The sequence below is a fragment of the Linepithema humile genome, chromosome 1, assembly GCF_040581485.1.
Source record: "Linepithema humile isolate Giens D197 chromosome 1, Lhum_UNIL_v1.0, whole genome shotgun sequence".
Lineage (NCBI taxonomy): Eukaryota > Metazoa > Arthropoda > Insecta > Hymenoptera > Formicidae > Linepithema > Linepithema humile.
This window is the reverse complement of record NC_090128.1, coordinates 14,773,470-14,845,558: the sequence shown is the minus strand read 5'-3', so window position 1 is coordinate 14,845,558 and position 72,089 is coordinate 14,773,470. Positions and strand designations below refer to the sequence as shown.

At 29.6% G+C, this 72,089-nt stretch overlaps 4 protein-coding genes, 2 long non-coding RNA genes and 1 pseudogene across 7 annotated transcripts; 4 read left to right on the top strand and 3 right to left on the bottom strand.

The window, feature by feature from the left end:
• Nucleotides 1-8,864: 8,864 nt before the first annotated feature.
• On the top strand, nt 8,865-11,459 carry LOC136997102 (uncharacterized). The gene has a single exon (XM_067347391.1). The coding sequence runs from the start codon at nt 8,865-8,867 to the stop codon at nt 10,359-10,361; it is 1,497 nt and encodes a 498-aa protein (XP_067203492.1). The 3' UTR covers nt 10,362-11,459.
• A 1,414-nt stretch (nt 11,460-12,873) lies between these two features.
• Nucleotides 12,874-21,140, top strand: LOC136997384 (uncharacterized). The gene is made up of 2 exons (XR_010888160.1): nt 12,874-13,687; nt 20,065-21,140. It is a non-coding gene; the product is annotated as an uncharacterized lncRNA (long non-coding RNA).
• On the bottom strand, nt 13,997-22,309 carry LOC136997383 (uncharacterized). The gene is made up of 2 exons (XR_010888159.1): nt 21,450-22,309; nt 13,997-15,072 (listed from the first exon to the last, which is right to left on the bottom strand). It is a non-coding gene; the product is annotated as an uncharacterized lncRNA (long non-coding RNA).
• Nucleotides 22,310-24,816: 2,507 nt separating this feature from the next.
• LOC136997376 (calcium load-activated calcium channel-like) lies at nt 24,817-26,923 on the bottom strand (annotated as a pseudogene).
• A 25,926-nt stretch (nt 26,924-52,849) lies between these two features.
• On the top strand, nt 52,850-54,001 carry LOC136997370 (uncharacterized). Its single transcript, XM_067348081.1, has one exon. The coding sequence runs from the start codon at nt 52,850-52,852 to the stop codon at nt 53,999-54,001; it is 1,152 nt and encodes a 383-aa protein (XP_067204182.1).
• A 10,672-nt stretch (nt 54,002-64,673) lies between these two features.
• Nucleotides 64,674-67,937, top strand: LOC136997411 (uncharacterized). 2 transcript variants are annotated; one of them, XM_067348133.1, is made up of 4 exons: nt 64,674-65,024; nt 65,192-65,395; nt 65,567-65,738; nt 65,990-67,937. In XM_067348133.1, exons 1-4 carry the CDS (start codon nt 64,812-64,814, stop codon nt 66,034-66,036), a joined length of 636 nt encoding a protein of 211 aa, XP_067204234.1. In that variant the 5' UTR covers nt 64,674-64,811; the 3' UTR covers nt 66,037-67,937. The 2 variants fall into 2 exon arrangements, with proteins under 2 accessions (XP_067204234.1, XP_067204233.1); XM_067348132.1 differs by having other exon boundaries at nt 65,567-67,937.
• On the bottom strand, nt 66,909-69,388 carry LOC136997410 (putative nuclease HARBI1). Its single transcript, XM_067348131.1, has 5 exons — nt 68,964-69,388; nt 68,617-68,813; nt 68,383-68,530; nt 67,960-68,107; nt 66,909-67,852 (listed from the first exon to the last, which is right to left on the bottom strand). Exons 1-5 carry the CDS (start codon nt 69,228-69,230, stop codon nt 67,455-67,457), a joined length of 1,158 nt encoding a protein of 385 aa, XP_067204232.1. The 5' UTR covers nt 69,231-69,388; the 3' UTR covers nt 66,909-67,454.
• Between the last annotated feature and the right edge of the window lie 2,701 nt (nt 69,389-72,089).

Here is a 72,089-nt window from a genome sequence, read left to right as displayed (position 1 = left end):
TGAATCAAAATTTGCCGATGGATCTCTCGTCCCCCATTCGTCTCAAGGATGTCATTGATTCCATTCCGAAATACGACGGACATAAAATGTCAGTATTTCATTTTTGTAAAATATGCGAGAGAGCGCTTAAATTAATTCCGCCACAACAAGAATATCATTTGGTACAATTGATAATGAATAAATTGCAAGGACACGCCTACGCTGCTGTTGAAGGCTCTGAATACATAACTGTGTTTGAAATAACTCGACGATTAAGGAAAATTTTCGGTCCGAATAAATCTACAGATCAATACCGCGGTGAATTAGCCAACATTTATATGAAGCCGAACGAAAGCCTCTTCGATTATATTGAAAGAATTAAAGAATTACGAACTGCAATTCTCGATGGAGAGACCACAGAATCTGGATTTATAGATGAATCAATAAAAGACTCAATTGAATTAAGTGCAAGAGACAGTTTCGTAAACGGACTTCCATCTGATCTTTTAATTCGAGTGAAATTGGAACAATATTTTACTTTAGAAGATGCTATTACTACAGCGATTCAACTCTCTAAAACCTTGGAAGCCGAAAACATGCGAAAGCGCGCTCAATATCCTAAAACTAATACCCCTCTTCGTGCAGATATTTCTTATAAACAAAGGCCAGTAAATATTACCGCCCCTGTTATGGATCAACAATTTAGTTCGCGTCAAGTACCTTTTATAAAACCATTGATCCCAGGACAATCAGGACCGAATGCGCCTATTGGAAAAATTGGTTTCTATTGCAAGAATCCAGGTCACTTTATGAACGAATGTCGCAAGTTAGCTTACCGACGTGCTCTTGAGGGAGGCCAGACAGCGCCTCGAAATAATTCGGGAAACGCATTGAACGTCCCGGAAACAAGCGGTGCCCGCCGGGATGCGGATCAATCAGGGCGCCCCCCTGCGAATCTGACTATCTTCAAGGAACCGACAAACCCTCCACATACATCGCACGAATGAATACAGAAATCAAAACTAATTACTTTCCAATGGTGACCCTCTCATCTCCGCAATTAAAGGAATCTTGTGTATTTATGATCGACTCTGGCTCTGGAATGAATCTCATTAAACAAAGCTGTATCAACCCTCTCTCTCTATGGGAAGACAATAAAGTACATCTTCTTCAAGGAATATCATCAAACCCTGTCGAAACTTTAGGCTCTATATTTATAATGCTAATGGGGAAGAAAACGCTTTTTCATGTTATATCTGACACTGTGGGATTTACTCAAAACGGCATATTAGGAAACAAATTTCTCAAGGATCACGCCGCAACTATTGATTTCAAAAATAATTGTCTGTTACGATAACAATCTGATACCTTTCACTGAAATTGTGAACATTCATATCGACGGACGCACTGTATCTCCATTTTACGTAAATATTACTAATCCTGAAAAACAATATGGCTTCATACCCCGCACGACACTGACAAATGGCTTGTATTATGGAGAAGCAATCGTTACTAATACTAACGGTAGAGCCTATTTACCGATAATCAACACATCTGAAAATAATTATAAGATAGAGATACCCTCTATAGAATTGGAAGATTTCGATATGACAATTGATCATGTCGAAATGGGAGCACTGCATCTTGAAAATGATCCATTAAATCTAATGAATCTACGAAATCTTGAAAATAATACACTGAATCATGAAAAACTTCCTGCTGATCAAATTGCCGAGACCCATGGGCACACGGTAATTGACTCAGACACTACTGTTATCCAAGGACAAACAGTAGGCAATTCTACGTTAAAAAATGAGTGCGACAATACTCTCGAAATGGAAAAGGAAAATTGTCATAATCTTGAAACACTGAATCTTGAAACTCTGAATCTTGAAAATACGCTGAATCTTGAATCTCGCAGCACTGAAACCCAAGGGCTTGAAGTGACTAATCTGGATACTGCTGTTACCCGAGGACGTACAGTAGTAGGCTCAATATCTCATTCTGAGTACGACGATACTCTTGAAAGGAAAATCGTCAAAATCTTGAATACAACTTCGATGGAGATAGCAATATAGAAAATCGCCTCCATTCCATTATTCAGTTATTACGACTGGATCATCTAAACGCCGAAGAAAGGCATAACATTATTTCATTGATATCAGAACATACAGATAGATTTCATTTACCCGATGAAAAACTCGGAACTACTAATTCTGCTAAACACTTTATACCAACCGTTAATGAAGTGCCAATACACACTAAGCAATATCGATTTCCTCCGATACATAAAACCGAAATCGATACTCAAGTACATAATCTATTGCTTGATGGACTAATCGAAGGCTCCACATCACCATACAATTCCCCTGTATGGATAGTGCCAAAGAAACCCGACTCATCTGGAAATAAACGATGGAGAATGGTTATCGATTATCGAAATTTGAACGAAAAAACTATTGGTGATGCTTACCCGCTCCCGAACATATCTGATATTCTCGACCAACTTGGATGTGCAAAATATTTTTCTGTACTAGATTTAGCTTCTGGATTTCATCAAATTCCTATGGCTCAGAAAGATGCACATAAAACTGCTTTTTCCACACCATACGGACACTATCAGTTCAAAAGAATGCCATTCGGATTAAAGAATGCCCCCTCTACTTTTCAAAGACTTATGGATAACGTACTCTCTGGATTACAAGGAAATGAATTATTCGTGTATATGGACGACATAGTCATTTACGCTAGATCTTTGCAAGAACACAGAGCAAAATTTAACAGACTCATGCAACGATTACGAGAAGCGAACTTAAAAGTTCAGCCGGATAAATGTGAATTCTTGCGTCGCGAAGTAAGCTATTTAGGTCATATAATCTGCTCTGACGGCGTCAGACCAGACCCTGAGAAAATTAAAGCTATAATGGAATTTCCCAGACCAAAGAACGCAAAGAATATAAAACAGTTTTTAGGCTTGGCAGGATACTATAGAAGATTTATAGAAAATTTTTCAAAAATTGCTAAGCCATTGACCGATCTTCTAAAGAAGAACGCAGATTTTACATGGCAACCAAAACATGCAGAAGCATTCGACACGTTAAGACAATCTTTATGCTCAGAACCTATACTTCAATATCCTGATTTTAATAAACCGTTTAACTTAACGACTGACGCATCTGGATATGCAGTCGGTGGAGTTCTTAGTCAAGGAGAAATCGGAAAAGATTTGCCGATAGCATATACCTCCCGGATATTAAATAAAGCGGAACAAAATTATTCTACTATTGAAAAAGAATGCTTAGCTATTCTTTATTGCGTAAATCATTATAGACCATACTTATACGGGAAGAAATTTACAATTATTACGGATCATAAACCTTTAGTATGGCTCCACTCTATTAAAGACCCCTCTTCCAGATTATGGAAATGGCGTACTAAATTAGCTGAATACGAATATGAGATACAATATAAAAAGGGACGATTAAATAGCAATGCAGATGCTTTATCTCGGAATCCATCTACAGAACCTACATTACCTTTGAGAACAATTGAAAACGAAAACGAATCTTCTTCTGACGAATCGATATTTTCCGCACCAACAAAGGAAGCTGCTAAGGATATTCCTCAAGAAAAAACTATAACTACTTCTGATGATCTTCCACAATCTAATCAATCTCTTTACCCATACACAACTATTCAAGAATATAACGCGGACAGCGATGACGACACTAGTGAAGATGATAACGATGATATTGACGAAGAAACTCTTGACAATGTTGACGATAACACTCAACCTCTTCAAGAAATATTTGATCAAAGGAACGTGCCGTATGAACGAATGCATAATCAACCTGAAACAGAAAAAATTGATATAGTTGAAACAAGAGAAAGCTTAATGAATAAGTTGGATAATCATGTAATCTTTATTTATTTAAACGGAACACCCTTTGACAATGGTGCCAAGGAATATGCTAAAAATAACCAATTGCCTGAATACCAAAATCTTAATTTTGAAAGAGCAAACGTAAAAATTCTCAAGAAAAAATTTACCTTAATTTCTCTGCCTATAAAGTTCAATGATAGAACTCTTATAGAACCTCAAACATTAGATAGCTGCATACAATCCCTCGTAGATGTAATCAGAGAATTAGAACTCAACTCCTTCAGTATTAGTAAAACAGATTACTTTGATGACTTGCCATGGTCTCACGTAATATCTCGAATAAGGACACATTTATTGGAAACATCCATACGTATTACAGTATGTAGAAATTTGATACAGACTCCTACTGAAAAAGAAAGAGAAGCTCTTATAATAGAAAATCATTCATCTGCTTATGGAGGTCACAAGGGAATTACTAAAACTTACAATCGCTTACGAACAAATTATTACTGGAATACCATGAAAAAGGATATACAGAAATTTATTCAAAGATGTCGCGAATGCCAATTAAAAAAATTAACTAGAATAAAGATTAAACAACCTATGGTTATTACGGATACACCTGGCTCTGCATTTGACAAAATTTCTTTAGACATAATGGGACCATTACCCGTTACTCCTAGAGGAAATAAATACATATTAACTATTCAAGATTTATTGACTAAATATCTAGTTGCAATTCCATTAACTGAAGCAACATCGGAATCAATAGCCGATGCTTTTATGAAAGAATTCATTTGTATATATGGAGCCCCGAAAGCGATTCTTACTGACCAAGGAGCAAATTTTCTATCCGCACTTATGCGAAGTCTTACGCGCAAATTCAACATCCAACACTTTAAAACTACAGCTTATCACCCTCAATCGAATGGATCTATAGAACGTTCTCATCACGTAATAATGGAATATTTAAAAACGCAAGTAGAGAAGGAAGAAAATTGGGATTTATACATTAAATTAACTATGTTCTCATATAATACTAGCGTTCACGAAGGAACAAATTACTCGCCATTCGAACTAATTTTCGGACGGATTGCTAGATTACCTTCAGCACACCCGCCCATTGAGGAAAATTTAGAACTCACATATTCTGATTATTTGACAAATCTATTTAACAAATTATACGACACACAGAATGATGCACGAGAAAAGCTTATCAAATCCAAAGAAAGAAATAAATATTACTACGACAGAAAGACGAACCCTCAGAGATTTGAAATTGGAACTTATGTATTTTTGTTGAAGGAACCACGAAAAGGAAAGTTCTCTGCACAATATGTCGGACCTTTCCAAATTAAAGAAATATTGGATCACAATAATGTTAGAATAACGATTGGCAACCAACTTCGCACAGTACACACGGACAAATTAAAAGTCGCTCATATTGATCCTGGATAGTTTTGAAATATTAAGAATGTTGAGACATTATGTTTTGTTACAGATGTATTATCATCGTCAACGACCTCATAAACTTAACTTTGAGCCGCCGCCAGCAACGACTTCTTATCATATTCTACGATTTGCCTGGTGCTGCAAAGTAAAGGGATATCGACACCAAGACGAAAAAACTTTTATCTGCAGAAAGTGCTACTACGAATTATCACAGGTTTTTTGCTTAGAACAATACGAGTTCTTTACTGCGCACTTTTTCTCCGACGGATTACAACGCATTCCTGTCGAATGTACTTGCTGTTTAACAAACTTTACGAAACGTCAACCCTTAAGGTATTGCGATCTTTGTACTCGGACGCACTTAACATGGTTGACAGTTGCATTACAAAATGAAGTAGACTTAGACAGTCTGGATGATCCCTTTTTCTTAATACATAGTGGACAAGATTTTGATTTAGAAAATTATAATTGACGTAATTTCATTAATGGGCAGATACGTTAACTTCCCTATGTTAATTTCACAACTTGTGGACAACTCGCGATGTTGTATTGAGATAACTTATGTTCATCGTACTACAGGCAACAAGATTTGTACTGGATGCTTATTTACAAACGCTTTGAATAATGCTAATCAATATAATCGGGTGCATAGACATTACGCAATAATCACTTCGGTAACTCCTGCTACCTTCTGTAGCATTTGTTTATCCCTAACAATTCATGCACAACGTTACTATTCTTGTCAATATTGTTTTGACGCTATTAACAGATTTATTCTTACACGTCCTTCCGTGGATATCGTCCACACTCATAGTAATCTCGCGGATAATCCCGTAATTATATCAATACAAGAAGAAACTTTTCCCGTGAATATATAATTATTTTATTGTTACAAATAATGGGAATGTACATTACCGGAAACACTCTCACATTAAAAACGCGATTATCACACTTCGGACGTTGTTGCATTGAACAAAGTTGCGTGTCCAGCGAGTGGACAAGAGAAATTTGCTTCTCTTGCCTTCACGAGAGACAACTGAACACCTCAAATCATTACAAAATTTTTGAACACCGCGTAGCTTTTACTCCGATACCTCCTTTAACTCGTTGTTCTTGTTGTTTATATACACTAACTCGAATAAAGCCCGCCCATCATTGTCCACTTTGTAAAAAGATAACCACAGATTTCTTAAATAAATGCACACCTCTCGAAATATTGGAAATTTACACTAATGTGCGAACAGACCCCTTAGTACTAACGATTCAGAAAGAATTCTATTAGGAGAAAGAAATTTATAAATTTCTAAAAATGAGTATAACTCCCGAGTACGATACTCATTTATTAAGAACAGCCTTAATGAATGAACTTGCGCATCATGATCTAACTGTCTATTATCAACTTCCAGGAAACGACAAAGAATTGTGTAAGAAGTGCATGGTAGAAGGTCTTACTATTACACATCCGTATACTTATCGAACTGTTATACACCGATTGATGTTATCACCGGTGATTTTCATAAAACGTTGCACAAATTGCAATTGTATACTAACTCTCGTTAAACTAGCCAAAGATTGTTTCTATTGTAAAAACGCTTTATACGGATTCTTTCTTTCCAACAATCACGGTAGATTGTTGCAAATTTACAAGAATATTCGTCGTGAATCTAACGATCACGTGATAACTGAACCTGTCATAATTTCAATTAAACAAGGAAGGAAAAGACTAAACTTATAGGCTGGATAGACTTTAAATCAATCCACCCTCTGAGTCTCGAACAAACTTGCTGCGATTATATTTCTAATCATTGCAAGCCTCTTATTTTAATCGCTTCATACTAATCACTTATAACCAAGCGAGCGTAATTCTAGTCATATATATATATATTACTATTTATAAAATGTGCCCGTCAAGAACTAAAGATTGGCCTGAGCAACTCCCATCAATCACTAGTTATCCGACACTATATAAATTCGTTTGCTTTAAAGAACCACAATATTGGTCCGTAAACGGTAGTATTTGCTTAAATTGCTGGGATAATGCTGAGATACCTAACCGCCGAGATTTTCAATATCTACTTTTTCACAGAATCTTGTACGGCAACGCGCCTCTTACATCTTGTATGATTTGTAAGAATACTTTCGCACAATTACAACCAAGTTTGCAATGTGTCCAATGTATTATTAAATACACGCGTTGCATCGTTAAACTGAGAGATTTGGGCGTCCCAGGCGATAAAATCATTTTTCTTTCATATAACATAAGAAACGAAATGTTAGCGGGACTTACTTTATCTAAAGAAAACGAAAATGACACAACACCAGAATTCGAGCCATATAGATAATAATACTATTTACAAGATGTGTTTGTCAAGGGCTAGAAATAGGCCTCAGCCACACCCACTAATCCGTGCTTACCCGGGATTATACAGAATGTCTTGTGTGAAAAGTTCTAAATATTACTCCGTAAACGGCAGTGTTTGTTTAGAATGTTGGGACGAAACTATGATACAAAATCATCAGAATTATCAATTAGAAATAAATCACGGATTCGTGGACGGCAATGTAATTTCTGCATCTTGTATAATTTGTAAAGGTGCTCTAGCACAAATACGACCAGGCTCAAGATGTATCGAATGTACTGTTGAATATATGTGTTGCATCACGACATTGAAAGTTCAAGGAATTCCCGTGGATAAAATTATTTATCTTCTGTACAGTATAAAAGATGAAATTATTTTGGGACTTAGTATATACAGAGATGATGAAGTAAACGCCATACCAGAACTAGAACCATATATATAACGCAACACGTATATCCATTGTATCTTATACTTAACGCCGCTATATTGTATCGTTATACTATTATATTATTATACTATCTCTGCTAATTATATACATATACTATATAGATATGTATTGCCAAGATTAATTCAGAAATTATATGCTTGTATTCTATATCTGATTCGATTATTTATACATGTTACAGACCATGTTCATAATCGTCGCTGTCTTATTGTCCGTCAGACCTGTCACTTCCCTTATCGGATTTGATTGCAGTGGACAACACTTAAACATTACTACGATATCGCTGCTCGATGTCGGAGAATGCGAATTACGAGTACACAATCCTGATGTTACTGACACATATTTGCAACTCTTACAACTTTCGGAATACAATTATGCCGAAATCTTACAATGCAAGGTGGAAATATCAAGAACGATATATCATTGCGGAATGCATTCACACATATCTGTGGTACACAATGGAAGAGCTGACTATTTACACGAAACCGGATACACTCAGTGCTTAAGACTCTTCCAAGACGGAGTTTTCTCATTTGGAACTGACAGTCCACTACATGAAATACGAGTCAACCAAACCACAACTCGGAGTATTACATTAGCCGGTCGAATTAACAACGACGGTAGTTGCAAAGGAGTACAATATTCGGATCCTTATGGTACATGGGACGATGTAGTCGTGCAAGGAGTAGTAAAAATAACTCTAAAAACTTCACACGTACCTGTACAATTAAATTCTGGAAAAATTATGTTGAAATCTGGTACGATCTGTCCGTTGAAAGAAGGATTCTGCATCGACTCCGAAGACGGATACACTTATTGGAAACCCGTACCAACTACATCCTGCGATTTTCATCAATATGATGTCCTCTACGAAGGACCAGCTACAAAAATTCAAGATAATATTAATGCTACATCATCAGTTGTTTACACCTTAACTACTCAAGATATTACCTTTGCTCTCACTAAAACAAAGGAGCAACCTCTGTGCGGATATACCTTATATCGCACCGAACATCCAAAATTATTTATACTGGAAACTAAAAAGGGAGACACACTTCCAAATCGAGGCCAGATTCCAATGGACAACTTAGACATCTTTGCATACATGAATTCTAAATTTGTATATGTTGAAAAACATATACGCCATCAGATGACATCGCTATATCACAACGTTATGCAACAAAAATGCGAATTAGAGAGACAAGTAATCACAAATACTTTATCTTTTGCTACCTTACAACCTGACGAATTCGCGTACCGTCTCATGAAAGGACCAGGCTACATGGCTGTTACAGCTGGAGAAGCTATCTTTGTTATCAAATGCATACCAGTGGACGTCACTGTAAGAAAAACAGAAGAATGTTACGTCGAATTACTTATAATGGTGCATAATCAATCATTCTTTCTAACGCCTAAATCGCATGTACTTACCAAATATGGAAATCAACGCGATTGCAGCTACGAACTTCCTACGTTATATCGTATCGAAGACACTTGGGTACAGTTCACACCAGAACCACAAATAAGGCAACTTCCGCCTCAACAATTGCAACCTATGACCACATTATCCTGGAAATATTTGACACCTGGACCATTAGCCGTCAGTGGAATCTACTCTGAAAAGGATATTGAACGACTGCGTGAACATATCATGTTCCCTGCTGAAAGGCCAGCTTTACTTAATTCCGTCGCCAGGGGACTCACGGGTCATTCGTTCAATTCCGAAGCCGTCTCCATGTACAATCTACTGGACGAAGCATCTTTAAATAAAATTGTTGACACTACTGCTTCCAGAATATGGAACGGATTCCTGACCTTTGGCTCCGCAACAGCCGGAATCTTTGGTATCTTCCTGATAGCCCGAATCGTGAAGCTTGTAATCGACACCGCCATTCACAGATACGCCTTCCACACGGTCTATGGATGCAGCATGCATTTGTTGGGAGCATTATGGAGCTCACTCACTCATCTTCTACTTCATCTCGCCAGAGGACCTGTAGAGACGAAAAAAAAGTCAAACAAAGCCACAGAAACATCACCCGAGAGAATCGCAAACGCACCGCCCTTGCCAGAACAACCAACGGTAATTCAAATTACTCCTACTACTTTTCGAACTCATTCACGTGACATCGAGTCAGCAATAATTAAAAACAGCGCTACTTACTCTTATAAAGACTTATGCGACCGTCTTGATAATATGGAACAAATTCCTCCGATCGCATCGGAATTCGTTCTAAAATAGGGGGGAGGTGTAACGTCCCGTAAAATTTCTGAAAAATAAAATAATCAATTAGTTGTCAGTAGAGATATATCCTCAATTATTAAATTGCATGACCAAATATAATCTAGTAATTTAAGATTATAATATTTAAGGTGGATGTCCCGGAATAAATAAATTTAATTATCTTTAAATAATAATGCTATCGTGAAACATAAGGTTTCATCAATAGATTATAAACGTTAAATTCTCAATTGCTAATTATCCAGTAAATTCAAAGCTATATAATTTATTCTCGGATCTCTAACCTTACCTTATTCGTTTATTAAAATTTACTTTCCTTGTAATAAATACACTAAAGACAGAAATCTATAAATATATTTATACATTAATAATGAATCTAGTCGCTTTAGAGTCATATTTAAATTATAATACTATGACGGGAGAGTAAAGACTTAATTATCGACTATGAAACATAAGCCGGTAAAACAGACCTAAAAGCAGGCCTTAAAGCCGGTCGACAAGTGTCCGCTAAGAAATAATTTAATTTAATATTTTGACCCTAATAAACCGTATAAATTTGCTGAAATAAATTAATAATTAATTAATTCTAAATTAATAAACTAGTAAAACTTTTAAATAATTGAATAACAAACAAGAAATAAGCGATTACACTAGTTAAAAATAATACTTGCTCAGACTGTACCTGTGAATGCAAGCACAAGAGCTGAACATTTGAATTATTGAATAAAAGATTTACTAGAACAGTTGGATTAAAAATATCTTGTCAATGAACTGTATATTAATTAGTTATTGAAACCAAGAAAGAATGTTTAAATTAATTATTTTAAATTTAAAATAAACACCTTTTTGGTATGAGAATAATAATAAATAATACTTTAATTTTTATAAATAAATTATAGTATGTAAATTCGCGACGCCGATCTGATAGAATCAATCCTGAGCGTCCTACGACGAGTATAAAGAAATATAAAAATAATTTCACTCTTATATGTAAGCCCATCTGAACACTTAAAATGTTGAATAGAAAATTTATTAAAACAATTGAATTAAAAGTAATATTTTGTCGACAAACTATATCAGGACTAGTTATTGAAATTAAGAAAAAATATTTAAATTAATTATTTAAAAAATAAAATAAACACCTTTTGGTATAAAAATAACAATAAACAATATTTTGATTTTTGTAAAAGGACTATAATATGTAAATTCACGACGCCGATTTAATAGAATCAATCCCGAACGTCCTACGATAAGTATAACGGAATCTAAAATTATTTTCGCACTTATATCTATAAATCCATATTTCACACAAAATCGCGAATAACTCAAAAGTGAATTTAACTACAGACTTCAAACTTTGAGAACCACTTTTAAATACGGGATCACCCAATATTCTTCAATAATATCTTACTAATTAACTCTAATTAAAAACTTGACTAATTAAAGCTGTAGTATAACTTTATAGTACTACCTTAAAAGTGCAACTCTATGAAAGAGCCTGTATGAAGGCTCAATTTGAATTCCCTTCGTCAGAAGACGTAAAATGAAAGTTGCCTACGTGAAAAGATTCGACCTAAGTGCTAACACTTAACCTGTAGCCCTCGAAACAAAATCGCCTTTTTCACATATGCTATATATATATATATATATATATCTATACATGTCTCTCTATAGACCCCTTCACAGCTAACTTTAAACGACCAACTGACTTGAAATACTTAACCAACGAGTGAAGGCGAATAAGATAAGAATATTTTTATGAAATTATTAAAAATAATTATTTATTGTTATATATATATATATTATAGAGCATAAGATAGGATAAGGAAATTAATATATATTATTACTTAGAACTATATATCTTTTTATTCTTAATTAAGATACACTGTCGATGCTTCCGAATTATTAGTATAAATATAAATTTCTCGCATATAATAAATAATTATTGTACACACTTACAGCTATATATTTGTAGTGTTGCGCTTTGTTGTATGCGATGAAATTCCGTTAAAATAAGTTAAATATTAACAATTTATAAACAATAATTAATTTTAAGTGCGGAATACGGAATTTTTCCAAGATCAAACTTATATGTCGTTGTGAATCTGAAAATGAGCAATGTTAATATCCAAACGAGATAATGTTAAAATGTTAATAACTGTTTGTAAATAAGGAAATACGATATAAAATATTTCGCATCGGAACATAAAATAGATCATCGAACACATCGACGTCCGCTAATACGATGACTCATGAACACCTGCAAGATAAAACATCCGAGATGCGACGAAAGAAATTGAAGGTCCAGCGACGTTCTACGAAATCACGCATATAGTTCAACACAGAGAAGGGTTGACTGATGCAACTCGCCGACAAAGGAATATCATCGCCGATCACGTATCGAACTGCGAAGAACAAAGATCAACCTTGACACGCGCCTCACGTCTTCTTTAGTCCCGTCTATTTTGCCTATAAAAAGGGTACCCGATGGCACCGCGAAGGAATATGGAAAAAATCAGCAGTGCAGCAGTATGGAAAAGGGAGCAGTACGAAAGAATCAGCAGTGTCGGGAAGCCATATTCAACGAATAAGAACATAGAATTTCGCGAGCAATGCGAAATAAGAACTTAGAAAAACTCGAGCAGCACGATCTAAGGACTTAGAATTTTTACGAAGCACTACATAAGAACATAGAATTTCGCGAGCAATGCGAAATAGAACTTAGAAGAACTCAGCGACACATCAAGAACATAGAATTTCGCGAGCAATGCGAAATAAGAACTTAGAAAAACTCGAGCGGCACGATCTAAGGACTTAGAATTTTTACGAAGCACTACATAAGAACATAGAATTTTGCGAGCAATGCGAAATAGAACTTAGAAGAAATCAGCGACACATCAAGAACATAGAATTTCGCGAGCAATGCGAAATGAGAACATAGAAAAATAACGCAAGAAGTGCATAAAGAAGAAATCAAGGAACCATACTCAAGCTGAACATTAAAATTTAATCGACATACTGCCACTACAACTATATCAACCAATCGCTACTTCAAAGTTTAACATAAAATTTATGGAACTCGAAATTATTTATGGGAATTTGGCAAGGAAAATTTATACCATCTACAAGTCAACAACTTACGAAGCCACTACTAAATTTCAAGAAACCAAGGAACTCAACAGAAGACACATCAGAACGGGAACTTCTCCTTTCAGCCGACGGATCATCATCATCAGGAAGCAGCTACGAGTCAGTCAACGACCGATCAACAGGAACATCGTACTCTAAGAAACCGAGCGAACACAGCGGAATCAAAACAAAAATCTGTAAGTCCGGAATCCTTTATTGTAAAATCAGCACTAACAAATAAATGCAAATTAATTGAAACATGAGAATCAATGGTGAACATAACCCAATCGTACAAGTTAATATAAAATTTCTACATCAAGAAACCGAGTGACAAAATTATCTAACTTTAATCTTTTATTACGCACGCACACGCGCATTTACACCGACTAACATAATTTTTCTATATATTAAATTCCTTTTATTTTGATCACGATATACGATAATTGAAATTCTTACAATCACAGCGAGTAAGATCAACGCCACGGAATTGAGAACCAAGTAAGTTACTTTCATAATTTTCTGTTAACCAAGTGATACATTATTTTCTTCCGTTTGACATATTAACGCGCTACTAAATGACAAAGACTATCGACACAATTAGACGCCATAAGAAACGAAAAACTTATAAATTGCAAAGATCTAAGCTCCGCGTAGCAAAGAAACATCGGAAATCGAGTCAACTTTCACAGAAGCAATTAATAGCTTTCGAAGCATTAATTTCAGAATTGATAGATATTCCTATTCAAGCAAACGCATATGACATTTTACGGGACATCGAAGACAGAGATAGGAAAGAACAAATAATTAAATCGGAACATCATAATATTATCAAATCGGAAATAATTATAAACTCTAAAATCGAACAGATAACTCTTGAAGATAATATAGCTGAAATAGATTTCTATACCGAACTAAAACTTGATTCTACGACGCCAGCATTTATAAATTACGACGACTTGATTACTTACGTACAACATACAAGTCAGATTAAAATCGATCCATTAGAATCCGAATTACAAGAAGCCCTTCTCACATTGACGACTCCACAATTAATAACTATTGATGATATAATAGAAGAATTACACACCGATAACCAAACGACAGACCGCGTAATTGATGGAATTTATAATACTTTAATCGCGAATAAAGGAAACTCAACTATCAACGTACAACCGACGTGTAGTACTTCTGCCGACGTTAGCCCCTATAATTCGATCGCAGATGTAGCAGAAAAATCATTTACCGACAGCTTACCGACGGATAACGTACTTACAAACAACGATTTTGATACTCTAGCAGCGGACAGGGAAGTGGAATATTATATGAGTAAATTACAACTCTATTAATTTTATTTCGTTTATTGATGCAATAACCGTCCCCGTTCTCGCACTCACGGACCGCCTCTACCTTCTTAAGCTCTCGAGTCCCGAGGTATTGCCGGCCCAGCAGGTAGCCTCAAAAATTGAGAGCACCCTTATTCTGCGTGACTGAGGTACACTCAGATAAGAAGAACCTAACGGAGTCCGCCGAGGCACGACATCCGTGTAGGAAGTAACGGTCGAGCATCGAGGTGCATCGCCATCTGCAACATACAAAACAATAGATACATTAAAAATAAAATTGGTGGCAGCGGCATACTATCGCGAGACGTTACATAATTTTAATGAACAAAAAAATCCAATAAAAACTTTCATTAAAATTATAAATAAAAATATCTTTGATAATTCCTTTTTATTCAAACACATAAATATTTTTGGAATATGAATTTTAGGGTTAATATTTATGTATTTAAATAAAAAACAATTATCAAAAATTTTTTCATTTATAATTTTAATAAAAGTTTTTATTGGATTTTTTTGTTCATGAAAATTAATTGTATTTTTTTTATAAAAAGAATTTTTTTTTTGTATTTTTTTTTTTTTTTTTTTTTTTTTTTTTTTTTTTTTGAGGTAAAACTGATTCTGACATTTTTAAAAATTATTTATTGGGGTATTATTCCAGAATAATTGGAAGCAGAGTTTTATTTAATATTATATATATTATTTATTTTTTTGCTTTTATTGATTTATTTTTTTTGATTATTTTATAGATTTAAACAAAATAATTACAACGAATAAGATTTGCATGTGATTTATAAACGTTTATAGATTTCAAATTTTAAGTAGCAATTCCAAATTATATTAAACTGTTTTAAATATAAAAAAGACTTTTAATTAAATTTTCAAACTAAAATATATTTGCAACGCTGGTAAATGTTGTTCACTGAATCAAAAATTTCAAAATTTATTTAAGAAATAAATTTTTAGATTCTGGTTTTCTCTATCTTAATTATCTAATTGTAAGTCAATCCGTTAAAAACGGTGATATTTCCGTTACGCTTTTCGTTCCAATATTTGCGTTTTTGAATATATTATATAATTAATTAATTATTAATTAATTAATTATTCTATAATTTTTTCAAATTTCAAGTACTTAATTACATTATTTAAAAATTTTAGAGAAATGAATTTTAACAAATATCATCTAGCAATTGCAAATATCTCAAAGTCGATCTTTCAAATGGAGATTGTTGTTTGTATGAAATTAAATCATCAATGTATTTTAATTTCATACAAATAAAAATTTTTATTTGAGAGATCGACTTTGAAAGATATTTGCAATTGCTCGATGATATATGTTAAAATTAATTTCTCTAAACATTTTAAATAATGTATGTATAAATAATAACAAGAAGATGACAAATAATTTCATCATTAACGATTTTGTGCTTTGATTAATGTATATTTTTTTTTACATTGGCTGGATAGCTTAATATTAAAACGGTTTCAGCATTAAAATAGTAAATAGAGTATCAAATTATAATTATTAGCTCAATATTAAGCTATCCAGGCAATGTAAAAAAAAATATTATGCATAAGTCAAAGCACAAAATCATTAATGCTGAAATTATCTGCTATCTTTTTGTTATTATTTATACGTACATTATTTAAAAATTTTAGAGAAATTAATTTTAACAGATATTAGCGAGCAATTGTGAATATTTTTCAAAGTCGATCTCTCAAATAAAGATTTTTATTTGTATGAAATTAAAATACATTGATGATTTAATTTCATACAAACAACAATCTCCATTTGAAAGATCGACTTTGAGAGATATTTGCAATTGCTAGATGATATTTGGTAAAATTCATTATTTTAAAGTTTTTAAATAATGTAATTATGTACTTGAAATTTAAAAGAAATGAATTTTAACAAATATCATCGAGCAATTGCGAATATCTTTCAAAGTCGATCTCTCAAATGGAGATTGTTATTTGTATGAAATTAAATCATCAATGTACTTTAATTTTATACCAAAAATTAATAAAAAATATTTACTTGAATCAAATAAATATTTACTTGATTTTAATAAATATTTACTTTAATCAAAGAAATATTTACTTAAGTCAAAAAAATATTTATTTGATTCTAATAAATATTTGCTTGATGTTAATAAATATTTACTTAAATCAAGAAAATATTTACTGGTATCAAATAAATATCTACTTGATTCTAATGAATATTTACTTGAATCAAAAAAATTCTTTATTTTAATTTAAAAAATATTTACTTAAATAAAAAAATATTTACTAAAATTTAATAAATATTTACTTGATTCTAATAAATATTGGTTTGATTCTAATAAACATTTACTTGATTCTAATAATTATTTATTTGAATTAAATAAATATTTATTTGAATCAAAAAAATATCTACTTGATTCTAATAAATATTTACTTAATGCTAATAAATATTTACTTGATTTTGATAAATATTTAATTGAATAAAAAAAATAATTTACTTGAATAAAAATATAATTATTTGATTCAAGTAAATATTTACTTGGAATCAAAAAAATCATTTACTTGAATCCACTCTTAAAAAAGGCATGAAAGATCGATACTCGAATGTATCGGAAGTATTGTTGATGCTTTTCCGCGACGCTGATTGGTTATCGCGATTATTCTGATAGTTTGATAGCTTGATAGCGAAGGTTATTTTGACGGTTATTTAAAATAAAAAAAATTTATTAAAAATTTATATTTCTACAAATATAAATCAAATATATAAATAAATTTATAAATATAAATTTAGTGAAACTTTTTTTATTTACAATATAAATTTAATAAATAATTTTATTATTATACATAGAATAATTGAGAAAATAGAAAACAAAAAAATTAATTATACGAAAAAAAATGGAAAGTATTGATGAAGATTTAAAAACGGAAAATTTAAATATTGAAAATTTGTTAACTCCTAATGAAGTTCTTGACAACATTAAAATGTTTGACTCAACTGTGTAAGTACACAAATTATACTAAAAATTCTAAAAATGCTTTTTGAAAAAAATGTATAAAATTTTTTTGCCTAATTTTGATATTTATTTTTAATATTTAATTTGAATAATTTAATTTAAATATTTATTACACAGGTTTATTTTATTTGCATAATTATTATTTATTTTACAGTGAAATTGTAGGCTATGTGGACGGCATAGAATCTCCACGTTTAGTAGGAAACAACCAACAATATAAATTTTACAAATTTTATCTTAATAATAATTCAGGACGAAGAGTACAAATAGTTGCATGGAATGATGATATAAAAAATGTGGAACACCATGTGATGTCCAATCATGTAAATATTCATATATACACTATATGTACACAATGTGCACTCGGTCATAGGAATGCCTTAACGCATAAATGTGCATGAAAGTCAAGACACATTCAAACGGTGTGTTTTGATTTTACATATTTTTTGCATCATAATTATGATTATTCCTCTTGTATGACATATGTCAAAGACAATAATTATCCGCTAAATAATATATCAAAATACAGTTATAAAAAGTAAATAATATAATTAAATGATATACTTATTGTGACATATTATTAAACAAATAATCATACTTTTTTATATATGTCACACGTGAGGCATAATCACAGTCATGATGCAAGAAGTATGTAGAATCGAAGCAGGCAATTTGAATGTGCCTTGATACTTATGCAAATTCATGTGTTAAGGTATTCCTGTGACCAAATGTACATACATGCATACCTACGTATATATAATGTATCCGCAATGTACGTGTGTTTAAAAAGTTCCAGGCTTTGATAAATAATTTTATTAATATAATCAAAATCAGCCTATAAAAAGTATTTTCAAAACTGGAAAAAGCGTTAGCATAAGTGCATTATACAGAAAGGGAACTACTTTTAAGAAGATCGTATAAAATAAATATTAAAAATAAATACAACCTGTTTTATTTATCAAGGCCTGGAATTTTTTAATCACACATACATTATATGTATGTATATATACCAACGCTTCTTCTAGCTTCAGAAACATTTTTTATAGGTTGATTATCTACTTCCTCTTTTACTATTCTTCTTTCTCAAAATCAAAATCAGCCTATGAAAAGTGTTTCCAAAGCTGGAAAAAGCGTTAGCATAAGTGCATTGTACAGAAAGGGAACTACTTTTAAGAAGATCGTATAGAATAAATATTAAAAATAAATACAATATGTTTTATTTATCTAGCCTGGAACTTTTTGAACACATCCATTTGTCAATTTTGTCAATTTCGAATGGGAAAGTGTAAATATAATAAATTGGCACTGCTTCATTTTCTTTATTGGGATAATTTCAATAATAATAATAAAATTAAATAATAATAGGAATTAAGGACACATCATTTAAATTTTTTTTTTGGGGGGGGGGGGCATATTATAAGAAATAAAGTAAAAAATATGTTCTAAATAAAATTATTATTATAAGAAATAAAGTAAAAAATATATGTTCTAAATAAAAAAAATGTTCGAAATAAAAAAAATGTTCTAAATAAAAAAAGATTCTCAAAAAAAAAATTTTTAATTTATGTTTTAAATTTAAATGTTTTTGTTAGATAATTTACATAGATGGTGCACAAGCAAGATTACCAAAAAATAATCTATTTAATAATGGAAACGTTCAATACGAGTTATTAATCCGTAGCAATACGATTGTATCCAATCTTGGATATTTCGAACCAATAAAAACATTAAGTGGTAAACCTAAAGCAATCCAAATAAAAGACGTTTTGAATAGCACCGATCGCATTAGTTAGTTATATTTTTATTTATATCTAAATTCTCCAAAAATGCTACTTAGAAAATTTTTTTTACGCAAAATATTTTATAAATTTTATTTCTTTAATAATTATTTTATTTTTACATTATGATAATACTAATAAAATTCAAGCTTTTTACATTTTTTTCACTATCATGCATTTACATATTTCAGTTTTGGAAGGATATGTTAAAACCAACTTTTCTGAAATTTTTAATAATAAGTTGAATAAAATTATTGGTTGTGGGTCGATAACAGATGGTTTATTTAAGCTGGAAGTTCATATTCTGGAATTTACCTATGATATGTATAGCGATCTAGATTTGATAAAGGGAGATAAAATTGAAATTGTAACGTCTCGCGATAGTATGCCGCTGCCACCAATTTTATTTTTAATGTATCTATTGTTTTGTATGTTGCAGATGGCGATGCACCTCGATGCTCGACCGTTACTTCCTACACGGATGTCGTGCCTCGGCGGACTCCGTTAGGTTCTTCTTATCTGAGTGTACCTCAGTCACGCAGAATAAGGGTGCTCTCAATTTTTGAGGCTACCTGCTGGGCCGGCAATACCTCGGGACTCGAGAGCTTAAGAAGGTAGAGGCGGTCCGTGAGTGCGAGAACGGGGACGGTTATTGCATCAATAAACGAAATAAAATTAATAGAGTTGTAATTTACTCATATAATATTCCACTTCCCTGTCCGCTGCTAGAGTATCAAAATCGTTGTTTGTAAGTACGTTATCCGTCGGTAAGCTGTCGGTAAATGATTTTTCTGCTACATCTGCGATCGAATTATAGGGGCTAACGTCGGCAGAAGTACTACACGTCGGTTGTACGTTGATAGTTGAGTTTCCTTTATTCGCGATTAAAGTATTATAAATTCCATCAATTACGCGGTCTGTCGTTTGGTTATCGGTGTGTAATTCTTCTATTATATCATCAATAGTTATTAATTGTGGAGTCGTCAATGTGAGAAGGGCTTCTTGTAATTCGGATTCTAATGGATCGATTTTAATCTGACTTGTATGTTGTACGTAAGTAATCAAGTCGTCGTAATTTATAAATGCTGGCGTCGTAGAATCAAGTTTTAGTTCGGTATAGAAATCTATTTCAGCTATATTATCTTCAAGAGTTATCTGTTCGATTTTAGAGTTTATAATTATTTCCGATTTGATAATATTATGATGTTCCGATTTAATTATTTGTTCTTTCCTATCTCTGTCTTCGATGTCCCGTAAAATGTCATATGCGTTTGCTTGAATAGGAATATCTATCAATTCTGAAATTAATGCTTCGAAAGCTATTAATTGCTTCTGTGAAAGTTGACTCGATTTCCGATGTTTCTTTGCTACGCGGAGCTTAGATCTTTGCAATTTATAAGTTTTTCGTTTCTTATGGCGTCTAATTGTGTCGATAGTCTTTGTCATTTAGTAGCGCGTTAATATGTCAAACGGAAGAAAATAATGTATCACTTGGTTAACAGAAAATTATGAAAGTAACTTACTTGGTTCTCAATTCCGTGGCGTTGATCTTACTCGCTGTGATTGTAAGAATTTCAATTATCGTATATCGTGATCAAAATAAAAGGAATTTAATATATAGAAAAATTATGTTAGTCGGTGTAAATGCGCGTGTGCGTGCGTAATAAAAGATTAAAGTTAGATAATTTTGTCACTCGGTTTCTTGATGTAGAAATTTTATATTAACTTGTACGATTGGGTTATGTTCACCATTGATTCTCATGTTTCAATTAATTTGCATTTATTTGTTAGTGCTGATTTTACAATAAAGGATTCCGGACTTACAGATTTTTGTTTTGATTCCGCTGTGTTCGCTCGGTTTCTTAGAGTACGATGTTCCTGTTGATCGGTCGTTGACTGACTCGTAGCTGCTTCCTGATGATGATGATCCGTCGGCTGAAAGGAGAAGTTCCCGTTCTGATGTGTCTTCTGTTGAGTTCCTTGGTTTCTTGAAATTTAGTAGTGGCTTCGTAAGTTGTTGACTTGTAGATGGTATAAATTTTCCTTGCCAAATTCCCATAAATAATTTCGAGTTCCATAAATTTTATGTTAAACTTTGAAGTAGCGATTGGTTGATATAGTTGTAGTGGCAGTATGTCGATTAAATTTTAATGTTCAGCTTGAGTATGGTTCCTTGATTTCTTCTTTATGCACTTCTTGCGTTATTTTTCTATGTTCTCATTTCGCAATGCTCGCGAAATTCTATGTTCTTGATGTGTCGCTGATTTCTTCTAAGTTCTATTTCGCATTGCTCGCAAAATTCTATGTTCTTATGTAGTGCTTCGTAAAAATTCTAAGTCCTTAGATCGTGCCGCTCGAGTTTTTCTAAGTTCTTATTTCGCATTGCTCGCGAAATTCTATGTTCTTGATGTGTCGCTGAGTTCTTCTAAGTTCTATTTCGCATTGCTCGCGAAATTCTATGTTCTTATGTAGTGCTTCGTAAAAATTCTAAGTCCTTAGATCGTGCTGCTCGAGTTTTTCTAAGTTCTTATTTCGCATTGCTCGCGAAATTCTATGTTCTTATTCGTTGAATATGGCTTCCCGACACTGCTGATTCTTTCGTACTGCTCCCTTTTCCATACTGCTGCACTGCTGATTTTTTCCATATTCCTTCGCGGTGCCATCGGGTACCCTTTTTATAGGCAAAATAGACGGGACTAAAGAAGACGTGAGGCGCGTGTCAAGGTTGATCTTTGTTCTTCGCAGTTCGATACGTGATCGGCGATGATATTCCTTTGTCGGCGAGTTGCATCAGTCAACCCTTCTCTGTGTTGAACTATATGCGTGATTTCGTAGAACGTCGCTGGACCTTCAATTTCTTTCGTCGCATCTCGGATGTTTTATCTTGCAGGTGTTCATGAGTCATCGTATTAGCGGACGTCGATGTGTTCGATGATCTATTTTATGTTCCGATGCGAAATATTTTATATCGTATTTCCTTATTTACAAACAGTTATTAACATTTTAACATTATCTCGTTTGGATATTAACATTGCTCATTTTCAGATTCACAACGACATATAAGTTTGATCTTGGAAAAATTCCGTATTCCGCACTTAAAATTAATTATTGTTTATAAATTGTTAATATTTAACTTATTTTAACGGAATTTCATCGCATACAACAAAGCGCAACACTACAAATATATAGCTGTAAGTGTGTACAATAATTATTTATTATATGCGAGAAATTTATATTTATACTAATAATTCGGAAGCATCGACAGTGTATCTTAATTAAGAATAAAAAGATATATAGTTCTAAGTAATAATATATATTAATTTCCTTATCCTATCTTATGCTCTATAATATATATATATATAACAATAAATAATTATTTTTAATAATTTCATAAAAATATTCTTATCTTATTCGCCTTCACTCGTTGGTTAAGTATTTCAAGTCAGTTGGTCGTTTAAAGTTAGCTGTGAAGGGGTCTATAGAGAGACATGTATAGATATATATATATATATATATATATAGCATATGTGAAAAAGGCGATTTTGTTTCGAGGGCTACAGGTTAAGTGTTAGCACTTAGGTCGAATCTTTTCACGTAGGCAACTTTCATTTTACGTCTTCTGACGAAGGGAATTCAAATTGAGCCTTCATACAGGCTCTTTCATAGAGTTGCACTTTTAAGGTAGTACTATAAAGTTATACTACAGCTTTAATTAGTCAAGTTTTTAATTAGAGTTAATTAGTAAGATATTATTGAAGAATATTGGGTGATCCCGTATTTAAAAGTGGTTCTCAAAGTTTGAAGTCTGTAGTTAAATTCACTTTTGAGTTATTCGCGATTTTGTGTGAAATATGGATTTATAGATATAAGTGCGAAAATAATTTTAGATTCCGTTATACTTATCGTAGGACGTTCGGGATTGATTCTATTAAATCGGCGTCGTGAATTTACATATTATAGTCCTTTTACAAAAATCAAAATATTGTTTATTGTTATTTTTATACCAAAAAGGTGTTTATTTTATTTTTTAAATAATTAATTTAAATATTTTTTCTTAATTTCAATAACTAGTCCTGATATAGTTTGTCGACAAAATATTACTTTTAATTCAATTGTTTTAATAAATTTTCTATTCAACATTTTAAGTGTTCAGATGGGCTTACATATAAGAGTGAAATTATTTTTATATTTCTTTATACTCGTCGTAGGACGCTCAGGATTGATTCTATCAGATCGGCGTCGCGAATTTACATACTATAATTTATTTATAAAAATTAAAGTATTATTTATTATTATTCTCATACCAAAAAGGTGTTTATTTTAAATTTAAAATAATTAATTTAAACATTCTTTCTTGGTTTTAATAACTAATTAATATACAGTTCATTGACAAGATATTTTTAATCCAACTGTTCTAGTAAATCTTTTATTCAATAATTCAAATGTTCAGCTCTTGTGCTTGCATTCACAGGTACAGTCTGAGCAAGTATTATTTTTAACTAGTGTAATCGCTTATTTCTTGTTTGTTATTCAATTATTTAAAAGTTTTACTAGTTTATTAATTTAGAATTAATTAATTATTAATTTATTTCAGCAAATTTATACGGTTTATTAGGGTCAAAATATTAAATTAAATTATTTCTTAGCGGACACTTGTCGACCGGCTTTAAGGCCTGCTTTTAGGTCTGTTTTACCGGCTTATGTTTCATAGTCGATAATTAAGTCTTTACTCTCCCGTCATAGTATTATAATTTAAATATGACTCTAAAGCGACTAGATTCATTATTAATGTATAAATATATTTATAGATTTCTGTCTTTAGTGTATTTATTACAAGGAAAGTAAATTTTAATAAACGAATAAGGTAAGGTTAGAGATCCGAGAATAAATTATATAGCTTTGAATTTACTGGATAATTAGCAATTGAGAATTTAACGTTTATAATCTATTGATGAAACCTTATGTTTCACGATAGCATTATTATTTAAAGATAATTAAATTTATTTATTCCGGGACATCCACCTTAAATATTATAATCTTAAATTACTAGATTATATTTGGTCATGCAATTTAATAATTGAGGATATATCTCTACTGACAACTAATTGATTATTTTATTTTTCAGAAATTTTACGGGACGTTACAAAATAATAGGATGCATGCAAAGTAACGGTAAAAATATTGATATTTCTTATTAATTACTTTTAATTTAAAATAATTATTTTTATAAAATTATTTGCGCACGTACGCATGTGTTTACATAATTTTGATAATTTTATGATGATTTTATAGCTGATCCGCCATATTTAATAGTTAATGATTTGAAAGATATAAAAAAGAAAGAAGGACGTATGTCGATTCCTCTGCTATTAAAAGGAGTAAATACTCCTAGAAAAAGAAAACTGGATGGTAAAAATTACAATTATTATTATTATAATTTTATTATTTTTTAAAACAAATTTTAATATTTACATAATAATACATAATTTTTTTTACAGAAGCAGAAGAATTATATATAATATATTTATTATATATTATATATAAATATACAATATATAATAAATACAATAAATACAATTATATAATAAATACAATACTGGAATTCTTGTTCAATGCATAGTTCAATACATTTTGATCATTTGCATCATAAACTTTTAGCAAATACAAATAAAAATCTTTATTTGAGATATTATTAAAATTATTAAAATTATTATTATTTTTAAATATGTTTAATACATAACCAAATGTATTCAAAGAAACAAATTAAATTTACCTGTCTGATACTCATGGTGCATAATATGTATAAAAATATAAATGAGCATTCCGTATAATCATCGCCTGGAAGATTTCTATGGGATAAACCTTGTATTCAGCTGATTGGAACAAACGGTAATCTCGCAACAGCTCGTCCATCAAATATGTTATTGAACATACTTAACAGTGCCGTAAACGCAAATCCAATAGCAAACATGGATTTCATTTTTACAAAAGATAAGTCTCTTGTAAAAATAAGATTATTATTCTTTAATCTTTCCTCTTCACGTTTTATCTTCTTCTTCTGCTGCTTGTCCAAAGAGTCTTCATGAGCCTCTTTTCTTTTTTCTACTGGCAAACAAAATCACTTTATGCAGATATTCTTTTGTATATACAATTCCTCATATAATACCTCATAAATATCTTGAATACCTCATAGATATTTTGTAGACTTACATTTTTTACTCTGCTTTTCAACTTCAGCCTTTAATTTTTGATATTTTTCAGTTCTATACACCATTAACCATGTCAAACCTAAACAATATATATAAAATAAATATATTAGAACAAATAAATAAATTAAATAAATTATTTTGTTTTTTTTTTTCAACTTATAAATACATTTATGAAAATATTGCTTTTTATGTTTTTTTACCTTTATCCAATAACGCTGTACATATACTGATAAATACAGTAAGGATGGTGTCTGCCCACATATTTGGGAATAAATTTTTTATTTGAAGTTCATATAATTCAACAATTAACACCAAGAATTATTGTTAATTCATTGAACTTCTTTTCCGTTAAAAGTGACTACGTATGCACTGTACAATATATAAGTCACGTTGTATCAGAATTAAATTATGCACTTCACGATGTTATTAAATACATTCGTGTTAATTCAGAATATCGGATATAGCGTGAAATCAGTCTTCTTTTTAACAAACTTGCACATTGTTATCACATGCAGACATTTGGATTTTCAGATCGAATAACCTCTTTTCGATCCGATGACTATCACCGACGAAGCTATTATAAAACAGTACAGTGATAAATTACAATACTTGTGTACTTCCAGTACAGTTGGATCAGTTGATAATGTCACCGCTCTATAGTTACCTTCGGGCCCTTTTATGAATATTATTAATATTTATTCAGAGCTGTGTTTACTTTCTACTTAAAAAAATCTTTTCCACTCATGCACAAGCCTTAACATATATTTTTTTTTAAAAGTACAAAGTAATTATCTGCAATTCTCTCATTTTTTTTTTCTTATTTTTTCACATATTTTTATTTTATTACTTTTTTTATTTCACGCTTTCTCGCTTTTTTTAGATTTCTTTATTTTACGAGATTTTCATATTCTCTTATTTACCCGCTTTTTTATTATTTTTTTTTCATTTTTCCATTTTTTTATGTTTATTGCAACGTGAATTTTTTGGATATATTATTTTATTGGATATATTATTTTATTTCTTTTCTCAGAGAATATAAATTAAAATCAAGCCAGTGTTTTATATTTGCTTAAATTAACCATTACAAGTACAAGTTTTTTAAATTTTATAAACGGATTCTGTATAGAGAATATTTGATTTACAAATAGAATTTAGTTATGTTTAGTTGTGATTTAAATTTCAGAAATATAAGTATAGATATCTAGCAAATCTCATTATATAATTACAAAGACAATATAAAATAAGTAATTATAATGTTCAAGGAGTTAATAATAAATAAATAAATAATATGAATGCACTAATATGTATATATGTATATATTATTATATGATATGTTGGATATTATTTATAAACTTTATTTTACAGCACAATATATCAAATTATTATTGTATATAAAATAAAATAATTTAATAAAAATACATGTAGAAATTTAATAAAATGTTAAAAAATATAAGTATGAAAATTTGTCATTAAATCTATTGGAAACCAGCTTTGGAACCGATTTTTAGGAATTCCATAAATTTTTAGGATTTACAAGATAGGTTTTTGCTGACAAGTTTGGGTATTGCATAATATCTTTCAGTTTGTCGCGAGTTTTCATTTAGTATAAGTTTCATTTGTGGCAGGTAATGGCAAGAAACTGTTTCTTTATATGCATAAAGAAATGGATTGGTCCATAAAAAAATGCATAAAGAAATGGACCAATTAAATACCTTATATACTATATATGCTTATGCGTTTATGCATGTTTATCTGGATAGGCTTTAACTCAGTGTTTATTCGACCTAATCCATATTTTATTAATTTTTATAACTTTATATTTGAGCTTTGGAAATATTACTAAAAAAATAATAAATAATAAAATAATAAAATTATACTCTATTTACCGTTACAAATAATTTTAAAAATTAAATTAAATTTTATTGTTGTATATACATATATATATATATATATATATATACAGGATGTCCTATTTTAAATTATGCACCTAAATATCTCGTCAGAGGAGCCGAAAATAACCCTTACAAAAGTTGTTGGGTTTGGAGGGGGACATCCGATGATGACATTGGTTTAATCTAGGGTGTACATGCCAAGGTCATATGGAGGTCATTTGTTTTTTTAAATAAAACACCCTATTTTTTATTCCAAAATCTAATAGCTGGTGTCAAGAGCTTTTCAAAACACTATAATAAAGTTATTTTTTATTAAGTACTTTTTGAGTTATGAGGATTGAAAGTTACAGCATTTAGACATAAAATACAAAATATCTTGTAAAACATTCAATTTTTGCGAATCTTACCTTAATACTTTTATGCACAAAATAATGAGACAAATCAATTGGTATAAAGAAAACACATAGTTGCTTTCAAGAAAAAATATGTAATTTGTAACATGCAACTGCATACTTTTTTTTAAAACCAGTGTGTTTTCTTTATACCAATTCATTTGTCTCATTATTTTGTGCATAAAAATATTAAGATAACATTTTTAAAAACTGAATGTTTTATAAGATATTTTATATTTTATGTTAAAATACTGTAACTTTCAAGCCTCATAACTCGAAAAGTACTTAATGAAAAATAACTTCATTATAGTGTTTTGAAAAGCCCTTGACACTAGCTATTAAATTTTGGAATCAAAAATAGAGTATTCCATTTAAAAAAACAAAGTTGACCTCTATATGATCTTGGCATGTACACCCTAGGTTAAACCAATGTCATCATCTTATGTCCTCCTTGAAGTTATAAAACTTTTGTACAAAACATTTTTTGATACAAGCCTTAGTTTACGAATAAAATCAATGCGTCACTTAAAATGACTCACCCTGTATATATATATATATATATATACATTCCTTTTTAAAAAAAAGCAAGATTCCTCGAACTAGAATATATCGAAGTGTTGAAATGTCTGTTTTTCGCGATACTGATTGGTTATCTTATTTGTGAGCTGCGATTTGCTTCACTCTTAACTGTCATATAAATTTTGACAGTTTGTTTCTGAGTAAATATTACATAAATAAATAATAATTATCTAATATTAAAGAGAAAAATTGAGCAGTAAGAGAAGGAAAAAGTAAAGAAAAGAGAGAGAGAGAGAGAGAGAGAGAGAGAGAGAGAGAGAGAGAGAGAGAGAGAGAGAGAAAAAGAGAAATAAGAAGAATAAGAAGAAGGTAGAAAAGGGAGAAAAAAGGTATGTATAATATACGTTTATCGGTTGAAGCTCTTACAATTAGTTTTTTACTTTTGTTGCTGACTTAGAATGCGTTTAAAAATTATGAGAATCTTGAAAAGCGAAAATTTTCACGAATCAAGGAGCGCGAGCAGATAGCAAAACCTCATTCTTTATTTGAATTCCGCCGGACTTTTTGAAAGATATTCGCAATTGTTTGATGATATCTGTTAAAATTAATTTCTCTAAAATTTTTAAATAATGTACGTATAAATAATAACAAAAATATTGTTTGTATAAAATTAAAGTACATTGATGGTTTAATTTCATACAAACAACAATCTCCATTTGAGAGATCGACTTTGAGAGATATTTGCAATTGCTGGATGATATTTGTTAAAACACATTTTTTTATAATTTTTAAATAATGTAATTAAGTACTTGAAATTTTAAAGAAATGAATTTTAACAAATATCATCCAGCAATTGCAAATATCTCTCAAAGTCGATCTCTCAAATAGAGATTGTAATTTGTATAAAATTAAATCATCAATGTACTTTAATTTTATACAAATAACAATCTCCATTTGAGAGATCGACTTTGGAAGATATTCGCAATTGCTCGATGATATTTGTTAAAATTCATTTCTTTAAAATTTTAAATATTTAATTACATTATTTAAAAATTTTAAAGAAATAAATTTTAACAAATATCATCCAGCAATTGCAAATATCTCTCAAAGTAGATCTCTTAAATAGATATTGTTGTTTGTATAAAATTAAATCATCAATGTACTTTAATTTCATAAAAATAACAATCTTTATTTGAGAGATCGACTTTGAAAGATATTCGCAATTGCTCGATGATATCTGTTAAAATAATTTTCTCTAAAATTTTTAAATAATGTACGTATAAATAATAACAAAAAGATAGCAGATAATTTTAGCATTAATGATTTTGTGCTTTGATTTGTGTATAATATTTTTCTTTATATTGGCTGGATAACTTAATATTAAAACGGTTTCAGCATTAAAATATTATAGTAAATAGAGTATCAAATTATAATTATTAGCTGAATTTTTAGCTATCCAGGCAATGTAAAAAAAAATATTATACATAAGTCAAAGCACAAAATCATTAATGCTAAAATTATTTGCTATCTTTTTGTTATTATTTATACGTACATTATTTAAAAATTTTAGAGAAATTAATTTTAACAGATATCATCGAGCAATTGCGAATATCTTTCAAAGTCGATCTCTCAAATGTAGATTGTTAATTTATATAATTTAATTTTATACAAATAACAATCTCCATTTGAGAGATCGACTAGAGAGATATTTGCAATTGCTCGATAATACTTGTTAAAATTCATTTCTTTAAAATTTCAAGTACTTAATTACATTATTTAAAAATTTTTAAGAAATATATATATATATATATATAAACTGACTTTTTTTTTGGATGCTTCACCGGAATATATATATATAATTAAATATTCATTATAATACAGCTTATATTTACACTATAAATACATATTAATTTCTTAAATTTTATTAAAGAATAAAAAAACGACAAGAGAGAGAGAGAGAGAGAGAGAGAGAGAGAGAGAGAGAGAGAGAGAGAGAGAGAGAGAGAGAGAGAGAGAGAGAGAGAGAGAGAGAGAGAGAGAGAGAGAGTGAGGAATAAAATAAAAGTGGAACAACAAAAAAAAAGAAATATAAAGAAGAAATAAGCAGAAAAAGAAAAAGAAAAAGTATGTATATAAATAAATAAATAAATGTAAAAAATGTAAAAAATAATGTAAAAAAAAATATTATACATAAGTCAAAGCGATGAAATTAAAGTACATTGATGATTTAATTTTATACAAATAGCAATCTCCATTTAAGAGATCGACTGTGAGAGATATTTGCAATTGCTCGATGATAATTGTTAAAATTCATTTCTTTAAAATTTTAAATACTTAATTACATTATTTAAAAATTTTAAAGAAATGAATTTTAACAAATATCATCCAGCAATTGCAAATATCTCTCAAAGTAGATCTCTCAAATAGATATTGTTGTTTGTATAAAATTAAATCATCAATGTACTTTAATTTCATAAAAATAACAATCTTCATTTGAGAGATCGACTTTGAAAGATATTCGCAATTGCTCGATGATATCTGTTAAAATTAATTTCTTTAAAATTTTTAAATAATGTACGTATAAATAATAACAAAAAGATAGCAGATAATTTTAGCATTAATGATTTTGTGCTTTGATTTGTGTATAATATTTTTCTTTATATTGGCTGGATAACTTAATATTAAAACGGTTTCAGCATTAAAATATTATAGTAAATAGAGTATCAAATTATAATTATTAGCTCAATATTTAGCTATCCAGGCAATGTAAAAAAAAATATTATACATAAGTCAAAGCACAAAATCATTAATGCTAAAATTATTTGCTATCTTTTTGTTATTATGTATACGTACATTATTTAAAAATTTTAGAGAAATTAATTTTAACAGATATCATCGAGCAATTGCGAATATCTTTCAAAGTTGATCTCTCAAATGAAGATTGTTATTTGTATGAAATTAAAGTACATTTATATAATAACAAAATTAAAAATAAATTTTCTAGAGAAACTTATTTTAAATTTTGTTATTTGTATGAAATTAAAGTACATTGATGATTTAATTTTATACAAATAACAATCTCCATTTGAGAGATTGACTTTGAGAGATATTTGCAATTGCTGAATGATATTTGTTAAAATTCATTTCTTTAAAATTTTTAAATAATGTAATTAAGTACTTGAAATTTTAAAGAAATGAATTTTAACAAATATCATCGAACAATTGCAAATATCTTTCAAAGTCGATCTTTCAAATAAAAATTACTATTTGTATAAAATTAAAATACATTAATGATTTAATTTCATATAAGAATCTTTATTTGAGAGATCGACTTTGAAAGATATTTGCAATTGCTCGATGATATTTGTTAAAATTCATTTCTTTAAAATTTCAAGTACTTAATTACATTTTAATATTATAATATTTTAATGTTGAAACCGTTTTAATATTAAGTTATCCAGCCAATGTAAAAAAAAAATGTATAAATAATTACAAGAAGATAGCAAATAATTTCAGCATTAACAATTTTGTGCTTTGATTTACGTATAACATTTTTTTTTTACATTGGCTGGATAGCTTAATATTAAAACGGTTTCAGCATTAAAATAGTAAATAGAGTATCAAATTATAATTATTAGCTCTATATTAAGTTATCCAGGCAATGTAAAAAAAAATATGATACATAAATCAAAGCATAAAATTATTAATGTTGAAATTATTAGCTATCCTTTTGTTATTATGTATACGTAAATTATTTAAAAATTTTAGAGAAATTAATTTTAACAGATATCATCGAGCAATTGCGAATATCTTTCAAAGTCGATCTCTCAAATGTAGATTGTTATTTGTATGAAATTAAAGTACATTGATGATTTAATTTCATACAAATAACAATCTCCATTTGAGAGATCGACTTAGAGAGATATTTGCAATTGCTCCATGATATTTGTTAAAATTTATTTCTTTAAAATTTCAAGTACTTAATTACATTATTTAAAAATTTTGAAGAAATGAATTTTAACAAATATCATCCAGCAATTGCAAATATCTCTCAAAGTCATATAGTACTTATATTAGTCTTATATTACTTTTTTTGAGTAGTGTATAATAATTTTTTATATTTTTAAAATAAATATAAATATATTAATATTTATTATTTCTTTTGTTTCAGGTACTTTGAGTAAAGTTCTAGAAAAAATTAATAAATATGAACAATAGAGAGACAGAAAAAGAAAAAGGGAAAACAAGAAAAAAGGAGAAGAGAAGAATATCTATTCATATTATAATATTATTAATTAGTTGAATATAATTATTATTATTATATTAAAATGTTTAATTATATTGTGTTGTAATATATAATTACGTTGTATATAAATAGTAATTTTAAACACTTAGTTAATATTTTATTACAGTTATATTTATATTATTAATTATTGTGTTGTAATTTATTTTATGTGTAATCTATTATATGTATAATTGATAATAAATATAATGTTAATCTTAATAAATAATAATTGATTATAAAGATGATTATGATAATGATTATGATGATAATTATGATGATGATGATGATGATGATGATGATGATGATGATAATGATGATGATAATGATAATGATAATGATAATAATGATGATAATAATGATGATGATAACAATGATGATAACTATGATGATAATAATGTTGATATTTATCATTTTCCTACATATTTACATGCATTAAAAAAATTCTTTATATATAATTTTTATTGTATACTAACAATTAAAAGAATAAAACAAACTAAATTTTGATAACATATTTGTTTAAATTTAATAAATAGAATTTTATAATTAATGTAATTATATAAATATATATAATATAATATAAATAATATAAATATAATATAAAATTAATATAGTGTATACTTATATTTTTGTCAAATGCCGAAGCGTAAGAAAGAGCGTACTTTAAACGAAGAACTTGAATTTCAACGACAATGTCGTGAAAGAATTGCAGAAAATCAACATCGTCGTTATTCTGTTGCTAAAGAAATAAAAAATAAATTAAAAACAGTTAATTATAGAAAATATGCTATAAGAGTTACTGGTACAATACATGATAATCATATAACAGAACTGAACAAAGAACATTCTTTAGATATTACACTAATAAACAAAGAAATTAGTTGCACTGGTAACATACATACTAATCGCATAATAGAAATAAATGAAGAAATAATTGAAGGAAATCCTGGAAATACTATATCATTAAATCAGCAAAGTTATGCAGAATATCTATCTTATTATCGATCACAGAAAAAACAACAACCTTGTTTAAATATTAATAATACAATATTAATTGACGACATAAATGAATACTATATTGGTTCTATGGATGTGTCTTGTGTTCATTGCAATGCAAAATATTTTGCAGCCGAAAAAATATCTAATAAAGGCAATTCATTTCACGATTGCTGCAATCATGGCGCAGTGTATTTGCAACCATTGCCTGAATTTCCTCAATTTATTTATAATTTATTTGATGGTAGTCATGTAAAATCTAATGATTTTTTTCAACATATTCGTAGTTATAATAGTTCATTTTCATTTGCATCATTTAATGCCAATTTAATTAATTTTCAAAATAGACGACCTGGTCCGTACTGTTTTAAAATACAAGGACAGATTTATTATCAAATTAATACAGCGTTATATGCTGCGCAAAATGAAAGTCCTTCTTACGGTCAACTTTTTATTGTGGATTTAAATGAAGCGATCGATCATCGTCTTAATCAAAATTCGTGTTTAGATTTTGAAATTGTTCAAAACTTTGAACATATAATGCGGAGATCTAATGTATTTGCTCAATCTTATCAAATGATGGGTGAAGAATTAGAAAATCAACGACGTTTGGAAATGGAATCTGGTGATTTGTTACCAGGATTACAATTATCATTTACTTTAAGATCAGGTATGGATCGACGTCGATATAATGCTCAAAGAACTAATGAAGTTGCAGCTGTTTTTCGTACTACTGCTGATGGAGAAATTCCAGAATCATATGTTACAATACGTAATAAAAATACTAAAATTTTGCAAAAAGTAAGTACTATGGATCCAAATGTTGAACCATGGATATATCCATTATTTTATCCATATGGCACTCAAGGTTGGCATCGTGATTTAACAAAATTAAATAGCAATAAACGAATAACAAGAGGACAATATATTAAATATCGTATGGCTATTCGTGATGAATTTAATGTTTTTATATTAGGTCGTCGCTTATTTCAACAATGGCTTGTGGATAATTATGTAAAAATGCAAAAGGATAGAATTGATTATTGCAAAACTCATCAAAAAGAACTACGTTCTGAAACATATCAAGGTTTAAGAGATTATATACAAACTATGGCAAATAATTTAAATGGACGTATTGGCAAAATGGTAATACTTCCTTCCACATTTATTGGATCACCACGTAATATGATGCAAAATTATCAAGATGCAATGTCAATTGTTAGTAAATTTGGAAAACCAGATCTTTTCATTACAATGACTTGTAATCCAAAATGGCGTGAAATTGAAGAAAATCTTTTGCCTGGTCAGCAAGCTTCTGATAGACCTGACATTTGTGTGCTCGCGTTTTTAACATTAAAAAAAATTATTTAATTGACTTGATTGTTATGCAAAAATTTTTTGGTGAAGTAGCAGCGTTTGTGTATGTTATTGAATTTCAAAAACGTGGTTTGCCTCATGTTCATATGTTGATTACTTTAAAATATAATTTTAAAATAACAACTCCACAGATTGTTGACAAATATATTTCTGCTGAAATTCCTGATCCATCTGACAATCGTATTTTACATGATATAGTTATGAAGCATATGATTCATGGACCTTGTGGTGATTGGTGTTTGGTAGATGATAAATGTTCGAAACATTATCCGAAATCTTATTTTGAAGAGACTAAAATGGATGAAGATGCTTATCCCTATTATTGTCGACGAAATAATGGTAAAAATTTTAAACGTCCTGGTGGTTATATAGTTGATAATCGTTATGTTGTTCCATATTGTCCTACTTTATCGATTATATTTAATTGTCATATTAATGTCGAAGTAGTTTCAAGTATCAAATCAGTTAAATATCTATATAAATATATTTATAAAGGGCACAATGTTGCTGCTATAACCATTGAACCAATAACAGAAAATGTAATTATTGATCATGATGAGATACACAATTATATCGAAACTCGTTATGTTGGACCTGTAGAAGCCTGTTGGCGTATCCTTGGTAAGAAGTTACAAGATAAAAGCCATACTATCAAGAGACACGGTAGTGTCTCGCGCCAAGTTCACGCGCAGCGCGCAACGCAAGCGCAAGACCGACCGTGTATCTTTACGCGAGCCCGAAAGTTGAGACGAGCCGAGATTATCGGATCTCGATAACGGCTGGGCCGATTGAGTTGGCAATAGGCTCAATCGATAGCGCATACCCAAATTACAAAAGAAAAGTCTGCTTGTTTTTGCTCTGTGTGCTTTATAAAAATAAATATATGCATTCAAAGTCGAGAAATCTAGAAAATCATCATCTCGCTAGGATGTCGCGTTGAGATGTATGTCGCTCGTGTCTTATTGGTCAGCGTCATTCTAACATGGCGGCGCTCAGACCTGTCAGCTCGCAGTTTTGATGTATATATTAATTACATTTATATATTAGTATCGGTCGTAAAATGTATAATAACGTGTTGTGGAGACGAATAAAGATAGTGTATATCAAAAATAATAGTATTCTTCATAAAAAAAATTTTTTTCGATCTTAAAGTGCAGAAGTGTACACTCTCAGTATTCTGTAGTTAGTTAATTAGTGGACAGAAATAGCGTTTTCGATTATACAGGATTTGAACGACCCAAGATTGGTTAATGACGTCATTGCAACCTCTCCACCAATGAAAGACTTGCATTTATAGTAAAATAGTGATTGATCAACCCTAGATCGTTCAAACCCCGTTTATTCGAAAACGCTAAAAGTGTACTTTGTGCAGATGGTGGAATCTGCAAGTTTCTGAAGTTAGGTGCGCTGATGGCGCTGAGATGCCGCGCGGCGCGCGCTTACGTTTGTTTGGCTATTTGCTCATTTAAATTTTTAGATGTTACATAGAAAAATATTAAAATTTTATAGTTATTTGAGTTATTAATTACTAAAGATGTCCGAATAAGCGTGTATCAATCCAGCCTGCCGCCGAATGCAAGCGCGCGAAGAGATACAACCGCTCAGCGATTATGATCGCTTTCAAGCGTTTCAAAAATCCTCCTTCCTAAGTGATAAAAATATCGAAGTTGTTTTAATAGATTTGCCATATGATTAAAATGTTTATAATCAGTACAGCAGCGTTACAAACTTTTGTCCTAGGTTTCCACGCACACAATCGAGGGACCATGTTCATGTGCTGCGCAGAACGCTTTACGCAGCACATGAACATGGTCTTTTGATTGTTGCGTGGTAACCCAAGCCAAGAATTGGTAACGCTGGAATACAGACTAATGCAGGCAGAAAATTATTAAAATTTTATAGAAAGAAAATTTAAGCATTTGTTATTGGCATTTAAAAATGTAATAACTATACAAAAATGAGTTAAAGATTTTTGGAATTTTAAAACAATCTATTTCTCTTATTTCATATAAAACACTAAATAAATTTTTACTGTACGAACAATTACAATATCATTAACATTAATTTAACTTTTTTAATAAAAAAAATTTCCAATTAATGCATCTCAATATAATATTTATTTATTAAAACATCTTTTATTTACTATCTACATTGAGTTTACATTTTATAAAGTACAAACATTGTTTTTTTATCTAAATAAATTTCCATTAAGTTTTATGAATACTATTCGAACTCGTATTAAAAGCTTTGCATTCTAACACACACGAAAAATGGAGACATCTAATTCTACAGCCGGCAAAACTTCGTCGAATAACAATACCACGCGTGGTGAGAAAGTAAGTGCATTATAGCAAGTCATTTTATAAAATTAATTTTATCCCGAAATTAATTCGTTTGGTGAAAACATTGGAAGATAGTTTTTCATTTACATTATACTCGTGCACAAAAATAAACTATAATATTACAAATAGAGAACATGAACTTTAAGGTACATCTAAATATACACGCAAACCTTCCAAAAAAAGTTGTTGTATATATAAACACGCAAACCTTACAAAAAAGTTGTTGTGTATTTTACCTAACAAAAAAGTTGTTGTATATTTGAAAATCAACAAATTACCTTTTTAAAAAAAGGTAAAGAAAAGGCGCCAAGTGCACGCAAATCTTCCAAAAAAAGTTGTTGTATATATAAACCTTTCAAAAAAAGCTGTCGTATATATTATATATTAACCTTCCAAAAAATTTATCTTCCACAAAAAAATGTATATATATTAACAAATAACAAACCTTTCAAAAAAAGTTGTTGTATATATAACCAAATAAAAATTTGCTATATATTCTGCCTATAAAAGAGATGATATCAGAAAATGACGCCAAGTTTAAATAAAAAACCTTTCAAAAAAAGTTGTATGTATATATTTAAAAAAAAGTTGTATATACCAAATAAAAATTCGCTATATATTCTGCCTATAAAAAAGGTGATATCAGAAAATGACGCCAAGTTTAAATAAAAAACCTTTCAAAAAAACTTGTATGTATATATTTTAAAAAAAGTTGTATATACCAAATAAAAATTCGCTATATATTCTGCCTATAAAAGAGGTGATATCAGAAAATGACGCCAAGTTTAAATAAAAAACCTTTCAAAAAAACTTGTATGTATATATTTTAAAACAAGTTGTATATACCAAATAAAAATTCGCTATATATTCTGCCTATAAAAGAGGTGATATCAGAAAATGACGCCAAGTTTAAATAAAAAACCTTCTAAAAAAACTTGTATGTATATATATTACGAAAAAGGATTATATTTATTATATTTAATTATATTTATTATATTTATTTATTAAAAAATTTTTCAAATTTAATCAAAATAAAAAAATATTACAAAATTTCGCAAAAAACTTGGCGCTGCTGTACTAAACTATTAATTTACATAAGATTCGCATCGCAATACTTTAACATGCTCCTAATCATTCCAACATACTTTAATCTATAGTATATGTGACGTAATACTATAGTTTAGTTTGGAGTATTAGAACGAGTAGGAGCATGTTAGAGCAAGCGATGCAAACAAATTTCGGCTCAAACAGACTAGAGCGACGAAGCGGCAAGTGGCGATGCTATAGCCAATCAACTTACAATTTTACCGTAAGAACAAGAGTTTAATTGGCTATCGCGTCGCCGTTTGCCGCTCTGGTCAGTTTGAGTCATTATAACACTTAATCATGTAAATTGTAAAATTATTGCTCATTTTCATTCTCTATAATATTTTAAGATGTATTTAACATGTAGTTCAGTACAGCAGCGCCAAGTTTTTTGCGAAATTTTGTAATATTTTTTTATTTTGATTAAATTTGAAAAATTTTTTAATAAATAAATATAATAAATATAATTAAATATAATAAAAATAATCCTTTTTCGTAATATATATACATACAAGTTTTTTTAAAAGGTTTTTTATTTAAACTTGGCGTCATTTTCTGATATCACCTCTTTTATAGGCAGAATATATAGCGAATTTTTATTTGGTATATACAACTTGTTTTAAAATATATACATACAAGTTTTTTTGAAATGTTTTTTATTTAAACTTGGCGTCTTTTTCTGATATCACCTCTTTTATAGGCAGAATATATAGCGAATTTTTATTTGGTATATACAACTTTTTTTAAAATATATACATACAAGTTTTTTTGAAAGGTTTTTTATTTAAACTTGGCGTCATTTTCTGATATCACCTTTTTTATAGGCAGAATATATAGCGAATTTTTATTTGGTATATACAACTTTTTTTTAAATATATACATATACAACTTTTTTTGAAAGGTTTTTTATTTAAACTTGACGTCATTTTCTGATATCACCTCTTTTATAGGCAGAATATATAGCAAATTTTTATTTGGTTATATATACAACAACTTTTTTTGAAAGGTTTGTTATTTGTTAATATATATACATTTTTTTGTGGAAGATAAATTTTTTGGAAGGTTAATATATAATATATACGACAGCTTTTTTTGAAAGGTTTATATATACAACAACTTTTTTTTGGAAGATTTGCGTGCACTTGGCGCCTTTTCTTTACCTTTTTTTAAAAAGGTAATTTGTTGATTTTCAAATATACAACAACTTTTTTGTTAGGTAAAATACACAACAACTTTTTTGTAAGGTTTGCGTGTTTATATATACAACAACTTTTTTTGGAAGATTTGCGTGTATATTTAGATGTACCTTAAAGTTTATGTTCTCTATTTGTAATATTATAGTTTATTTTTGTGCACGAGTATAATGTAAATGAAAAACTATCTTCCAATGTTTTCACCAAACAAATTAATTTCGGGATAAAATTAATTTTATAAAATGACTTGCTATAATGCACTTACTTTCTCACCACGCGTGGTATTGTTATTCGACGAAGTTTTGCCGGCTGTAGAATTAGATGTCTCCATTTTTCGTGTGTGTTAGAATGCAAAGCTTTTAATACGAGTTCGAATAGTATTCATAAAACTTAATGGAAATTTATTTAGATAAAAAAACAATGTTTGTACTTTATAAAATGTAAACTCAATGTAGATAGTAAATAAAAGATGTTTTAATAAATAAATATTATATTGAGATGCATTAATTGGAAATTTTTTTTATTAAAAAAGTTAAATTAATGTTAATGATATTGTAATTGTTCGTATAGTAAAAATTTATTTAGTGTTTTATAATGCGTTTACCAGTCCATCTTCCTAACGAACAAAATATTATAATTGAAAATGAATCTAATGAAGACACAATAACTTCTGCATTAAGCCAGGTTACTATGTTAATCGATTATTTTTCATTAAATTTGCGTGATGAAGAAGCAAGACAATATTTATATATTGAAATTCCACGCTATTATACATTTAAAAAAGAGAAAATTAATGATAGAAATGTGTCACACTGGGTTAAACGCAAAAGTCACTATAATTGCATAGGACGAATGTATTCTGTTAGTCCATCTCAAACAGAATTATTTCATTTACGATTATTATTACTTACAATAAAGGGGGCTACAAGTTTTAATAATTTAAGAACTGTAAATGGAGAATTATGTCAATCATTTACGGCAGCATGTTTGGCTTTAGGTTTAATCGAAGATGATGATGAATGGAATCGAGTTATGAATGAAGCTGTTGGATGAATGATGCCACGACAACTTCGTAAATTATTTGTACGAATATTATTACATTGTCAGCCATTACATCCTGAAGAATTATGGGATAACTTTAAAACAGCTTTGTCGGAGGATTATGTTCGACATTTTGGTATGTTACAAGGACAGAAGAAAGCATATATACAAATCAATAATATGCTTTGTACTGAAGGCAAAAGTCTTGCTGATTTTCCACAAATGGAGCAATTATTAGAAACTGAGTTGTTAAACGAAGAGAATGATTATGTGATATTTGAACAAGCTATGGAAATAGGTACCAAACAATATAAACAATTAAATGATAAACAAAAAGAAATAGTTGATCTTGTGTTGAATAAATTAGATAACAATATTTATAATAATAATTATTGTTTTCATATTGATGGTCCAGGTGGATCAGGTAAAACATTTATATATACAACTATTTATCATTTAGCAAAAATTAGAAAGAAACACGTGTGTGCAATGGCTTTTACGGGTATTGCAGCGACATTATTACCTGCTGGAAAAACAGTTCATAAGACATTTGGATTGCCGGTTCCATTATTTGCTGATTCAACATCTGCTATTAAAATCCAATCAAAGGAAGCTCAATATTTGAAAAATACAGATATTTTTATCTGGGATGAAGCACCAATGTCACCACGATATGCTTTAGAAATTATGGATCGAACATTGCGTGATATTATGAACAATAATTTACCTTTCGGTGGAAAAATTGTTTTATTAGGTGGTGATTTTAGACAACTTCTGCCTATAAAAGTACATGGTACTCGAAATAAAATTGTGAATCTTTCTATTAAATTTAGTGCTATTTGGAAACATTTTGTAAATTATTCTTTAACACAAAATATGAGAGTTCTTCCAGAAGAAATTGAATTTGCAAAATTTCTTTTAGATATGGGAGATGGCATATTGAATGATTCTAATGATAACATACAAATTCCTAAATGTTGTATAGCACCTTAATTAATGCTGATATTGTAGAAGATATATATGGCGATTTAATACGGAAAAAGGAATTTACCAAAATGGCTAAATGTGCTATACTTTCTGCAAGAAATACTGACGTAGATGAAATTAATAAAAAAGTTGTTGAATTATTAGATATAACTAATGAACGAATTTATACAAGTGTTGATAGTACTATGAATTGTGATGATAATGGCGATATTGGTGAAGCTTTGTTACCAGAATATTTAAACAGTTTATCTCCATCATGTCTTCCTTCTTATGAATTACGTTTAAAGCCAAATTGCATTATTATGTTGATTAGAAATCTTAGTATCAATGAAGGTCTTTGTAATGGTACTAGAATAATGATTATAGAACTTACAGATCATTTATTGAAATGTAAAATCTTAACGGGTGATAAGACAGGAGATATCGTTTTTTTAAATCGTATAACATTATATTGCGAAAATGTATATCCTTTTACCTTTTCAAGAAGACAGTTTCCAGTAAAATTAGCATTTGCTATGACAATTAATAAATCACAAGGGCAAACGTTTGATAGAGTAGAAATAGATCTTCGCATAGATGTTTTTAATCATGGGCAATTATATGTTGCTTTCTCAAGAGTTCGTTCTTGGCAAGCATTAAAAGTTTTTCTTGGTAATCAACGAGATAATAGACACGTTAAAAATTATATATATAAAGAAATATATATGTGAAATAAAAATATATATTAAACTGAAAGCTGTATTTAAAGATGTATGTTATAGTTAATTATGTAATTAACAAATATCATCGAGCAATTGCAAATATTATACGTCGATTTTGATGACATTGGAACCATCGGTTATTTACTTCCTCGAAGCAAACTAAAGTTTTACTTTTTTTTATATGTATAAATGGACATATATGGCGCTAAATGTATTAATTATTGCTCTGCAGTTCGCTGGATATATTTATTAATTTCTTTATTTATTAATTTTTAAATAATGTAATTAAGTACTTGAAATTTTAAAGAAATGAATTTTAAGAAATATCGTCGAGCAATTGCAAATATCTCTCAAAGTCGATCTCTCAAATAATACATTGATGATTTAATTTTATACAAACAATAATCTCCATTTGAAAGATCGACTTTGAGAGATATTTGCAATTGCTAGATGATATTTGTTAAAATTTATTTCTTTAAAATTTTTAAATAATGTAAAAAAGTATTCATAAAAGTACTCATAAAAAAACACTCGGATTAATAAGAAGCATAAAGAACAGCGTGCACGGAGAGGAAAGCATGTACTGGAAGTGGTGCGCGCTATAGATATGAGAATTTTTAAAATTATTACTTACCTTTTTTTTACTTTTCTCTTTTATCCTTTCCTTCTCCTTTTTTCACTTTTTCACTCTTTTTTCATTCTTTTTAAAAAAATGCGTTTTTTGAACAGGGAATACGTCTATACAATTTGACAGCTTGAAAAAATGTAAACAAGAGTGGATATGCGAAGCTAAATAGCGCGCGCGAAGCGCGCGCCTGTGTTGTTCTAGTATTATATAAATAATTATTTAATAAGAATTTTTGATTATTTAATTATTCATATAATATATTATTAAATTTATATTAAAATATTTAAATCTATAAAAAAATAAAAAAAAAAATTAATAGAAGCAAAAAAATAAATAATATATATAATGTTAAATAAAACTCAGCTTCCAATTATTCTGAAATAATACCCCAATAAATAATTTTTAAAAATATCAGAATCAGTTTAACCCCCCAAAAAAAAAAGTAAAATACAATTAATTTTAATGAACAAAAAAATCCAATAAAAACTTTCATTAAAATTATAAATAAAAATATCTTTGATAAATCTTTTTTATTCAAATACATAAATATTTTTGGAATATGAATTTTAGGGTTAATATTTATGTATTTAAATAAAAAAAAATTATCAAAAATTTTTTCATTTATAATTTTAATGAAAGTTTTTATTGGATTTTTTTGTTCATGATAATTAATTGTATTCTATTTTTTTTTTTTTTTTTGAGGTAAAACTGATTCTGACATTTTTAAAAATTATTTATTGGGGTATTATTTCAGAATAATTGGAAGCAGAATTTTATTTAATATTATATATATTATTTATTTTTTTGTTTTTATTGATTTATTTTTTTTTATTATTTTATAGATTTAAATCTTTTAATATAAATTTAATAATATATTATATAAATAATTATTTAATAAAAATTTTTATTATTTAATTATTCATATAATATATTATTAAATTTATATTAAAATATTTAAATCTATAAAAAAAAAAAAAAAAAAAAAAAAAAAAAAAAATCAATAAAAGCAAAAAAATAAATAATATATATAATATTAAATAAAACTCAGCTTCCAATTATTCTGAAATAATACCCCAATAAATAATTTTTAAAATTAAATTTTACCATTGACGTATAAAAAAATAAATATCGATACCATAAAAAAATATTTGGAACCGGGATCCGTTTTACTAACAAGCAATCATTACAGCAAAACTTTTATCATTACTCCTTCTCCGATAAAACACGGAGCAATATATTTCGGACACGATATACATAAAGAAATTAATACATTATACAATAATATAAAATTATATTTAGAATATAAAAAAATTAACCTTCTAAAGCCAAAAGACGAAATATATGTACCTGAACACATCAAATATTTAGATAACATATATAATATTATAGATATAAAAAAATTAATGGATAAATTAGAAACTTTGAAAGATAAATATAATAGTGACAACGACTATATAGTAGAAATTTCAGATAAAGGTCCTAGAATTTTAACATTTGACAAGTTTATAAAAAATAAAAATGAAATATTCATTTACCATTATTACAATAAAAAAATGATGAAATTAGCATCTATAAATTCTTTATATTTTTTATGAACAAAATATTCGTTTAATAAAGATAAAGAAGGAAAATATTGTTTTGAAATGATAATTCAATCATACGAAATTATAGATAAGTACTTTAAATCTCTAAAAGTTTCAATAATTTTTGATTCATATTATACATCATCTTGTTTTACAAAAAGCAGATATTTCAATCTCGTGTACAGAAATTAAATTTAATGAAAATTTATAATAATTTTAATAAAACATGAATAGAATATACCAACAATTTCTAGAACACGGAACTCTTCTTGGAATTAATAGCAATAATTCTGTAATTTATGAAATAAACGATTACGGATCTTATACAACATTATCTAGTGACAATATTGTACTTGAAAAAGTTACAAGAAAATTTAGAACCAATATTTTTAAACTATTTGTAGAATATTGTAAAGAACACAGTTTAATAATATCAACTTTTATAGATATTACAATGTATTCAAAAGATAATGAAGTATTACATTACAACACTATTTGCAATAACGTAAAAAATACAAAAAAATATAAATTTAAAATATCAGATTATATAAAATATAAGCATAAAATGTGTAAACTGTGTTACGATGGTGGTTACGTAATTATGGTATAATAAATAACATTTAGAAAATTATTTAATATTTATCTTTAGTTCGTTTGTGTTCATATTTGACTTTTGCTTGAAAGTATAATTAAGTACTTTTTTTTTTTATTATATGAAAATTTTAAATCTTTAAATCCCTCATTTATTTTTCTTAAAATCTTTACCTTATCGTCAATAATTAAAATATCTGCAATAAAATAATTATCAATATCTTTTATAATTTCAATAGTCTTGGAACACATATTATCTTCAAACTCAATTGGAATATCAAAATCTGATTTTTCTTTGCTATTACCTTCATTATTGCTGCTATCTATCAATTGATCTATTAAAGCCAATAAAGTCTTCTTTTTTATATTTGGATATAATCCAGTATTTAAACAAATTTTATCATCATCGAGTATTATATTTTTAGCTCTTATGCTTCCATCTACAGTAAGATTAGATCTTACGTTTAAATTATCTCCCGCCGTCTTAATTGTATTTAAAGTAGTTTGAAGTCTGGTTTTATCTTCTTCTAACATTTATTAAAAAGAAAAAAACAAATTTTATTAAAATAAAAAAATTTAATTAATGAAAAAACTGAATTAATATTACTTCAAAATTAACAACATATCTTGATACTAATATAATTATATTAGTATTAATATAATTTATATTAATATTAATAAAAAACATATCTTCATTATAAAATAAATAATATGTATTAATATTAATACAATTGTATTAGTATTATAACAATTATTATCAAATATAACACATTTTAATGTAACTAACATTATTACTATCAAACAAATAATATATCTTAAAACAATATAACATTGCTACATGTTATTATCAAATAGACAATACACTTGTACATTAACATTATTAATAAATAATTTGACTAATAATTGATGACATACATCTTTACACTAACCAATTAAAAATATGGAACGTAATTTAGAATATATGCGTTCATGTGGAAATCCTTATATTAGAGAAAATAAGTACAATGAAAAAAATAAATCATTGGATATAATAAAATTTCTATATACATCATTATATAGAAAAGACTACTCGATTTTAAATATTATTAAAAACAAACAAATTATAAAATATTGCAACAAATACTATAGATGCGAAAAATGTCAGGATATAAAATATGTTAAAAGATGTATATATTATCATCTTAATAATAATATTCATAAACATTATCAGCATTTTGAAAATTATTTAGACAATTATTTTAAAGGATTTTTAAAAGAGATATATCTATATTACAAAGAAGAAATTATATATACAAGTATCGATCATGTAGAATACAATTTAAGAGATGAATATGAAAAAATATTTAATGTCTACGGTGATTATGGTCACAAACAATTTAAAAATTCATTATTGAATAATATAATTAAAAAATGTCATATAAAAAAAAATAGCAAATTGTATAAATCAAAATTTTTTAACATTTTAATGTACTGTATATTAATAGATAAATCTGATTTTAACATCATTGATTATGAAATAATTGTAAATAAATATTATTTATTTAAAGATATCTATAAGATATCACATATACTAAATATAAAAAGAAATAGTTATAAAAACGAAAATATTAAAAAAATAACTTTTTGAAGCAATAGAATGTTAAATTATACATATAATTTTCATGGTAACGATTTAGATTATTACCATAAAAATATGATAAAATTAAACATAATGTATAGAACAAATATAGAAGATTACGCTTGTGAATATGATAATCACATAAGTGATTATTTAAATATAATAAATTCAAAATACGAGTTTAATTATTCTAATAAATTTATTAGTAACAGCCTACAAGATATGAACTTGTAATAACTTTTTATATTAACTTTTTCTAACTTATATTTTCTCTTCATACTGTTAATTATTAAATATGGTTACTTTTAACTTCCTATTGTTAATTTTAAAAAGAATTAAATAAGAATATTGAAAATATATACTAAAATAAATATTAACTTTTAAAATATGGATATTCAATTAAAATTCAGTATATTAACTAACGAATTGGTAGAATCTACAGACATAGAAATCAATAAAAATAAACAATCATCTGAAATAGGTACTATCAAGGATAGAAGATTGGGAGAAGTTAATAATGTAGAATGTGATACATGTCAACTTACAAAAAATACTGGATGTAATGGCTATTCTGGGAAAATACCATTAGGAAATAAAATATTCGTGAAATAAAACATCCAAGTATGATAAGCGAAATCAAAAACATATTAAGTACTTTTTTGATTTCAAGAACATTGGGTGATTACAATTGCAAAAATATTTCATATTCAAGATATACAGATCCACTAACTCCAATACCAGATATCAAAACACTCGATATATTTAGAAAATTTTATTGTATTATGATAACTGATGGTATATACGAATTGATAAATATCGATTTTATATATATATATATATATATATATATATATATATATATATAGTTAATACAGTTAAAAGAGTTAAATTCAATACAATTCACGAATATATTTTCAATGAGTGTAATAAAAAACAAAGTCAAAAGGACAATTTTACAATATTATCTGAAATTTTTTCAGAAAAAAAATAGTAATTACTTTTTTAATATTTCAGATAAAACATTAATAAATTCACTCCTTGATACTTTATCATCATTATTACTATCAAATAAACATTTTAATATCGATAATTCTTTATCTATAGATACTAAATCATTATGTGGATGATACGTTTTATAAATCGTCTTTATCTTATCATAATCTAAATCATCCTTTTCTTTATTAGACACATTATCGTAAAATAATTCTTGAAAGCTTTTAGATGTATCAAATTCTTTAATTCCATTTTTAAATTCATCGAAACTTATTTTATTATCTTTATTAATGTCATATTTTACAATTATATCTTCTAATTGTTTATCTTTTAATTTTACATTTTCAAATATCTTATAGAATTTCTTTAGATCTTTTTTTGTAATATACTCGTTATCTGAAGAAATATAATCGAATAATACTCTTTTAATATCAGAAGACATTTATACTACTAAAAATAAGTTACAGACTCGTTAACTTTGTCATTGCAAGTATTAAGAGGAAGTATTTTGGAATTTAATATATCTTCGTCTATGTAAGTATTAAATATATTTGTTGTAATTGTAAAATAACCAGTTCTATTTATTATTTTTATAATAATATCTTTATTTTTATTATTATCAATGCAATAAAACCAATTGGTAAGCATGAATTGAGAATTTTGATCTATCATTCTTATTATCATTTATTTAATAATGTAATATTTCAAAAAACCCAAGTTAAAAATGAAATTCTATTATATTATGTTAATATAATAATATTAACAATGTCGTCTTCTAGGCAAATAAAAAAGTCTGATATATACCAAATAAATTTAACATATGTAGATGATTGTTACAGTAATACATTTACAGACGACGACTACAATTCCGACAATAATATACTAGTCACATTCAGTAATTTAAATATACACAAAGATGACAGTAATAAATATAATAATAAACTAAACGAAAAAATAAATATTAAAAAAAATGTTACAGAAAAAATAAATATTAAGAAAAACGTACCTAAGAAAAAATGTACAAAAAAGTGAAAATTTAATTAAGTTTCACAAATACTTATAAGAATTCCAATATAATGAGTAAATCGTACTTATTTAGCTGCCGATATGACAAAGACTTACACGAATTTTATATAAAACAAAGAAATTTCTTCTGGACTGAAAATGAGATAGACTTTACTAAAGATATTAACGACTGGAATAGCTTAAATAATGATCAGAGAAATGTTTTAAAATATATACTAGCGTTCTTCCTTCACAGCGATGGACTTATATGTGAGAACATACAGACAAGATTTTCCAACGACATTCTATCTATAAAAGGGGCTAAGTACTTTTATAATATACAGACAGTTATAGAAAATATACATGAGATTGTATATGATAAATTTGTAAATATATACATTAATGATAAGGACGAAATTGTAAAATTGAATAATAGAATTTGTCTTGATCCTGTAATAGATAATAAAATAGCATGGATAGAAAAATGGATGAACTCGAACGATTCATTCGGAGCCAGACTAGTCGCTTTTTCAATAATAGAGGGAGTATTTTTTACTGGCTCTTTTGCTATTATATTTTATATAAAACATCTTGGAAAAATGAATGGACTCGCACAAGCAAATGAACTCATAGCTAGGGACGAACAATTACATTGTGAATTCGCATGTTATATGTATAGAAATAAGCTTGATGATTGTGATAAAATATCCAAGAATAAGGTATATAGTATTATTGAAGAAGCTGTGAACATCGAAACAGAATTTTATAATAAATCTTTAAATGTTGAAATAATAGGCTTGAATAAAGAACAAATGATTCAATATATAAAATTTACAGCAGATAATGTTATAGAGTTACTTGGATATGAAAAATTTTATAATGTTAAATCCCCATTTGATTTTATGGAAAATATCATATTAAATAGAAAAACTAACTTTTTTGAAAGAAAACCCACAGAATATTTAAAGGTTAATAAAAAAGTACTAAACTTCGATAATATATAAAACACCTAAAAATGTACAAATATATATTTTATATCTACAGAATATATATATTTCATAGTTACTATTAGACCAAGAAGACTGTTATCTTTTTCCCTAAATAATTCTATTATACATTTTTTATTAATATCTTCAATAAATTCTCTTGTTTTTTTTATATTATCAGTTATGCATAATATATAATCTGATTTCTGTATAATTTTATATATTATATTAGTATCAAATTCGTGAAAATTGTAGAAATAAGCACACGATTCTTTATAATTCAACGATTCTTCATTATTATAATCATAATAAATTATTTCAGGACTTTTTAAACTTTTAATAACATTTTTTATTTTGTTTTTATATTTCTCATCAATACATATACTATCTACATCAAAATTCAAAAAATTTGAATATGTTATAGATCTTTCTATAAAATTAATTATATTAATATTATCCATTATAAATGAACGGAAACGTTTTTGGTTTTAACAACTTGGGAAAATGGTTATCCGAAACAGATAGGAAACTTAATATAATATGTGAAAATATTCAAGCATTTAATAGTAGAGATATATTTTCATTTTCTATAAATAAAACTTTTAAATTTAAACACTGTGATAATATAATATTACACAAAATAAAAACAAATATAAAATACAACGGATTTGTAGTGTTATCTATCGTAATAGATAAAACTGAATATGATGTCTTAGAATTTCTCTTTAATAACGAATATATAGACATGGAAATAAATAAACATCTTAATAAAATAAAAAATAAAGAGCTAAAAACTATACTGAAAGACGAGCTAGGAAACGATATGAGAATTCACAAAGGATATGTTTATATAAAATCCTAATTTCTTAATCGTATAATATAGAAACTTTTTTAAAATATTTTTTAACATTTTCTATCAATATACTTTTATTTTTCTTAAGTAATCCTAATAATAAGTTTATATCTAATTCCTTATCCTTGTCTTTTATAAAGTAATTCTCTCCGTCTATCAGTCCATTTGATAAAAATATACATGAACATACTTGAGATAAAGTACTATCACTTATATATATTTCATCGTAGCTTTTTTTAGAATTTCTATGAAATTTCTCTCTAATGTTACTTCCATCATAAATATATAATGTATGATCGAAATTTAAAATACTTTCCTCTATAATATTGAAAATAATATCAATTATTTTTACTATAAAATCAGTATATTGAGATATACTAATGTCAAAATAATGAAAAATATTAAAAGTTATTGTATTTTCACACCCATAAACATAAAATGGTTTTGATTCTGTAGTTTCTCTTCTTAATGATTTATAATTATTATATTCTTTTATAATCTCATTCTCATCTATTTCAAATGTATCTGACAAATTCTTAGCTATAATATTATCAAATGATATATTGCTACTTAATAATATTCCATCAGACTTTATTATAATATTCTCTTCCTCAACTGCCGGTAATTTAATTAAATAATGATACTCGTGTCTATCTTTCAGTTTTACTTGCTTTATCTTATTATCATTAGATACAATAAAAGGTTTTATAACTCAATATTTTCAAAATAAGCTCTATTTTGTAGTTTTATACTATATACTATATATATTTTATAATATATACCATATCCTATTTTTCTCTCTAAAATATCAATCATATAATCAGAAAATAAATACAATATCGAAATATTAGAAAGTTCTTTAATTATATCAAAAGGAGATATATGTAAATTATGATCATGAAAGATAAAATTTTGATTTAATGATGGTATAGATATATTATTGTTGTAAGTTGTTACAAACATTCTATTAACAAGTTTATCACATTGGATTTTAAGTACATCAACAAACGACATTAAGCCATTAGATTTTTGTTCTTTAATCTCATTAAATATCGGTAAACACGCGGATTCCATATTTATTAATATTTGAACATATAAATGCTTTGTTTATACTTTACAGTATTTTTTTTCATAATAATTTTTAATTTACTATTGTCACACATATTAAGTAGACAGAAAGTTAATAACCTAATATTTAAAAAAGCTGAAGAGGCTGGATTAACTACAATCAACTGTAAATATGGTTCATGGTTTATCGTTAGTAAAAACTTAAGACATTTAGATATAGAATTTATTAAAAGAGACAATGATATTGTGGGAAGGAGGTAGATGGCAGAGTTGCTATCTGCACCGGCAACCAGAGAGGGAGTGAGTCGAGAGTTTTTCTTTAAGTCTTCAAGAATAATGACAGACACGAGTTACTTTTCATTAATTACATTTTTGTATTTTCTTTATATCCAATAAATACTCTTTCATTTAAACGGATCCTACAATATTGGGGGCTCAGCCGGGATTTGGCCGAAGTGAAAGAGCCGACTGTAGCAGTGCCACGACGACAAGAACTTCTGACAGATTTTAAGGTTAGATTGGCGAAACGACTGACGAGAGTGAAAGCTTTTCTTTTTCTGTTTAAGGTAAAGACGATTAAGACGATGGAAAGGCTTGACCAAATAAAAGTTATAGCCAATAACCTTAAGACAGGTTCTAAGAAGGCCGTAGGAGCGCTACATAAGTTAGTGTTTGAACAAGAAGGGGATCGTGGCAATAGGAAACGGCTACGCGAATTCAACGGCTTCGCGTTTGCTAGTGGATCGGAAGAGCACAAAAGTAAGCTAACGTACGCGGATATATACCTTGGATGGGGTGATCTAGTAGCGATCTGTAACATCTTAGCAATTGACTACGCAGGAACAAAAAAAAAAGTTAAGCCAGCGAATCTGTGACTATTTAATGGACCTCGATTCGCTTAGCAAAGCAAACGAAGATAGAAGAGATGCTGAAGAGGATGCTGTAGAAGACGATAACGACAATATCAGCGAGGAAGAAGAAGTAGGAGAGGTTCGCGAAAATGAAGACGAAAATGAAGTGAATAACGACGATGAAGATGATAGACGAACAGGTAGGATGAATAACAACGATGAAGATGATAGACGAACAGGTAGGATGAATAACAACAATGAAGATGATAGACAAACAGGCAGGAGGAATGACGACGATGAAGATGATGAACGAGCAGGTAAGAATAAAGGTCCGACGATGAAGAATAAATTTGCAATGACATTTAGGGACGTAGAAGACTCGATCCGACCTTTCACTGGGGACGAGAAGTATCCGGTGGCTCGATGGATTGTGGATTTCGAAGAGGCAGCCGAACTTTTCGGATGGACAGATATGCAAAAGATGATATTTGCCAAAAAATCACTACGAGGACTAGCTAAGCTATTTATTCAAGGAGAACGAGGCTTAGATACATGGAAGAAACTGAAAAGGGCACTTAAGGACGAGTTTAGTGACTCGGTGAATAGTGCAGAATTGCATAGACAGATGGATAAAAAAAAAATAAAAAAAGATGAGTCAGTACGAGCATATTTTCTCGTCATGAAGGAAATAGCAGCCAGAGGAAAAATAGAAGAGGAAGCATTATTTCAGTACGTCATCGATGGCATAGATGATCAGTCAATGAATAAGAGCATTCTATACGGAGCAGAGAATATGAAGGAGTTCAAAGAAAAGTTGAAAATTTACGAAAAGGTAAAAACAAAGAGTGCAGGTATCAATAAGGCGTCGAATCTCATCACGGGTAAGAAGACCATGAAGCCGAAAGAAGAAGTTCGATGTTTCAATTGTGGCGAATTAGGTCACAAGTCGACGATGTGCGAAAGTAAGAACAAGGGCACCAAATGCTTTAGATGCAACGAGTTTGGTCACAAATCAATAGATTGTAAGAAGGAGAAACCGAAAAAGATAAAGGATGACACCAATGAAGATACGAAGAAAATCGAAGCCGTAAATAGCCTTAGTGCTCTCAGGGGCATGTATAAGATGATAGAAATTAAAGGCGAGAAACTTAATGCTTTAGTGCAGTGCTCGGAATTAGTCTGAACATTTCAGCCGATTTCCGTGGTATACGCCTCCTTTCCTCTCCTTACCGCGCGCGCCGCAGCCGCTAGGGCCAACGCCGCCGAGCGTTAGGAGCGGCACTATCTGATTAGGTTCTATGAGTAGGTTCTTCTCCCTATTTATTAAAATTTTAAAAAATTTATTAAAATTTATTAAAAATAAATTTTTTTTTTAATTTATTAAGTGGAAATATTTCAATAGATTTCTACGTCACCCATGAGGTACTAATACTGACACGTTTTTCAAAAAGTGGTTTCTATCTACATTATTGCATCAATTGTTCATTCTCATAAAAGGCTAAGAAAATCTAATTAAGAAAATCTCTTTTATATATATTTTTTTTTAAATTAAGAATTTATTTTTATCTTTAGTGGAATAGGTCTACGGGGGAAACTACTTAAAAAAAAAACGCGTCAGCATTAGTATCTCATGGGTGACGTGGAAATCTATTGAAATATTTCCACTTAATAAATTTAAAAATAAAAAATTTATTTTTAATAAATTTTAATACATTTTTTAAAATTTTAATAAATAGGGAAAAGAACCCATTCATAATCAGATAGTGTCGCTCCTAACGCTCGGCGGCGCTGGCCCTAGCGGCTGCGGCGCGCGCGGTAAGGAGAGGAAAGGAGGCGTATACCACGGAAATCGGCTGAAATGTTCAGACTAATTCCGAGCACTGCTTTAGTGGACACTGGTAGCCAATTTAATATCATAAATCAAAGCTCGCATAGTAAAGTGGGTGCACCGACATTATCGAAGTCTGCACTACACTTCTCAGGATTCGGTGGAAATAAAGTAATACCATTAGGGTGTTTCGAAGATGTTATCGCGGTTGACGGTGAGCATTTTCAGGTAATGATCTACGTGGTAGCCGACGATGTCATGTCAATGGAAGCCGTTGTCGGCAATGAACTACTATTACAAGCCGAAGTCAATATAACACAAGAAGGCATCACTATTAGTAAAACGTCCGAAGTAAGTAGAATTCTTTCTCCAAGTTACGCTATTGAAATAGATATACTTTCCGTAGGACATACCGTCTGCAAGGAAAAAAGAGAAGAAGTAAAAAAGCTTTTGGATAACTACACACCAAAGAAGATTAAAGAATCTAACGTCAAAATGACGATCACTCTAAACGACAATCAGAAGATTTTCGCGCGACCAAGACGTCTGCCATTTCCCAAAAGGAAAATTGTGACTGAACAGGTGGAAAAGTGGGTCAACGAAGGGATAGTCGAGCCGTGTTCCTCAGAATACGCTAGCCCGGTTGTAGTAACTAGGAAAAAAGATGGAACACCAAGAATTTGTATAGATTATCGTGCAATAAACAGGGTAATAATGAAGGATCGGTACCCCTTACCTCTTATAGAAGACATTTTGGATCGATTGCAGGATGCCAACGTGTATAGTTCTCTAGATCTGAAAAACGGATTTTTCCACGTTCCTGTACATAAGGATAGCCAGAAGTATACGGCGTTTGTGACGCATGGTGGGCAGTATCAATTTCGAAGGGTGCCATTTGGCCTTTGTAACTCACCAGCCGTTTTCCAGCGGTTTATCAATAAAATCTTCAGCGATATGACAGCGAAGGGAATCGTATTACCATATATTGACGACCTTATAATAACGGCAAAAAACGAAGAAGGTGCTATTGAGAGGTTAAAGCTGGTGTTGAAAAGAGCAGAAGAATACGGGTTGGAGATTAATAAGAAAAAGTGCCAACTATTAGAACAACGTATTGAGTTTTTAGGACACATCATCGAAGACGGGAAATTGTATCCCTCGCCAGAAAAGACGAAAACAGTTTTAAAGTTTCCGGAACCTAAGACTGTCAAGCAAATACAAAGTTTTCTTGGGTTAACTGGTTACTTTCGGAAATTTATTCCGCAGTATTCCAGAATCGCTAAGCCATTAAGTGATCTGCTAAAGAAGAATTAGGTTTTCCGATTTGGAAAAGAAGAAACAGATGCCTTTAGAAGACTGAAGCAATGTCTAACTGTAGAACCAGTTTTAAGTATCTACAATCAAGAGCACGAGACGGAAGTGCATACTGATGCCAGTCAAGATGGTTATGGAGCCGTGTTATTACAGAAACTCCCCAAGGATGGTAAACTACATCCTGTACATTTCATGAGCAAAAAAACGTCGGATGCAGAACGAAAATACTCTAGCTATGAGCTTGAAGCATTGGCTATCGTGGAAGCTCTAAAGAAATTTCGAATCTATCTTTTAGGTAGGCCATTCAAGATCATTACGGATTGCGCTGCCTTCCAACAAACCATGCGGAAGAAAGACCTTACACCTCGAATAGCCAGATGGGCTCTGTTCTTAGAAGAATTCAATTATAATATTGAACACCGGCCTGGCTCACGATTAAAACATGTGGATGCACTCAGCCGCTATCCAATAATGGCAATAGAGTCTATTCATGACATCATTCCTAAAATAAAGAAGGCACAAGAAGACGACGAGACTATTAATAGCGTTAGGAAGCAGCTGGAAGAAGGACCATGCCAAGGATACGTATTACGTAACGGGTTGGTTTACAAACAAGCGCAAGGATACGAGCTGATTATGGTTCCTGGTGCTATGCAGAATGAAATCATAAAATCTGCACACGAAAAAGGACACTTTGCAGTTAAGCGAACTGAAGAGAAAGTGAAACAGGAATTCTTTATTCCCAACCTTCACGCCAAAGTCGAGAAGTGTATTGCAAACTGCGTGAAATGCATTTTAATTAATAAAAAATTAGGTAAGCAAGAAGGATATTTACATCCATTAAGCAAGGGAGACACTCCACTACACACGTACCACATGGATCATCTGGGGCCATTGGAAACGACACACAAAAGTTACAGACATATTTTGGCAATTATAGACGCATTTACCAAATTTGTCTGGCTGTACCCTACGAAAACAGTAACATCAAAAGAAGTCATCGCGAAGTTGGAATCACAGAAGAATATTTTTGGCAATCCAAAACGAATTATCTCCGACCGAGGTACCGCATTTACATCAGCTAAACTCGAAGATTACTGTCACGACGAAGACATTGAGCATATCAAAGTCACGGTGGGCTTACCCCGAGCCAACGGACAAGTGGAACGACTAAATCGGACAATCATCCCAGTGCTCGCTAAAATGTCAATAGATGAGCCTACAAAATGGTACAAACACGTTGCGAGATTACAGCAAGTTTTAAACTCCACCTACCAACGCAGCATTAACACCACACCATTCGAATTGCTAGTGGGTACCAAGATGAGGACTAGAGACGATGTCACCATGAAGAACGCGATTGAACACGAGATGATTCACTACTACGACGGCAACAGAAAGCTGTTAAGGAACGATGCTAAAAAACAGATCGAGAAAATCCAATGTGAGAACAAAAAACGATATAATTTACGACGAAGAGATCCCAACAAGTATCATCTCAATGATCTTGTGGCCATCAAGCGCACTCAATCAGGACCTGGGTTAAAGTTAAAACCCAAGTACTTAGGACCGTATCGTATCATTAAAATAAAACCTTATGATACATACAACGTTATGAAAGCCGGAAGTTGTGAGGGACCGACACAAACTACTACATGTGCTGAATATTTAAAGCCGTGGTCCGGAGCGGACCTAGATGCAGAGGTATCATCCGAGACGGACGATCATTCAGGACGGCCGAACTGTGGGAAGGAGGTAGATGGCAGAGTTGCTATCTGCACCGGCAACCAGAGAGGGAGTGAGTCGAGAGTTCTTCTTTAAGTCTTCAAGAATAATGACAGACACGAGTTACTTTTCATTAATTACATTTTTGTATTTTCTTTATATCCAATAAATACTCTTTTATTTAAACGGATCCTACAATATTTTAGATTGTGAAAAACACAATCCATCAAAATCTGATAGGTATATATCATGCGGAAATAATGGTCTTTATAATAATAAAAATCATATATGTTATAGTATGATGTCAGAATTACTATTTAATTTATAAATGAAATTTTATAATTATAAAATTGATACCAAAATAAATTCAAAAATTAATGATTTAAAATTTATTAGAGAAATATTAAATGACGAAAACCGTTTTAAATCAATACTTTTGACAAGAAATTTTGACAAATATACATATTTAAGACAAATGGCATTTAATGATTATAATGCAAATAAAGAAAAAATAAAACATTATATAGAATATGTTTTATCGCAACTTAACGATTTCGAATCCGATACACTTCACGGAAATATCATGTATTATAATAATAATTATATAATTTTAAAAAATATAGTTAAAAAAAAAGACATATTACTAAACAAAAGATATATAACCATACGAGAATTATTCAATAACATTTTTGAAATCAAAAAATTATAATATGGTTATATTATAAAAAAATATAATATGATTTTAATATATTATTTTAATATAATATTGTGATAATGTAAATGTGATAACTGCAAAAAAATAATCTCTTAGAATATAGGTATATTTTATTTTTATTAAATGAAAGAACTGAATGAATTAATAGACTTGTTACTCAAAAATATACCAAATTCAAATAATGTAGATTATATTAGAAACAATTACAATTCATTAAAAAAATTACAAGAATATATTAAAATTGACAAGATAGTTCCAAAGATAAGTGAAATATCAGAAAATAATATACTTAAATAAATATGACATTAAGGATAATTGATAGTCATAAGAATATAGGAAAAATATTAAATGAGAATATTAATAAAAATTATAAACATGTAATTTTTCTAGATTGGGACGATACTGTTATAAGTACACCCGAGTCGAAATTTTTAGCCTAGATTAAACCTACAAGTTTTGTCGAATTTGAAGAACCAATGTAAGCTTTAATTCATATATATAGATATAACATTACATTGGCTATTGCCCTCCTTTGATACTAAAAATTGTTACTTATTGCCGTTTTTTCCATGTGGAAGCTCAAAAGAGTACCTACTGAGAACCTCTAAAAAGGCTCCAGGTTCTATAAATATGTATTTCTAGAAAATAAATATTCAAAATCACTTAATAATCTATTATCTCATATACTCTACTTGCATTTAATGTATGGATCTTGATTTCAATAAACAATATATTAATTATTATAATTTGCTTAACTGTAAATAGGCTACTATAAGCAAATATTATATAAATAATATTCACTTATCTCTTACATATCTATCTGCAGTTAAGTAAATTACATAATTAATGTATTGCGCTTATTGAAATTAAGATATGCATTAAATACAAATAAAGTAAATGTGGTAATAGAATATTAAATAATTTCAAATTATAGGTCAAATATGTAATAAAATATTAAATAAAATTTTGAATTTCAATTGTTTTTTGTTTATTCGAATAAATTTTTAGTTATTTATAATACTAAATATAATACTGAGTTGCACTTAATTTTTTAAAATATTTTTTGCTATTCATTTGTTATTATTTATTTTATATTATAACATTTATTATATTAATCTGAAATAATAAAAATTGAACTCAATTATAGATTAAATATTAATATTTTTATTGCTAGAAATTTTGATAAGATTTGGAGATTCAAAAGAGATAGGAGTTGTAAGAACGAAAGTAGGAATTGTATATTTAACATCAATAAAAATAAGGGTTTTCTAGGACAACAAGATTAAAGAAAGGCCAAAAGAAGACATAACACTTTCAAGATAGAACTTGTAGGTCAAGGAACATTATTAGAGGCACAAATAACCATGTATGAGGTTTATAGTAGGTTTTAAATTTCGACTCGGGACAAGTTCACTAAATAATTATAAGTTTGAATTTCGAAATCAAAGAGAAAAATTTGATATAATTGAAACATTTAAAGCTTTTTATATAAATGATTCGTGCCTTGCATTATATATATTGACAGGAATTAGTAAATAACCAACCACTTCTAAGCCACAATGAGTATATTCCAGTATTACAAACGTACACAGAAAAATACGGCGACTTCAATAGAAACGTAAATGTAGGCGTCTATGCTGCTTAGAGTGCCAGCCGAGAAGAACATAGATCACAGAAATAGCAGAGGCAAACATTAATGCACTCATTAGTCGCCTAATAGCGCCACGGTGTATCGACTAGAGATATCGATTAAAATAGAGATCTTTTCGATCAGACTTGCTTTCTTACACCCCTCCTATCGAGAAGAGCTCTTTAAGAATAAGCATAAATATCAACTTAAGTTCAACATCTTCACACATTTATCATGTTTGCATCTCGTTAACGATTTCGTTAAAATATCACTTAGCATTAAATCAGTCTGTAAATAATGGATTACGATTTCTTTTCTTTCAACTAACTCACGAGTGAAGTGAAAGTTAATATCAATATGCTTGCTCCGTTTGTGGTATACGGCATTTCTGGACAGTTGTATCGCGCTTTGATTATCGCAAAATACATCAATGGGCGACGTTACATATTTTTCAAAGCCCATATGGTTCAGTAACCGTCTTATGTAAACTACCTCACGCGAAACCTCGCAGAGTGCCGCATACTCTGCTTCCATAGTGGACAACGCCACTGACGCTTGCTTCCTTGATTTCCAACTAATTGGACCTGTGGACAGCATTAGGACATTGCCTGAGCATGACCTGCGATCATCGATGTCTCCTGCCCAATCTGAGTCGGTGTATGCCTTCAAATGTCTTCCATCTCTTGTGTAGGTAATCCCATAATGGGATGTCTCTTTCAAATACCTTAGTATTCGCTTCGCAACGATCCAATGGTCCTTACCAGGATCCGAACAGAAACGGCTTAGTGTGCTAGCTGCGAAGGCTATATCTGGACGTGTAGCGTTAGCTAAGTAGATCAGCCCACCGATCAATTCTCTATAAGGTCGACTTTTCATTTCTTCTCTTTCATCTTCCGTTGTCGGACTCATTTCTTTGGTAATCTTCAAATTTGGATCCATTGGCGTAGATACTGTTTTGGCAAGCTTCATGTCAAATTTTTCAATTAATTCTTCTACATATTTCTTCTGTGTAAGATGCATTCTTCCGGTTGCTCCTTCTCGTTGTATATTGATTCCAAGAATGTTGCTCACTTGGCCAAGATTTGTCATTTTGAACGTTGATTTCATCTTTGACTTGATGCATTCGAGTTTATTGAGTTCTTTCGAAGCCAGGATTAAGTCATCGACGTAGATAACAACAATTACTCGTTCGTCATCTTTTCCAAACACGTAGACACAAGGATCTGCCGAGGTACGTTTGCCACCATTTTTTGTAATGTAACTGTCGAGCTTCCTGTACCATTCTCGACCTGATTGCTTTAGGCCATACAACGGCTTTAGCAACTTGCATACCTTAGCTTCGTGTCCTTGTTCAATGAACATTTCCGGTTGTTCCATGTATACTTCGTCATTCAGTTCTCCTTGTACATATGCCGAAATCACATCCATCTGGTGAACATGCATTTCTTCATTTACCGATGCAGCGAGTAATGTACGAATCGTTTCGTATCTTGCTACGGGAGCGAAGACTTCCTCAAAGTTTATTCCAAACTCTTGAGTGTTTCCCCGAGCAACTAGTCTCGCTTTGTATTTCTCTATTTTACCTTTTTCATTAGTTTTAGTTTTAAATACCCATCGATTTGTTAAAACTTTCTTGTTTTCTGGCCTTGGTACGAGAATCCACGTTTTATTTTCTTGCAGTGTGACATATTCTTTCTTCATGGCGGTTAGTCAATCTTCTTTGTTATCTTGTTCCAACATTTGAGGTACGGACTGCGGATCCGAATGTTGAACCTCTTTCGAATGATACATTTTTCGTGGTCTGCCTGGTTTGCCAGTTTTTATAATTTTTGGACGACCTGCACCACGACGTGGTTTGTTGTCTTCTTGCTCGTTGATTTGTTCATTTTCTGACGAATTCTCTTCCGCTTCATTGTCATGATAGTTTCTTTCGTTGTGTACTTCTGACTCATCCTCGTCCTCGATGCTATCCTCTTGTTGTTTAGGTCGTTCCTCGTTTGCCGTCTCGATTGTATCAGGTACAGTAAACATTTTTCTTGATGCGGATTCTGCAGAATCCTCAATCCTTTCGAAGAACTTCACGTCGCGTGCCTTGATGACAGTTTTAGTTCCTGGTTTCCACAAGCGATAAGCCTTAGATTCTTCTGAATAACCTACTAGTATATATTCTTCTCCTTTTGGCTGAAACTTCTTTCCCTTTCGGCTTTTGTTCAAGGCAATCGTTTTGCTGCCGATAGTTCTGAAGAATCCCACGTACGGTTTATTTTGTGTCCAAGCTTCAAAAGGTGTGGTTCCGTCGAGGCTTTTTGTTGCACATCTGTTTCTCAAAAATGTTGCTGTATTTATTGCTTCGGCCCACAATGACTCAGGGAGATTTGCTTGCAACATGATGCACCTTGCCATTTCTACCAGTGTTCGATTAGCCCTCTCCGCTACACCGTTTTGTTGTGGCGTATACTCAACGCTTAATTGGTGTTGAATTCCCTCTTCCTTGAGGAAATCCTTGAAGTCCTTTGACAAGTACTCTCTGCCATTGTCGGTACGGAGTTTCTTAATTCTTTGTCCAGTTTGGTTCTCTACTTTTCGCTTGTAATCTTTGAAGGCTTGAAAGACGTCCGACTTGTTCCGAAGCATTACAACTTCCGTGTATCTTGAGCTATCATCTATAAAGCTAACAAAATATTTCGCACCTCCAATAGATTCAATGTTTATAGGTCCGCATATATCTGAATGAATTAAACCTAAAATTTTCTTCTCGCGGTTAGACGACGGTTTGAACGGTTGGACGTGAATTTTGCATTTCGCGCATACTTCGCAATTTATTTCGTTTGCTCTCGACGAGAAATTAATGCCTTTGACCATTTCCTTATTTTGCATCGCTTTTAAATCACTAACATTAAGATGGCCATATCTTTGATGCCATTTTCGCAAGTCAATTTGATCCTTATCATCTGTAAACGCCGCATATTCTTCCTTTTCGTCGACTATATACAACTGATCGCGTTTAGTTGCCGTGAGTACTACTGACCCATCCTTCCGATTGATTGTTGCTCTATCTCTTTTGAATGTAACTGTATACCCGTTGTCCGTAACGCTTGATACCGATAAAAGATTATTACGCAATTCCGGAACATACAGCGCATTTTTTAACTTTACAGAGTTCGTCGCATTACGATTTAATTTTATGTTTAAATTTATGTCACCAACGCCGTTTGATTTTACGAAATGTTCCGCGGCTGTATATACTTTTAACTTATTATCGTTTTTTATTGTTTTAAAGATTCGTTTTTCATTGCACATGTGTTTCGTCGCGCCGCTGTCGAGGTACCAAATTTTTGACCTGTCTATTATTTCCGTATTACATGCAATCGCAGTCATCGCGTCGCTAGCTTCATTTGATTCGTTATTCTTTGGTTTCGCCTTACAATATCGACTCGTGTGCCCGCTTTTACCGCAATTAAAGCACTTTCCAACGAATTTACTCGCGTTCGCTTTAGTAGAATTATCTTTATTAAAATTATCTTTTGGTTTTGCGTGCGCGTATTTTGAACGCCCTTTTACTAATAACGCGTTGCTATTACTGTCTTCGTTCGTTTTCGATATTCGATCGTTCTGTCTCGCTTCCTCCTCGATAAGTTTCACTTTTAAGTTTTCTAGCGTTGGTATTTCATCGCGCGACTCGATAGCTACACTAAAGTTTTCAAATTCGGACGGTAAAGAGCCTAACAACATTATTGACAACAACTCATCTGGTATCTCGATGCCCGCTTCTTCGAGCTGCTCAGCTTTGCGTGCGTAGTCTGCGACGTATCGCGTCATGGTGACTCCCGTCTTCTTCTCCATCCTCAGCAACTGTTTGTATAAGGCCGCTTTCCTCACCGGTCCTCGAGACTCGAACACTGCCTTGAGTCCTTCCCACGCTTCCTTTGATGATACAGCTTTTTTAACATGGTTGAGTTGACCATGGGTGATGCTCAAATTTATTAGCGCCAATGCCTTAGCGTCCTTCCTCAACCATTCTTGTGCGTTTTCTGCAGGCTTTACTTCTGTTCCATCAACGTATTGCCATAAGTCATTGAACACCAGTATGCTCTTCATTTGAATCTTCCACAGTTCGTAATTGACTTCGGTCAACTTTTCTACGTTTGCGAGGCTGGTTGCAGTGGCCATCTTTTAATACGTGCTTCTTCGTTACTCACTGACTTTATTTACTACGCGCAGTGTATTACGCGCTCCTGGGCCCATAACCTGACAGGAATTAGTAAATAACCAACCACTTCTAAGCCACAATGAGTATATTCCAGTATTACAAACGTACACAGAAAAATACGGCGACTTCAATAGAAACGTAAATGTAGGCGTCTATGCTGCTTAGAGTGCCAGCCGAGAAGAACATAGATCACAGAAATAGCAGAGGCGAACATTAATGCACTCATTAGTCGCCTAATAGCGCCACGGTGTATCGACTAGAGATATCGATTAAAATAGAGATCTTTTCGATCAGGGGCCCGATTCTCTAACTCATTCGTAACTTTACGTATACGCAACTTGCGAGTGATTGAAATGCGCATACGTTCATCATCCAATCACCAATGCCTATTCTTTAAGACAATATGCGGTCGTTCGTATTTAGATACGTATACGTATGTTTTGTGCGAATACAGTATATGGCAACACTGGATTATTGACTACCTCTATCAAAAACATTGAGTATTTTTCAATAAATGGTATTTTATTTTCAAATTTACTGTGTGTCACTTTGAAAAGACGAAAAAACGAAAATGGATCAAACGGATGCAAGAAAACGCAGTGCAAATGTGACAGAAGAACAAAAAACCTTATTATTACAATTTATGGAAGAAAATCCATGCTTAATATCTGGTAAATTTTTCGCTGATTTTACATATAAAGATGCAACTATTTTATGGCAAAAGATTACAAATATCTTAAATAGTTGCAATGGTGTAAGCAAGGATTGGAAATCTTGGCGAAAAGTAAGTATATACGGCGCACATACAGAAAAATCAAATAATTTCTCTACTTAAATAACCACCACGATAAGGTTAGATTAGATTAAGATATGTTGACAACTTTGTTACTCAAATATATGTAATTAATTTATTTCTTATTAATTTAATTTCTAATGATAATAATATTTTAGTGCTGGCAAGATTTACGGTCACGGAGCAAAATGAAGCAAAGCAAAATAAATGCAGAACAAAGGAAAACTGGTGGAGGAAGTGAATCTCATCTAAAATTAAGTCCAATAGAAGAAGCAACGTTGAATTTAATTTCTCCTATATGTATCGATGGACACACAGAAATAAAAGAAAGTAAAGTACAAATACAAACAGAGACTGATGAGGTAAAGTTTAATATAAACTTAATAAATAATAATAGTTTTTAAAAGCCTAATGGCATTTCATTTTTTTAGCGTTATCTTTTTTTTTACTTTTATTTGCTTTATTTCTTGTTATGACATAATAGAAATATTCTACATAGAATACGTTAACTTGTCTGTATTCTTTATCTTTAGATCAATGTTGATACTCATAATATAGAAATGGAATATGTTGAACAAGATTTTGAGGATATAATACAAACTACTGAACATAATGCATCCAGTGTTAATATGAAAAATGCAGAAACCGAAGACAATGATAAAGAAAATACATATACTAACAATGATGCAGGCAATTCAAATAACGGTAATGATGATTTATGTACAATAATAAGAAAGAAAAAAAGAAAGTCACACTCTGAAGAAGTTCAATCAACACAACAGTCACAGAATTTGACAAACATAGCACAAAAAACATTCGAAATCCAAAATTCTTATTATGAAAAAAAGCTGGTGCTAAAGAAACAAGAGTTACAACTTAAAGAAAGATTTATTATTGCTGCTGAAAGGTGCAATACTTCATAATATATGTTTTGTAAACATTATATTTCTTTTCAGTTATTTATTTTACAGCACAAGTGCGTCGAAAGACGCACTTGTACTGAAAAATTCTGGACCTAACACGTCCAGGGGGGCGATCGACCTACTCACGGGGGTTGGGGATGTCCACACTCGCCTTCGGCTCGTGCGTCCACCCTCCCCTCCCCCCGATCGCTGATTCCCGGACTGGTTAGGTAATGTACTATTATATTCTTGTTTTTCAACTTATTATTATTACTTAAAAATGTACCTAAAATAGTTATATATGTAGGTATATTTAATACATATATACATATATACTTACATATATAATTTCCATATTTGTACTTACTTTTCTTTTTGTATTCAGTATAGATTTTCGCTACTTTTGTTTCATATATGGTGCTAAATCTTATTAAATTATGCACTAATGGTTAATATAAAATAATTTTATTAATTGTTGGCTTATATTGAATACGTCTGCTACATGTCTTTGAACAAATTCAGACCTTGACAGAAAAGCAGAAAGGCAGAAATCAATTAAAACTCGCGCTGGTTGTAAGCAGTACAACAAAATTTTTTTTTAATTTAAAGTTCTGGGAAATTGAATCCACTGGTTCATAATATTTGCCTCATTTAATGTATTTACAACTTCATTAATACATCTAGATACCGATGGTTCTCATAGCAAGATATACATTATGTCCTACACTTGTTGATAACTACCATGTGAAAAAAAAGTTATACTATTTACTATCAATACGAGTTTTGATTGGTTTCTACTTTTCTGTTTTTCTGTAAGGTCTGAATTCGCCTTTATCTATATATCACGATATGTGCATTTTTTATTTTTTGTGCAATCACAATATTTAATAAAATATTAATTTTATTTTTACAATTATTTTTTACACTGATTAGGCATTCGCAAACGTGTTCATAATAATATAATACACATATGTGCGTCATATTGTGCTAACAAGAAGTATTACATATAAGTTCAAAGTTCGTCTTGTATTTCTCAAAATGTCAGTTTATTTGAAATAAGATGTATAATTTATAATCTTTTGTTAGCATTTAGAGATAAAGACTGAGAGAAGAAATTCTGTACGATTTTATGTAATGTTATTTTTAATGCGTTATATATTATGCTAATTATAAGTATTAAGTATGAGTTCAAAGTTTGTCTTGTATTTCTCTAAATGTCAGTTTATTTATTTGAAATAAAATGTATAATTTATAATCTTTTGTTAGCATTTAGAGATAAAGACTGAGAGAAGAAATTCTGTACGATTTTATGTAATGTTACTTTTAATTTTTTATATAGTTTATTATAAAAAATTTAGTACACTTATATTGCAATTGTCTTTATTTTCAGTTTAACACAGTTTAGTTTAGCTATACATGGTAAATTATATGCATAATGTATAATATATATGTATTATAATAGCATGTAAAATTATATTAATGCCTGTGCTGTTTTGCACAAATATATTAAATGTATATATTAAGTAAAATAATTACGAATTAATTTATTTCGCAATCTTTTACCTGCTGCCAATTCAGGATTTACTCTGTTTTCTATTTCTTCGTTGTCACCATTGTTCTGATTAAATATATCATCTTGCCAATCATCGTCATATTGTGGAAATGGAACATCGTTTTTTATACATATATTGTGCAAAATAGCACAGGCATTAATAATTTTACATGCTATTTGTGGCGTATAGTGTAAAACTCTGTGTTTCAATAAACAGCGAAATCGCATCTTTAGTAAGCCATTGCAGCGTTCTATTAAAGCTCGACAAGACATTTGTCTACTATTGTATCTTTCTTCTGCGCTATTTTCTTCTGCGTTAGCGACTGGAGTTAATAACCAAGGACGTAAAGGATAACCTGAATCACCTATAAAACATCGGCGATTAATAACATACATTGTGTATAATAAAATATATCTTAGTCAAAAAATAAATCTTTATTATTAATACAATATATATATTACATATACTTACCCAGAAGGAAAAATGTCATATTTGGCCATGTTCTATGGATTGTTTCCATTCCTACCTTTAAGTTTGAATTGTTCCATATGTAACTGTCGTGAGTGCTTCCAGGATATGTGGCATTTATGTTCAGTATCAATAAACGCCAATCACACACCTGAAGTGAAAAATTATATATAACATTAATACCCAGACAGCACAACATATCCAAAAGATGTCCAGAAGATATCCCGAAGACGTTTTTGGGACGACAGGACATCCTCTAGATATCCTTTAGATGTATTTTGGACATGTGTGCTGTCTGGGTAAGCTATACAATGATGTGATAATCATTCAATATTTAAAAAAAATTAAAGGAGCACAGTAACAATTGTGCCGAAAAGATGTATATGTAAAAATAGATAGAATTATACACTTATTAAGTATACTTACTAATTGTACATTTATCGAGTGGTAGCCTTTTCTATTAACGTATAAATGTTCAGGATTTGGAACATTATGGACTTGTGGTGGAAAAATAGCTATGTGCGTGCAATCTATGCATCCAATGACTCCAGGAAATCTATGACCGTCATAAAATCTGGAAATATATCATAATATATCACAGTAATTTTTAATAATGCAGGTTAAATATTATATTATTGAGAAATTAAATTATTCACTAACTGTTGTCTTAAATGTTTTAATTCATTTAAAGTTTCGGGAAATTGAATCCACTGGTTCATAATATTTGCCTCATTTAATGCATTTGCAACTTCATTAATACATCTAGATACCGATGGTTGACTCATAGCAAGATATACATTATGTCCTACACTTGTTTGATAACTACCATGTGCAAAAAAATGTAATGCTGTTAATACCTAAAGCAAAATTAACAGTGTCAATAATACATATATGTATTAATAATATTATAAATTTACTACATACAATATATAAATATAAGTTTATTATATATATATAAGTTCTGTATTATTTATGTATATTTATAATTTTCTTTTTTTTGTACTTACTTTTCTTTTAATATCCAACATGGATTTTCGCTGCCTCTGTTTCATATATGGTGTTAAATCTCTTATTAAATCACGCACTAATGGTTTTGTTAATCGAAATAATTTTATAAATTGTTGGTCACTTATATCGAATGCATCAGCTACTACATGTCTTATACGATTTCTCCGCATAACGACATGTGCATCTTCGGCTTCTTGTGCAATCAAAATGTTATTAATAATATTCATTTTATTTTTACAATTATTTGTTTCACACCGATTAGGCATTCGCAAACGTACTCGTAATCAGGATGCGACTACGTAAGACCACTCGCAGCATTGCGTACGAAAATTTGCGTATATGTTTCAATGCGTATACTTATGTGGGCTTCGAGAATAACTTTTCAAATATAAGCGCTCGCAATTCTGAGTTTGCGCATACGTTTCTCTTACGAGTGAGTTAGAGAATCGGGCCCCAGACTCGCTTTCTTACATATATTGACATACAGACAGAATCCATACGATGTTCAAGGAGAAGCTACAGAATTAAAAATAATGGAATATTTAAAATCAGATTATAAATGTAGAAGAACAGATACATATAATAGAATAGGTCCTATAATTTCTGTAGACTATGGATGTCCTAAAATAAACGTAATTCAAGAAATCATTAATGAAGATTTTAATAAAATAACTAATAATGTTCTTTTATATTTTGTAGATGATAACTATAAAAATATAGTAGGATGTTTATTATCAAGTAAATACAAAGATAACATGTTTATCTATTTTTTTCCAGACTCAAATGAAGACCTAACAATATCAAGAAATATAAACAAAAAAGCTAAAGAAATATTAAAATATTTAAAATAAAAATATATTAAAATCTATTGAAATTTAGTACATTGTTTTACAATCATTCCTAAGATATTTTCAAATTCTTCTATTGTCATCTTTTCAAATTGATAACTTTCGTCTTTAAACTGTTTTAATTCAAAATTATCATTTTTATATACTATATTATTGATTGATTTTATTTTTAGATTTTCCTTCGGATTTGGTATCAACATGAAATTTCTTCCTATAATATATTCCATTACTGCTGTAGTACTATCAATAGATTCGATCTTATCGTCATCTTTCTCTTTTTTTACAGGCTTAAAAAATTTCAAGTTAGAATTAACTTTAAAGAATATAACAATGGGTCTATTTTTTTCACTGAATACAGTCGTTTTACTTCTCACAATTCTTTTTTTTCTTTTTGTATTGATTTGTTTGAGATATATTATATTTTTATTGTCTGTATTTCCAAAAATCAATGGGATATAATCCCCGTTAAATATATATTCAGAGATATGCTTTTCAGTTAACTGTTCCTGAGACAATTTAGCTTTGACTAAATTACTGTCGATAATAGCTGCCATTACAATATCCTTGCCACTAGGTTTAATACTTTCAAACTTATAGTTTTTAAAATTTTTCTTAAACTTAGGATTTTTCTTTATTTTATTAATAAAAGTTTTTACTATATCAAATTTATAACCTCCCTGTAGACATTCCGAATCTGATGTGTCGTCAACAGAATCTACAGAAAAAGAATTGATATAAAATATTCTTTTTTTTCTATCATTTTTTTTCTTTAATATGTTGCTTATCTTAATATCTTCAATTAAAATACTATCGTCTGATTCTGAAGTATATTCCTTCATAATTCTATTTAAATGCGAATATTTTTATAAAATCTTCTAGTAAAATTAGTTCCTATAGATCCGTTACTTGATTTGTATATAACACCAAATATATCATTATATCTCTCTTTAGTATAAAATATTTTAATCTCTTTATCATCGTCAATATCTTTTTTAAATACCGTTTTTACTGATTTTTTTAGTGAATTTACTATTCCTTCCATTTTTTGCTTATCCATTAATATAAACGTATTATTTCCTATATTTGATATGTAATTAAACGAAAGTTCTCTCTCATAAAATATATTTAACTCGTGTGTTTTTGTATCTTTCTTTGACAAATTTGCCTTAGATGTTAATATAATAGGTTCTGGATATACGTTTTTTCCAAATTCTAAATTATTTAAGCCTGTAACTTTATCTATAAATACATAATATATATATTCAAAATCTTTACAACGTGTAATTATTTTATAACACGTGTTCAATTTCTCTTTTTCATAAGTCATATCCGTAATAGTATCTTTATTGTACATAATAGTACTCAGTTTATCATTATATCCCTTTATAATTTTAGTTTTTATTAATAAAATATCAATTAAATTATTTAGCAAATGTTTATTAACTTCCATACTAAAAACAGTTTAATTTAATAATTTATATTTCATATTTTATTTAAACTATAAAAAATCGGGATACAATATTTTCTCTTTCACAATTTTTGGTATTATAATTTTTCCCCTGCAATTTAAAGATTGTAAGAATACTTTACATGCATATGTAAAATTAAACTTATTCAATTCTGGAGAGTAACCCAAATTTTCACATCTGGTACACTTCCATCTAGAATAGTCAGGATTACTCTTATGAGTTGCGAAATCTCCGCATCTAGTACATATAAACGATTCAATTCTGTCTTCCACTGAATCTGATAGTAAAGAGAGTAATACATCTGAAGCTCCATGGCACGCAATTCCGTCTCCCTCCATTTCTCCGAATCTTATTCCTCCTTGTCTTTTTTTTCCACTAGGTGCTTGAAGTAATTTTGTCTTCTTTCCTCTGTTTCTCACTGTTATTTTCTCAATAGCCATCTGAGTGAGTAATAGGTAATACTCCATACTCATAAAATGTTTATTTCCACCATCACATTTTATCAATTCGTGTGTATAAGGATTGTATAGATCAACCAAACAAGATGCCTTTTCATCATACTCCTCGTCTGTAAGATTATCATTATATCTCTTGTATCTATTTATTATTTGAGAATGATAAGAATCTAATCCTGTATTTGTCAAAGGTTGATAATTTATAAGTTTAATACTTCCCTCGTTGTCTCCGAAAGGATTCGAAGAATAACTACTGGTAAGTTTTATCTGATTGTAGAAATTAAATGTTTTCCTAGATATAATAGAAACGCTGTTTATAATTATATCCGGAGTTACCCCATTAATAGTATGAG

What these genes read in the sequence shown, in the direction of transcription:
- LOC136997102 (XM_067347391.1), top strand. Translation starts at nt 8,865, where the DNA reads ATGTTGAAATCTGGTACGATCTGTCCGTTGAAAGAAGGATTCTGCATC.
- LOC136997370 (XM_067348081.1), top strand. Translation starts at nt 52,850, where the DNA reads ATGGACCTCGATTCGCTTAGCAAAGCAAACGAAGATAGAAGAGATGCT.
- LOC136997411 (XM_067348132.1), top strand. Translation starts at nt 64,812, where the DNA reads ATGGATCAAACGGATGCAAGAAAACGCAGTGCAAATGTGACAGAAGAA. An exon ending in ATTGGAAATCTTGGCGAAAA is followed by an intron (nt 65,025 to 65,191) that starts GTAAGTATATAC and finishes ATAATATTTTAG; the next exon opens with TGCTGGCAAGATTTACGGTC. An exon ending in TACAAACAGAGACTGATGAG is followed by an intron (nt 65,396 to 65,566) that starts GTAAAGTTTAAT and finishes CTTTATCTTTAG; the next exon opens with ATCAATGTTGATACTCATAA.
- LOC136997410 (XM_067348131.1), bottom strand. Translation starts at nt 69,230, where the DNA reads ATGCCTAATCGGTGTGAAACAAATAATTGTAAAAATAAAATGAATATT. An exon ending in TGTTGGATATTAAAAGAAAA is followed by an intron (nt 68,814 to 68,963) that starts GTAAGTACAAAA and finishes ATTTTGCTTTAG; the next exon opens with GTATTAACAGCATTACATTT. An exon ending in TTAAAACATTTAAGACAACA is followed by an intron (nt 68,531 to 68,616) that starts GTTAGTGAATAA and finishes ATATATTTCCAG; the next exon opens with ATTTTATGACGGTCATAGAT.